At 44.7% G+C, this 52511-nt stretch overlaps 6 pseudogenes; all 6 read left to right on the top strand.

Annotated features, from left to right (window-relative positions):
* The first annotated feature begins 7647 nt into the window (after positions 1–7647).
* LOC142679086 (5S ribosomal RNA) lies at positions 7648–7766 on the top strand (annotated as a pseudogene).
* Positions 7767–19437: 11671 nt separating this feature from the next.
* On the top strand, positions 19438–19556 carry LOC142674509 (5S ribosomal RNA; annotated as a pseudogene).
* Positions 19557–30876: 11320 nt separating this feature from the next.
* LOC142707846 (5S ribosomal RNA) lies at positions 30877–30995 on the top strand (annotated as a pseudogene).
* Positions 30996–31435: 440 nt separating this feature from the next.
* On the top strand, positions 31436–31554 carry LOC142712138 (5S ribosomal RNA; annotated as a pseudogene).
* Positions 31555–38062: 6508 nt separating this feature from the next.
* On the top strand, positions 38063–38181 carry LOC142694174 (5S ribosomal RNA; annotated as a pseudogene).
* Positions 38182–43747: 5566 nt separating this feature from the next.
* Positions 43748–43866, top strand: LOC142737522 (5S ribosomal RNA; annotated as a pseudogene).
* The last annotated feature ends 8645 nt before the right edge of the window (positions 43867–52511 follow it).

The following is a 52511-nucleotide window of genomic DNA, read 5'->3' as shown; positions in this document are numbered from 1 at the left end:
GGAAACAGTCTGGGAATCCGTGGTGCGGTTGACTTTTTATTATGTCGTTTAGATTTTGTTTTACAATCGATTAAAAAGTACTATGTATTAAAGCATTTACTGTCAATGGCCATTCTAAGCTGAATGTGCCTGTTCTCAGCAGATAGCAGGAGTTACACGGCTTAAGGCCTCACAAGTACCAGTGTGGGAGACTGGCTGGGAATCCGTGGGTGTTGTTGACCTATTGTTATGATGTTTAAATTTTGTTTCACATTCGATTAAAAATAAAAATAGACTAAAGCTTTAAATGTTAATGGCCATTCTAAGCTGAAATGTGCCTTTTCTCGTCAAATCGCAGAAGAATAACACTTTAAGACATCGCTAGTACCAGCAGGGCCGGCCTTAGGGTAGATGGCGCCCCGTGCAAAATTATTTTTCGGCGCCCCACGCCATTATAAAAAATGCCCCATAAAAAAGCATAATTCCTCCCCACAGTATAATGCCCTATATAGTGCCCCCACACAGTGTAATGCCCCTTTAGTGCCCCACACACAGTATAATAATAATATTTAATAATGTAATATATTAGAACGCCTTCAAGGACACAGTATTTTGTCCTCTAATTGTGCCCACACAGTGTTATGCCCCCTAAGTGCCACACACATTATATTGCCCCCTGTAGTGCCCCTACACAGTATGATGTCCTCCACAGAGTATAATGCACCCACAGCCCCCCTAGTAGAAAGTGCCCCCTGTAGATTGTGCTGTACAGCTTCCCTGTAGACAGTGCCATAATCCCCCACCTCCTCCTTGTAGACAGTGCCATACAGCCCCCATCTGCCCCTTGTAGTGTCATGCAGCCCCCATCTGCCCCTTGTAGGGTCATACAGCCCCCATCTGCCCCTTGTAGTGCCATACAGCCCCCCCATCTGCCCCTTGTAGTGCCATACAGCCCCCCATCTGCCCCTTGTAGTGTCATACAGCCCCACCTCCCTCTTGTACACAGTGCCCCCCACCGCCCCCTTGTAAACAGTGTCATACAGCACCCACCTCCCCATTGTAGAAAGTGACATACAGCCCCCACCTCCCCCTTGTAGACAGTGCCATACTGCCCCCCACCTCCACCTGACAGGATCCTTGCGTAGGCCGGCTTGATCCAGAGATGTCATCACGCCGACTGCGCAGGTATCCTGTCCCTGCGCCTCATAGGCTGCAGGCGCCGCTGTAGCCTGCTACAGAGTTTCCCAACCTTTTCGGACTTGAGCCACCCCTGGAAAAAAAAAATTCCTCAGGGCCCCCCTACCAAAAATTGTTTAGAGAAAGACAGAAAATAGATAAAAATAAGCACTACATTCTTAGGGTATGTTCACACAGCGTTTTTTGTAAGGCAGAAAAAATCTGCTTTTGAATTGACAGCGTTATTTGATGGGTTTTTTTTAGCGTTTTTTTTTTTAAGCCGTTGAAGCGAATGCAAAAGACGCAGCAAAAAAAGCTCCAAACGAGCGCCACAGCTATTTTCTTCCTGCTATTAATTTCAATTGGAGGTCAGAAGTGGAAACCACCTGTGGGGGACTCACAGTAAAATGACCATCAGCCCCTCCACCCACAGTAAGGCTGGGTTCACACACACTATTTACGGACGTAATTACGTCCGAAAATGCGGCTCAAAAGCGTTGGCAAACATCTGCCCATTCATTTGAATGGGTCTTACGATATTCTGTGCCGACGGTCATTTTTTTATGCGCCGCTGTCAAAAGATGGCGCGTAAAAGAGACGCCCGCGTCAAAGAAAAGCCTGTCACTAGTTGAGACGTAATTGGAGACGTTTTCCCTTGACTCCATGGAAAAACAGCTCCAATTACATCCGTAATGGACGCAGCGAAAAGCGCCTGCACATGCCATTACGTCTGAAATTCCGGAGCCGTTTTCTCCTGAAAACAGCTCCGTAATTTCAGCCGTAACAGACGCTGCCGTGTGAACATACCCTAAAATGACCATAAGCCCGTCCACTCACAGTAAAACGACCATTAGTCCCCCACTCACAGTAAAATGACCATCAGCCCCCTACTCACAGTAAAACTACCATCAGCCCCCCACTCACAGTAAAACTACCATCAGCCCCCACTCACAGTAAAATGACCATCAGCCTGCCACTCACAGATGCCCCCTGTAGATAGTACCACACAGCCCATTGTAGGTAGTGCCACACAGCCCATTGTAGGTAGTGCCACACAGCCCCCTTGTAGGTCGTGCCACACAGCCCCCTTGTAGGTCGTGCCACACAGCCCCCTTGTAGGTCGTGCCACACAGCCCCCTTGCTGCACAGCCCCCTGTAAGTAGTGCCACACAGCCCCCTTGTAGTTCGTGCCACACAGCCCCCTTGTAGTTCGTGCCACACAGCCCCCTGTAGGTCGTGCAACACAGCCTCTTTGTAGGTAGTAGGGATGTCACGATACCTGAATTTGGACTTCGATACCGATACTTTGTGTAGTATTGCAATTTCGATACCAAAACGATACTTTGCCAACAGTAATAAAAAAAAGTTCTTCCATTTTCAGATGTGAGGCACGTGGTGTGATGATGAATTTAACCTCCACGTGCCTCAAATTAATAGTAATTAACCAAATCATGTTTCTCAGTCATAATGGGTTAATGTGTGAGGTACATGATGGGGTTAATTACTATTAATTTGAGGCACATGGAGGTTAAATTCATCATCACACCTCGTGCCTCACATTAATAAGTGAAAGAAGCTTTTTTTTATTGTTTTTTTACAGAGTACACATCATAAATGACGCAAAAAAATTGTTGTGCAGGTTATTACGGCCGCGCCAATACTGAATGTGTATGTTTTATGTGTTGAGACTTATTTTAATGCTTATTGTAAAAAAGGCGTATGTGTATTTTTTTAAATTTAACATTACTTTATGTTTTTACTTTATTTTTAAACTTTAATATACTGGCATATATCAGCTATATGCCAGTATATTAGCCTGTGTTTGTATAGCACACAGGCAGTTGTTAGGACATACCTAAGTATGCCCTAACAACAGGAAATATGGTAAGACGGCCCTGGGGTCCTTCAATGGACCCTGGGCTGTCTGCCCATATATGGTATGACACTCAATCGCGTCACAGGAATTCCCTGTGACGCGATCCAAGGGTAATCCCCCCTCCTCACTTTCCCCTGAATGCTGCAGTCAGCTTTGATCGCAGCATTCAGGAGAATAGCGGCGGAGATGAGCGGTTTCTCTGATCTCCGCCGTTATAGAGCGGGGCTGCGGCTGTGTAATACAATCATTGCCCCGCTCCTGACAGAAGTGCGTGCGCGGTCAGCATGAGGTAATGCGGCTGGCGCTGCACTAATGAACGGCGGCGCAGACACCGAAGACAGAACATGGGGGTGTTTTGCAGTGCAGCCGCCATGTTCTGTCTTCAGTGCCGCCGCTCATTAGTGCATCGCATCATCCTCGCAGCGCGCTCTTGTCAGGACTCAGGAGCGGGGCAATGGCTGTATTACACAGCCACAGCCCCGCTCTCATTCATCATGTATTACTATACTTAGCTGTGTGGCTCGAACCATTTGGGGATGCACAGTATCGAAGTTTCGATGCATTGTGCATCCCTAGTAAGTAGTGCCACAAATCCCCCCCTTGCCGCACAGCCCCCTTGTAGGTAGTGCCACACAGATCCCTTGTAGTGCCACACACACCCTTGTAGGTAGTGCCACACAGCCCCCATGTAGGTAGCACTCCCTTCCTGTAGATAGCGCCACTGTAGCTCCCTGTGGCTGGGGATTCCGCTCCTTGACGGAGTGCTTGATGTCTCTGTCCATATGTGAACAGTGACATCGGGCAACTAACTCCTGAAGCGGAATCCCTGTCCTCAGCGTTGCCGACGCTGTGACCGGGGATTCCACTCCAGGAGAAGCCCCTGACGTCTCTGTCCATTTAGTCGGGGGTGCCATCTACAGGAGTTCTGCAAAAAAATCTCCTCCTCCTCCTCACATCCACTTCGCGCTATGAGGAGGAGAGAAAGCACATCCGTGGCAGTTGTCCAGAGGAGTGTCGCGGCACCCCTGGAGGGTTCTCATGGGAACCTCATGTTGGGAACCACCAGCCTAGTAGATCGCAGAGCAGGGAGATACCTCCCTGCTCTGCTATAGTGTTGAATAGTATCTGCGTCTTTAGCAGAGCCATATTTACAACTCACGCTGCCCTAGGCACTAAGCCTGAATATACCCCATTACAGGCCTATTTAGTTTAGCCAATTATCATCATGATTCGCCAGTTTCTGACCAATTATAATGATATTTGGTCAGTGTTAACAAAGGGGTAGATCAATGATAAAAACTTTGCTTATCGTTAATCTCTAATGAGAAAAAAAAAGGGTAATACACCCGGCCGTAGTCATAGCGATGCGTATTCTGTTCTGAGCGTAGCCCAGCCTCCAGGGATGACGATGCATCCCATGTGACAGCTGCAGCCAATCAAAGGCTGCAGCGGCCACATGGACTACAGCGTCATCGCAGGAGGCGGGGCTACGCTCAGAGAGAGAGAGGGACTACGGCCGGGAGTATTAGCTTTTTCTTAAATTTATTTCTGCAGTCTTTCCGCCCAAAAAACGACACCAAAATTTGGTGCTGTTATTCAGGTGAAATTCCCTGCGGTTCTCAGGATGTATACACTGTGTGGTTTTACGTATCCGCCCTGTGTGTTCCTACCCTTATAATCAAGTTGCTCTCCCCCACAAATATTATCTCTAAGGGCTTATTCAGACGAACGGGAATTACGTCCGTGCAACGCGCGTGATTTTCATGTGCGTTGCACGGACCTATATTAGTCTATAGGGCCGTGCAGACATGTGTGTGATTTTTACGCTGCGTGAGTCCGCTGCGTAAATGTCACGACATGTCCGTTCTTTGAGGGTTTTTTGCGCATCACGCACCCATTGAAGTCAATGGGTGCGTGAAAACCACGCATGCCACACGGAAGCACCTCCATGCGAACAGCGTGATTCGCGCAACAGCTGTGAAAAGGATGAATGAAAACAGAAAAGCACCACGTGCTTTTCTGTTTACAAACATCCAAATGGAGTGTCATAATGATGGCGGCTGCGCAAAAAGCACACAGCCGCGCATCATACGGGGCTGACACACGCAGCTGTCAAATGCATTTTGCGCAGGCAAAATGCCACGTTTTTTGCGTGCGCAAAAGGCACACGCTCGTGTGAATCCAGCCTAAGGGTAAGGCCACACAGAGTGGCCCTGACACGGTCGCAACGCAGCTAACAACCACGCCGGCACCATGTTCAGTGCGGCTGTCAAACAGCCTGTTAGTGGCCGCACGTATTCCGGTTACATGCTCATGCGCACTGCCGCTCCATTCATTCTCTATGGGAGCGCCGGAGATAGCCGAGTGCAGTGTTCTGCTTTTTCCGGCGCTCCCATAGAGAATGAATAGGGGGTAAGTTGTTGTAATTTGCAAAATCGTGCGGCCATAAAGGGTATGTTAATTCATGGCCGCACGATTTGCAGATAAAGGGACGGTTTACCCGCGTTAACGTGCGGCCATGAATTAATACACCCTTTATGGACGCACGATTTTGCAAATTACAACAACTTACCTCCTATTCATTCTCTATGGGAGCGCCGGAAAAAGCTGAACACTGCACTCGGCTATCTCCGGCGCTCCCATAGAGAATGAATGGAGTGGCAGTGCGCGTGTGAATGTAACTGGAATACCCCTTAACGAGGTATTGGACAGCCGCTCCTACATAGTGCCAGAGCGGTTGTTGGCTACGTTGCGACAGTGTGAGGGCCGCTCCGTGTGGCCGTACCCTAAAGAATCCTTTCTCCCCATACATAACGCTAAGTTCCCCTCCCCCATGATTCATAATAAGCTCCTACACCACTAAATAAACTATACAGAAGTCCCCCTCCCCACAAAATACATTTATAAAGAATCCCCCCACACTCCTATAGCATTTAGGGCAATGTCCCCTCACCCTCAAAATCGATCTGTAAAAAATACACACTCAAATCACCTATAACCTAGTCTCCCCTCCCCCACAAAATCGATCTTTACAAAAAAAACATCCTGTTACACATCACATAAAGCCCCCTCTCTCACACAGCACATAAATAGACATAGATAAAGCTAAAGCTGCTGCACTTACCTGACTCTGGAGCTCCGTGGAGGAGTCTTCACTGGGGCAGCAGCACAGCAAGAAGGAGCTGCGTGAGGTGCTGAGTGTGTGTGAAACTGCAGTACAGGCTGTGCCGATTGGTGGAGCAGACAGAAGCACCTGCTGCTGCTCCTCCAATCAGCGCTCACTTCACGCAGCAGTGCAGAGGGAGGAACATTTCTCCTCTCTTCTGCTCATACCCACTGGCGCCCCCCTTACAGCATGGTGGCCGGCGCCCTGTGCGACCGCACGTGTCGCACATAGCTAAGGCCGGCCATGAGTACCAGTGTGGGAGACTGTCTGGGAATCCGTGGTTCGGTTGACTTTTTATTAAGTCGTTTCGATTTTGTTTCACAATAGATTAAAAAGGACTATGGATTAAATCATTTAATTTCAATGGCCATTAAAAGCTGAATGTGCCTGCTCTCATCAGATTGCTGAAGTTACACAGTTTAAGACCTCGCTAGTACCAGTGTGGGAGACTGTCTGGGAATCCATGGTGCTGTTGTTTAGATTTTATTTCACAATCGAGTAAAAAGATATATAGATTAAAGCATTTAATGTCAATGGCCATTCTAAGCATAATGTGCCTGCTCTCGTCAGATCGCAGTACTTACACAGCTTAAGGCCTCGCTAGTACCAGTTTGGGAGACTGTTTGGGAATCCGTGGTGCGGTTGAACTATTGTTATGCTGTTTAGATTTTGTTTCACAATAGATTAAAAAGGACTATGGATTAAAGCATTTAATGTCAATGGCCATTTTAAGCTGAATGTCCCTGCTCTGGTCAGATTGCCATAGTTACATGGTTTAAGGCGTCGCTAGTACCAGTGTGGGAGACTGTCTCGGAATCCGTGGTGCTGTTGACCTATTGTTATGCTGTTTAGATTTTGTTACACAATCGATTAAAAATAAAAATAGACTAAAGCATTGCCCATTCTAAGCTGAATTGTGCCTTTCTCGTCAAATCGCAGAAGAATAACACTTTAAGGCCTCGCTAGTACCAGTGTGGGAGACTGTCTGGGAATCTGTGGCTCGGTTGACTTTTTATTATGTCGTTTAGATTTTGTTTCACAATCGATTAAAAAGGACTATGGATTAAAGCTTTTAATGTGAATGGCCATTCTAAGCTGAATGTGCATGCGCTCGTCAGATCGCAGAAGTTACTCCGCTTACGGTCTTGCTAGTACCATTGTGGGAGACTGTCTGTGAATCTGTGGTGCTGTTGACCTAACACTTTGTTGTTTAGATTTTGTTTCACAATTGATTAAAAATAAAAATAGACTAAATCTTTAAAAGGTAATGGCCATTCTAAGATTAAATGTGTCTTTTCTCGTCAAATCGCAGAAGAATAACACTTTAAGACCTCTCTAGTACCAGTGTGGTAGACTGTCTGGGAATCCGTGGTGCGGTTGACTTTTTATTATGTCGTTTAGATTTTGTTTCACAATCGATTAAAAAGGACTATGGATTAAAGCATTTAACGTCAATGGCCATTCTAAGCTGAATGTGCCTGCTTTCGTCAGATCGCAGTAGTTACACGGCTTAAGACCTCGCTAGTACCAGTGTGGGAGACTGTCTGGAAATCCGTGGTGCCATTGACCTATTGTTATGCTGTGAAGATTTTGTTTCACAATCGATTAAAAATAAAAATAGACTGGGGGGCGTGGCCTGGACATGGAAGGAGTCGCATAACTGCCGAGTTCCTGAGGTGAAAGCCTAAACCAGCTCAAATAGGCCTGTTACTGGCTCCCTACCTGCTCCCTACCTGCTCCCTATCCGGTGGAGTGGACTGCTGCACGGTTCGGGGACCAGTCCAGTGCATCAGGGAACGGCTCCAGCGCTGGTGAACTGCTCGGCCCTTACATCTTACATGTCGAGGCCGGAGGTGGCCATCTTCTTCTTCTCCTCCTCCTGATGGTGCGGAAGCTCAGGGACGGCTGTTGCTGCAGTGAGCGGCAATTTGACTGGGTGAGTGAGGAGTGATCCGGGTGCATCTTGGGGTGCTGGCCATGAGGAGAGGATATAGATCTAGGTCTCCTGAGGATATAACGACACTCCCTCCCCCAGCGGCCATCTTAAATCAGGTCTCCATGTGCAAAGAAGTGCAGGGCTTGGAACAGCAGCAATAGAGAAACACAGTACAGCAACGATAGTGAGGCACAGCTCAGCAGTTTCCCTGTCACTGATTAACCCTGTTGGAGAAATTAAAAGCGATAAAGAGCATATCTGACGAAATACTTGTAATACACTGGTGGAGGACATTTCATTAACGTTGCAGCTTAGAATCAAACAGCGATTTTCCCCTTGTCACAATGGGGGGCACATCTAAAAGTAATACTAAAGCAAAGCCGGCTAAGCTCACAGAGTTTTTCCCCTCTTCCTCATCTCAACAAGTGGTGGTGAACCGCCGAATATCCCTCCCTCCCTCCTCCATCTTCTAGGGATGCATCTGTAGAACGTGACATGCAGGAGGACATGGAATCTCAGCCTGTTTCTGAGCATATGATAAAACGTCTTTTAAACTCATTGAGAGACTCAATTCAATCAGATTTACGGCAAGTTATTGGAGACTTAAGAGTAGATATACAGGCTATTGACTTGCGGACCGATCATGTGGAGCATAAGTTGGAAGAATTTGTGAAATCTCATAACTCGCTCATTGATGCGAACTCCACACTGGAGGAAGAAGTTATGCGTCTGCCTACCAAGGTTTTAGATCTAGAGGACAGATCCAGAACAAATAATGTCCGCATTAGAGGTTTACCTGAATCGGTTACACCAGATCTATTAGCGAAATACCTTACAGACCTCATGGGCATCGTTTTACTGCAAAAATCGGCTCTGGATCTCACCATAGATAGGATTCACAGAATCCCTAAACCTAAACACATTGCCGCTCACCTACCAAGAGATACAATTGCTCAAATCCACTTCTTTCATATAAAGGATGAATTTCTTAGAGGAATGAAGACCTCTCCTGACCTAACTGACCTTAAGGACATTACTTTATTCCCGGATTTGTCAGCGGCGACCATGCTACGTCGAAAGGAGTTTGCAGTGATGACAAAACTTCTGAGAGATAACGGCATATTGTACAAGTGGGGATTCCCAGTAAAATTAATAGTCACCAAGAATGGCACTCAACATGTCTGTCTCTTACCGACCTCGGCGAAATAACTTTTGCTCTCTTGGGGTCTCCTGTCGTCCCAGTCTTCAAATCCTCGTCTCAGGAATCCTTCTAAGCCAGAGATGATATCGCCGTTGTGGTCAGATTCGAGGAGTAGGCCGGAACGGAGACCTCCTGACTGAAAGCTGGGGCTTCCAGGGTACGAACGGTACATCAAGGCTTTCGGAGTTCTCAGGTGGACGGTTCTTTTCCTGTCTACATTTCTTAGGCTGAACTTTTGCCTTCATTTTTCTTTTCCCAGCAAGAGGAAATCTCCTGGTTGAAGTGAATGTGCTATATAGCATACTCATATTGGATGTTTTTTCCAGTTTCTTTTTTTGTGATGTTCTATGTTGGTTCTCTATTGCTATGCCATAACCCTAATTACTTTTCTCATATGTCTTAATGGGTCTTACAATACTTTCTGTTAATGCTCATGGCTTGAACTCTCCCTTCAAGAGATCTTCACTTTGGAAAAAAGCGTTCAATTCCAATGGAGATGTATTATGTGTGCAAGAGTCACATTTGTCCTCCAAAGACTGCCACCTATTTAAACATAAAAAGTTTCCCCATGTATACTATGCCTCTAACAGTGGAAAGAAGGCAGGGGTAATTATTGCTGTGAAAGAGTCGCTTTCTTTCAAATGCATATCTGTTGTTTCTGATCCACAGGGTAGATTTATTATTTTAGTATGTGAAATTGATAACCTCCCATACACGTTGGTATCTGTATATGCCCCTAATGTAAGACAACTTCCCTTCCTTAAAAAGGTACTGTCAAAGGCTAAGTCTGTGCAGAAAGGGGGATTAATATTATGCAGCGATTTTAATATAGTGGTAAACAAAGATATAGACCAATCTGGGGGAAGTAATAGATTGTCTCATGACTTGAGTTCCTGGGTGTTGGAGGAAGACTTGCATGACGTTTGGCGATACCAACATGCTTCTGAAAGGGATTATACGTTCTTTTCTTTCCCACATAAGGTGTACACTAGGATTGACTATTTTCTGGTGGATAGAGAAGTTTTAACAAATTCGGTGACCTCTTCCCTTGGCCTGATTACTTGGTCAGATCATGCGCCAATTACTCTTCAACTTTCAGACCAATATATCGCACCCCGGAACACTTCTTGGAGGTTAAACACATTCTTATTAAATTCCCCGGAGCTCCAAGCCACCATAGACTCAGCTTTGAAATAATTTTTTGAGCTTAAAGGCATGGTGTTGCCCGAAAAACATGTTTTTTTTTTAAAATTTAAACATTTAGTGTGTGGGTGATTAAACATTGTTCAAATTTTTTTTATTTTTTTCGCGAGTCAGGAAATATTATAAATTTTTTCTAATTTATAATACTACCCATTTTTGGTCACTAGATGGAGCTAGTTCCCAAAATTGCAGCATTGCAACATTGGGTTAAAAGCTCTCGCTCTAGTGAGCTCTCAGCATCCCCCCCTCCTTTATCCTGGCTAGTGCCGGGATAAACGAGGGGTTTGAAAGGTTTAAACTCCTACACTGTGTGTCGCCATTTTTTGAGGTAACCCACAGTGTAGTAGGTTTACATACAGTAGTAAACACACACAAACACTAACATACATTGAAATCTCTTACCTGCTCCTGCCGCCGCGGCTCCCTCCGGCCCGTCCGCTCCCTTTGCTGCCGCTGTTCCATGTGCACAAGTCCGGAAGCCGCGACCGGAAGTAGTAATATTACTGTCCGGCCGCGACTTCCGGTCCACAGGAAAATGGCGCCGGACGGCGCCAATTTCGAATAGGACTGTGTGGGAGCGGCGCATGCGCAGTTCCCACACAGACGCCGTACACGGACGTGAATGGGACGGGAGCCGTTCACAGTCCCTATGGGACTGTGGCTGCCGTACTCCATGTCTGTGTGTGTCGTTAATCGACACACACAGAAATGGAACAAAAAATGGCAGCCCCCATAGGGAAGAAAAAGTGTAAAAATAAGAAACAGTAAAACACAAACACACAAATGAATATAAACGTTTTTATTAAAGCACTAACATCTTTAACATATAAAAAAATTATTTGTGATGACTATCAGCCTCATCACCTGAACTCCTCTGGTGTACACATAAGGCTTTTGTACGAGGTTTGTTTATTCAGGCTGCTGCTAGAGCAAAGAGGGCGAGAAATAAAGAATTTGAATTTCTTATTGATAACATACGGAAATTGGAGTCAAAACTTAAAGTTTCTCCTTCTCCTACCATACGAGAAGATTTAAGACATGTTAGGGACAAACTGCGTACTCACCAACTTTTCCTATATGAGAAAACTTTAAAAAAAACTCAAATGGAACTTTTATGTCCAAGGTGATAGACCCAGTAAAATTCTGGCAAAAAGAGTAAAACAATACGTTGCTAAATCCAAAATTCCATGGTTGAACACAACAGAAGGGACAAAAGTATATGATCCTCAAGAAATTACCGATACATTTGCGTCTTATTATAGTACTGTAATGCTGGGGGTAGGGAAACGGACAAGTGAGCCCTAATCTACCCGCCACTCTGTCCCTGCCTACTTGCAACGACCCGCCCTAGGCGACGGGGTACAACTGGGCGGCGGTCCCTACGCTCAGTAAGTGTACGAGACAAACAGACAAGGGTACACAAACCTAAGGGAAATGGGGCAGTTGCCCACGGCAACACCGTGAGCAACAAGAGTGGTGAACGAGCCGAGTCAAACCAGGAGTGTACGAGGTACCAAACGCAGAGCAGGAGAGTAGTCAGTAAGCCAGGGTCAATATGGAGCAGCATCGAATAGTCAGAAGCTGTAGCTGGGCCAGGAAACCACACGAGAAGAATCACAAGCAAAGGAGGAACAGGAAAGGCAGGTATAAATAGACAGAGGGCGGGAGCTAGCTCCGTCTGGCCAGGCTGCGATAGGCTCTCCCACTCCTAAGCCTGCCATCCTGAGTGGTGGAAGATGGAGTCAGTCTCAGAGACATAGACTCAGGTGCAGACTGATTACCAATGGGCGTATACACCGAAGTTGTGCCGGGCAGATCCTTTACAGTACCCGCCCTTTTATGAGGGGCCACCGGACCCTTTATAAGTGGACCTGGTTTATTGGGGAAACGAATGTGGAACTTCCTGACCAATACCCCAGCGTGAACATCCCGGGCGGGTACCCAAGTCCTCTCCTCAGGCCCATAACCTCTCCAATGGACCAGGTACTGGAGGGAGCCTTGGACCATCTTGCTGTCCACAATCTTGGCCACCTCGAATTCCACCCCCTCAGGGGTGAGAACGGGAACAGGAGGTTTCCTCGAGGGAGCCAAGGACGGGGAGCAGCGTTTAAGGAGGGAGGCATGAAACACGTCGTGTATTCGAAAAGATGGGGGCAACTCCAGTCGGAAGGAGACAGGATTGAGGATTTCAATGACCTTATACGGCCCAATAAACCGGGGAGAAAACTTCTTGGACGGGACCTTAAGGCGCAAGTTCCTAGACGATAACCACACCAGATCCCCGACCATAAACAAGGGGTTAGCAGAACGTCTTCTATCAGCCTGAGTTTTTTGTACGCTCTGGGACGCCTCTAGGTTCTTCTGAACCTGGGCCCAGACTGTGCACAGTTCCAGATGAACGACATCTACGTCGGGATTGTTGGAACTACCAGGTGAAATGGAGGAGAACCGTGGATTAAACCCAAAATTACAGAAAAAGGGGGAGACCCCTGACGAGTTACTGACCCGGTTATTAAGGGAAAATTCGGCGAGGGGAATGAATGAGACCCAATCATATTGACAGTCAGAGATAAAACACCTTAAATATTGTTCTAGAGATTGATTAGTCCTCTCAGTTTGGCCATTAGTTTCAGGATCCAGTAAAAAGGAAAAAAGGTCGGAGAAATCCAAGGGCGCAGCCGTATAAGGATGAGATACTTTAATTGTACATGAAACAACAACAAAATACTGTGTTTCGAAGCCGTACCGGCCTCTTCGTCAGGTACTCGGACCTGACGAAGAGGCCGGTACGGCTTCGAAACACAGTATTTTGTTGTTGTTTCATGTACAATTAAAGTATCTCATCCTTATACGGCTGCGCCCTTGGATTTCTCCGACCTTTTTTCCTTTTTACTGGATTCGTTCAGCGGATTTTGTGTACTCCAAATCTCCGGATCGGGAACTGTGGCTGCAACCGGCTCTGATAAGGACACCTTTGAATACACCTTTTGGGATGTTGTGCTCCTAGCATAACATCACCAGGTCAGTATATTTGACCCCTTTTCTTTTTCCTCCACACCTATACAGATTCAGGCACGATGTGCGCTTTGTTTTTACTTTTATCTCCATAGCGTGATTAGTTTCAGGATGGAAGGCAGAGGAGAAGGACAGATCAATCTCCAACTTTTTACAGAAGGCTCCCCAAAACAATGAAACAAATTGTACCCCTCTGTCAGAAACAATATTGACAGGGACCCCATGGAGACGCAGGATGTGTTTGACAAACAAGGTAGCTAACGTCTTGGCATTGGGTAGTTTCTTGAGGGGCACAAAGTGGCACATCTTACTGAAGCGGTCTACTACAACCCACACCACCGACTTGCCTTGAGATGGAGGCAAATCGGTGATAAAATCCATGGAGATATGGGTCCAAGGTCTCTGGGGAATGGGCAAAGAACGTAGTAAGCCCACTGGTCGGGACCTGGGAGTCTTGGACCTAGCACAAACCTCACAAGCGGCGACGTAGGCCTTAACGTCTTTAGGCAACCCAGGCCACCAATAGTTTCTGGCAATGAGGTGTTTGGTACCCAGGACGCCTGGATGACCAGATAGTGTGGAGTCATGATTTTCCCTAAGTACCCTTAGCCGGAATTGCAGGGGAACAAACAGCTTGTTCTCAGGAAGGTTCCCGGGAGCTGAACCTTGATCAGCCGCAATTTCAGAGACTAAATCAGAATCAATAGAAGAAATGATTATACCAGGAGGCAAAATACAAGCAGGATCTTCCTCCAAAGGAGGGCTAGCCATGAAGATACGCGACAGTGCATCGGCCTTAATATTTTTAGACCCAGCCCTATAGGTAACCAAAAAGTTTAATCTGGTAAAAAATAGCGCCCATCGAGCTTGTCTCGGATTAAGCCTCCGGGCAGATTCTAGGAAAACCAGATTCTTGTGGTCGGTAAGGACCGTTACCTGGTGCCTTGCCCCCTCCAGGAAGTGGCACCACTCTTCAAATGCCCATTTAATGGCTAAGAGTTCGCGGTTGCCAATATCATAGTTACTCTCAGTGGGCGAAAACTTCCTGGAGAAGTAGGCACAGGGACGGAGATGGGTGAGGGACCTGGTACCCTGGGACAAGACAGCCCCCACTCCCACCTCGGATGCGTCAACTTCCACGATAAATGGCTCCATTTGGTTGGGCTGAACCAGCACCGGGGCCGAGATAAAGCACTTCTTAAGGACCTCAAAAGCCTGGACAGCCTCAGGAGGCCAGTGGAGGAGATCAGCACCTTTGCGAGTGAGGTCCGTAAGAGGCTTAACGATGACCGAGAAGTTAGCAATAAATCTCCTGTAATAATTAGCGAACCCCAAGAAACATTGTAACGCCTTCAGGGAGGCAGGTTGGACCCATTCCGCCACAGCCTGGACCTTGGCGGGGTCCATGCGGAATTCATGAGGAGTGAGGATCTGACCCAAAAATGGTATCTCCTGTACCCCAAACACACATTTTTCGGTTTTCGCAAACAGTTTGTTTTCCCGAAGGACCTGGAGCACCTTCCTGACATGCTCAATGTGGGAGGACAAGTCCTTGGAAAACACCAGTATGTCATCAAGGTACACTACAAGAAATACCCCCAGGTAATCTCTTAAAATCTCATTTATGAAATTCTGGAAGACCGCAGGAGCATTACACAACCCAAAGGGCATGACGAGGTATTCGAAATGATGTTCGGGCGTGTTAAACGCAGTCTTCCACTCATCCCCCTCTTTGATGCGGATAAGGTTATACGCCCCCCGTAGATCAAACTTAGAGAACCATTGGGCCCCCTGTACCTGATTAAAGAGATCAGGAATCAAAGGAAGGGGATACTGGTTCCTTACAGTGACCTTATTCAAGTTACGGTAGTCAATGCATGGCCTAAGACCACCATCCTTCTTCCCTACGAAGAAGAAGCCAGCACCTACCGGAGAAGTAGATGGGCGAATGTAACCCTTGGAAAAGGCATTCCTGGATATACTCTCTCATGGCTTCACATTCGGGACAAGAAAAATTAAATATCCTACCCTCAGGGAGCTTAGCTCCTGGTACCAATTCGATTGCGCAATCGTATTCTCTATGAGGAGGTAATGAGGAGCCAAGGAGAAGGCCCACTCTTGGGGCCCTTCCTGGAGCCGGGACATAATTATACCCACCTGCTGGCTCTCAGAACCTGAGGAGTGAGGCTTTAAGCAAAAGTAGAGCCTGCAACTCTCCCGAAAGGAGAGAAAAGTCCTCCGGTCCCCTGAGAACCGGTCAGGCAGCTTGAGGTGGGGTTCAAGAGGTGAGGTGAGGGGCACTACCATGGTAGCATCAGGCTGGTTGACCCTCACAGGTCTCAAGGGGGTCCATAGTAGTGTCAGGGACCAGGGTAGACTAGGTATATGGGCTTGTGATTATATAATGCTGGGGGTAGGGAAACGGACAAGTGAGCCCTAATCTACCTGCCACTCTGTCCCTGCCTACTTGCAACGACCCACCCTAGGCGACGGGGTGCAACTGGTCGGCGGTCCCTACGCTCAGTAAGTGCACGAGACAAACAGACAAGGGTACACAAAGCTAAGGGAAATGGGGCAGTTGCCCATGGCAACACCGTGAGCAACAAGAGTGGTGAACGAGCCGAGTCAAACCAGGAGTGTACGAGGTACCAAACGCAGAGCAGGAGAGTAGTCAGTAAGCCAGGGTCAGTATGGAGCAGGATCGAATAGTCAGAAGCTGTAGCTGGGCCAGGAAACCACACGAGAAGAATCACAAGCAAAGGAGGAACAGGAAAGGCAGGTATAAATAGACAGAGGGCGGGAGCTAGCTCCATCTGGCCAGGCTGCGATAGGCTCTCCCACACCTAAGCCTGCCATCCTGAGTGGTGGAAGATGGAGTCAGTCTCAGAGACATAGACTCAGGTGCAGACTGATTACCAATGGGCGTATACACAGAAGTTGTGCCTGGCAGATCCTTTACAAGTACCCTATACAATCTCAAACAGAATAAATACCTTCCTGAAGTGTCTGAATCTGTGGTGAATGATTTTTTAGAACAAATATAACTGCCAGCATTATCGGAGGCCCAAATTAGGCAATTAAATACCCCTTTCACGGTTGAGGAAATTAAATTAGCCATTCTTCGCTCCAAACATAATAAATCCCCGGGGCCAGATGGGCTGCCAAATGAGTATTACCGAACTTTCTCAGACTCGCTGATTCCATATATGCAAGCTACTTTCATGGATATTGCGAATAAGCAGGCCCCTCCCCCTGAAATGTTACAGGCCACTATAGTTACACCTCCTAAGCCGGGAAAATTCCCTGATTCCCCTGCCAATTTTCACCCAATATCGCTATTAAACTGCGATATAAAATTATATGCCAAACTATTGGCGAATAGATTGAATGAGTGCTTACCATCCCTAATAGCGCTAGACCAAGTAGGGTTTGTCAAAGGCCGTCAAGCCTGAGACGGTACGCGCAGGATGTTAGATCTTATACAGATAGCCGGAGAGTCTAAGAGTGCCTCCCTCTTTATTTCCCTAGATGCCGAAAAGGCATTTGACAGAGTTAACTGGCAATACCTGGAAGGTACTTTGGACAAATTTGGTTTTCATTCCTTTATAAAATCAGCCATACTTTCTCTATATTCCTCGCCATCGGCTAAGGTTCTGTCTTCCTGTATTCTTTCTAGATCTTTTAACATCACTAATGGGACTAGGCAGGGGTGTCCTCTATCCCCATTCATTTTTACCCTATGTATGGAACCATTTGCGGAAATGTTTCGAAATTCTGAAAATATCTCGGGTATACGGGTGGGTGGAAAAGAACACAAAATAGGATTATATGCGGAGGATGTTATTGTGACTTGCACCTCTCCCCTCTTATCTTTGACAGAACTACTCTGCATCATCTCTAAGTTTTCAGAAATATCATATTATAAGTTAAATGTCTCTAAGTCCATGATGTTACCAATACATATAGAGCCTCAATTGAAACATACTTTGTCCAACTTTGATATGGCATGGGCAGACTCAGGGTTGGTATACTTGGATAAAACTTTACTCTTCGCTGTCTCTTGTTCTGCAAGAAAATTACTCATGGCAGATTTGAGATTGGAGTGTGAAAGACTGAATAAGTTCCAGTTATTGCTTCCCAAATACTTATATTTTTGCAGGACTATTCCACTGTTGATACCTACTAGTATCTCCTCTCAGATTCAGAACCTGTTTCTCCAGTTCATTTGGAATAATAAACGAGCGAGGGTAGCCAGAACTTTATTGTATCAGAAGGTTAAGGAAGGGGGTTTGGGAGTCCCAGATGTAACGGCATATAATGTAGCTGCCACCATGGATCAGTTAGGTTCGTTATGGAGCTCCACAGCTCCGTCACTTTGGGCCCAGTTGGAAAATGAGATGTTTCCCCGCTCTTCCATACGCAATCTGATGGCCGCGACATATGTGGGGACAGATAGGTCTAGAATGTTTTTGGTAACCACATCTGATGCACTGAAATGCTGGAAATTAAAGGTATGCGCAAATCATTGGGTGTACCTATCTCATGAACATATACCGTTGCAAGCATTTCAACCTTTAGTCCCACATGTTTTTTTGCAGACATGGGAATTGTTAGGTGTAACAGCCCTTTCAGATTTATATGAGGGAAAACACTTGAAATCATTTGAGCAGTTGGTAAAGGAATATGGCGTAACTAAATCCATGTTTTACCAGTATCTCCAGATACGGCATATGATACAAACCATTGCTATCCCGGCTCAACCCACAAATCTTTCCTCATATCACAAATTCCTGTTTAAATGGCATGGACACAGTAAGGGCTTAGCTTTTAGCTATGATCTCCTTTTGATAAAACAGTCCTCGGGGAAGACAGAGCATATACTACGATGGGAACGGGAGATGGGTTCTACGTTTTCTAAGGCACAATGGTTGAAGGCCTCTAGTTGGATTACTCGTCATTCCAAATGTGTTAACCATATTGAACTCACCTGTAAAATTCACCTGAGATGGTACCTAACACCATCCAGATGTGCACATATATTTCAAAGCAGTTCCAATGGCTGCTGGAGGGGGTGTGGCTCCTTGGGATCCACCTTGCATATGTGGTGGACCTGTCCTACGGTGGGAGAGATGTGGAAGGAGGTCTTTCGCCTATTACTAGAAATCACAGGAAGATCTATTCCTTTCTGGACGGAATTGGCTATCCTAGACATTGGTTTAGAAGACATAATGGCAAAGCATCAGGTACTAGTGCACCATGTCTTCATTGCTGCTAGAACGGCAATTGCCAAGTCCTGGAAGTCTCCTATTTCCCCTTCCCTGTCGGAAGTGATAGGCAGGGTAAATGTAGCATGTCACCATGAATCCATGCTATTACAATCTCCCTCTGGTTATACCAAGAATGCAAGTTATTGGGAGCTTTGGGTAAAATCGAAATATTATACCTAAATGAAGAGATTTATCTGGTACCATGACATAATTTGTATTAACATTTGATTGAATATGGCATGGCAAAGTTGTCTGTTGTTTCTTGTTTATGTATATCCTTTCACTGACATATCACATGTATGTATTAATTCTATGCAGGTCCATGTTCTAGGACCAAGGATGGCTTATACTGTTGGAAAAAAATTGTAAAAATTGTAAATAAAAAATTTATTGATTTAAAAAAAAAAAAAAAATAGGCTAAAGCTTTAAAAGTAGATGGCCATTCTAAGCTGAAATGTGCCTTTTCTCGTCAAATCGCAGAAGAATAACACTTTAAGACTTTGCTAGTAACAGTGTGGGAGACTGTCTGGGAATCCGTGGTGCGGTTGACTTTTTATTATGTCGTTTAGATTTTGTTTCACAATCGATTAAAAATGACTATGGATTAAAGCACTTAAAGTCAATGGCTGTTCTAAGCTGAATGTGCCTGCTCTCGTCAGAACGCAAAAGTTACACAGCTTAAGGCCTCGCTAGTACCAGTGTGGGAGACTGTCTGGGAATCCGTGGTGCAGTTGACTTTTTATTATGTCGTTTAGATTTTGTTTCACTATCGATTAAAAAGTACTATGGATTAAAACATTTAATGTCAATGGCCATTCTAAGCTGAATGTGCCTGCTCTCATCAGATCACAGTAGTTACATGGCTTAAGGCCTTGCTAGTACCAGTGTGGGAGACAGTCTGGGAATCAGTGGTACTGTTGACATAATGCTTTGTTGTTTACATTTTGTTTCACAATCGATTAAAAATAAAAATAGACTAAAGCTTTAAAAGTTAATGGCCATTCTAAGCTGAAATGTGCCTTTTCTCGTCAAATCGCAGAAGAATAACACTTTAAGACCTCTCTAGTACCAGTGTGGGAGACTGTCTGGGAATCCGTGCTGCTGTTGACCTATTGTTATGCTGTTTAGATTTTGTTTCACAATCGATTAACTCCTTAACGCCGAAGGACGGATATATCCGTCCTCAGCAGCTGCTAGTTCGCGCAGGAGGACGGATATATCCGTCCTGTGATGGCGCGGGTACTGAGACTGTACCCACGCGATCAGCGGCAGGAGCACGGCTGTTATACACAGCCTGGCTCCTGCTGCAACTGCCGGAATCGAAGTGCGCGCCGATTCCGGCAGTTTAACCCATTAAATGCCGCTGTCAATAGTGACAGCGGCATTTAATGTGTTTGACAGAGGGGGGAGCTCCCTCTGTCACCCGATCGGCGCCCCCGCAAACAAATCGCGGGTCGCCGTCGGGTTTCCATGACAGCCGGGGGTCTAACAAAGACCCCCAGGTCTGCCTTCAGCATCTGCCTGTTAGGCGATGTCGGAGGCATGACCTAACAGGTTGCCTGTCAGATTTACACTGACAGGCAATAATGCTTTGGTATACTAAGTATACCAAAGCATTATATATGCGATCGGCACATCGCATAGTGAAGTGTCCTGATGGGACTTAAAAAAAAAATGTAAAACAGTTAAATAAAGTTTGTGAAAAAAAAATAAAAATAATTACAGTCAAAGTCAAATAAAACTACTTTTTTGGCCCAAAAAGTGGTTTTATTTAGTAAAACGGTCAAAACAAATCACACATACACATATATGGTATCCCCGCGTTCGTAACAACTTGACCAATAAAATGAACATATTAATTAAACCGCCGGATGAACGGCGTCCAAAGAAAACGCAAAAAACAACGTCAAAATTCTCTCTTTTCTCCCATTCCCCCCATAAAAAATAAAATAAAAGTTAATCTATAAGTCCTATGTACCCCAAAATAGTACTAATGAAAACTACACATTGGCCCGCAAAAATCAAGCCCACATACGGCCACATCGACGGAAAAATAAAAACGTTACGGCTCTTGGAATGCGGCGATGCAAAAACAAGTAATTTTTTTCTAAAAGGGTTTTTATTGTGCAAACGTAGAAAAAACATATAAAACCTATACATATTTGGTATCCCTGTAATCGTGCCGACCCACAGAATAAAGTTAAGATGTTATTTACACTGCATAGTAAACGGCGTAAACTTATAACGTGAAAATCAATGCTGGAATAGCTGCTTATTTTCAATTCTCTCCAAAAATAAAGTTAATAAAAGTTAATCAATATGTTATAAGCATCTAAAAATGGTACAATTACAAAATACAACTCGTCCCGCAAAAGACAAGCCCTTATACGGCTATGTCGACGGAATAAAAAAAGAGTTACGACTCTTGGAATGCGACCGTGAAAAAACAAAAAATAATCCTTGGTCATTAACGTGCAAAATGGCCCGGTCATTAAGGGGTTAAAAAGGACTATGGATTAAAGCACTTAAAGTCAAAGGCTGTTCTAAGCTGAATGTGCCTGCCCTTGTCAGAACGCAAAAGTTACACAGCTTAAGGCCTCGCTAGTACCAGTGTGGGAGACTGTCTGGGAATCCATGGTGCAGTTGACTTTTTATTATGTCGTTTAGATTTTGTTTCACTATCTATTAAAAAGGACTATGGATTAAAGCATTTAATGTCAATGGCCATTCTAAGCTTAATGTGCCTGCTTCTGTCAGATCGCAGTAGTTACACGGCTTAAGACCTTGCTAGTACCAGTGTGGGAGACTGTCTGGAAATCTGTGGTGCCATTGACCTATTGTTATGCTGTGAAGATTTTGTTTCACAATCGATTAAAAATAAAAATAGACTGGGGGGCGTGGCCTGGACATGGAAGGAGTCGCATAACTGCCGAGCTCCTGAGGTGAAAGCCTAAACCAGCTCAAATAGGCCTGTTACTGGCTCCCTACCTGCTCCCTACCTGCTCCCTACCTGCTCCCTACCTGCTCCCTATCCGGTGGAGTGGACTGCTGCACGGTTCGGGGACCAGTCCAGTGCATCAGGGAACGGCTCCAGCGCTGGTGAACTGCTCGGCCCTTACATCTTACATCTTACATCTTGGAGGTCGAGGCCGGAGGTGGCCATCTTCTTCTTCTCCTCCTCCTGATGGTGCGGAAGCTCAGGGACGGCTGTTGCTGCATTGAGCGGCAATTTGACGGGGTGAGTGAGGAGTGATCCGGGTGCATCTTGGGGTGCTGGCCATGAGGAGAAGATATAGATCTAGGTCTCCTGAGGATATAACGACACTCCCTCCCCCAGCGGCCATCTTAAATCAGGTCTCCATGTGCAAAGAAGTGCAGGGCTTGGAACAGCAGCAATAGAGAAACACAGTACAGCAACGATAGTGAGGCACAGCTCAGCAGTTTCCCTGTCACTGATTAACCCTGTTGGAGAAATTAAAAGCGATAAAGAGCATATCTGAGGAAATACTTGTAATACACTGGTCTTTTGTGGAGGACATTTCATTAACGTTGCAGCTTAGAATCAAAGAGCGATTTTCCCCTTGTCACAATGGGGGGCACATCTAAAAGAAATACTAAAGCAAAGCCGGCTAAGCTCACAGAGTTTTTCCCCTCTTCCTCATCTCAACAAGTGGTGGTGAACCGCCGAATATCCCTCCCTCCTTCCTCCCCTGCTCCATCTTCTAGGGATGCATCTGTAGAACGTGACATGCAGGAGGACATGGAATCTCAGCCTGTTTCTGAGCATATGATAAAACGTCTTTTAAACTCATTGAGAGACTCAATTCAATCAGATTTACGGCAAGTTATTGGAGACTTAAGAGTAGATATACAGGCTATTGACTTGCGGACCGATCATGTGGAGCATAAGTTGGAAGAATTTGTGAAATCTCATAACTCGCTCATTGATGCGAACTCCACACTAGAGGAAGAAGTTATGCGTCTGCCTACCAAGGTTTTAGATCTATAGGACAGATCCAGAAGAAATAATGTCCGCATTAGAGGTTTACCTGAATCGGTTACACCAGATCTATTAGCGAAATACCTTACAGACCTCATGGGCATCGTTTTACTGCAAAAATCGGCTCTGGATCTCACCATAGATAGGATTCACAGAATCCCTAAACCTAAACACATTGCCGCTCACCTACCAAGAGATACAATTGCTCAAATCCACTTCTTTCATATAAAGGATGAATTTCTTAGAGGAATGAAGACCTCTCCTGACCTAACTGACCGCTTTAAGGACATTACTTTATTCCCGGATTTGTCAGCGGCGACCATGCTACGTCGAAAGAGTTTGCAGTGATGACAAAACTTCTGAGAGATAACGGCATATTGTACAAGTGGGGATTCCCAGTAAAATTAATAGTCACCAAGAATGGCACTCAACATGTCTGTCTCTTACCGACCTCGGCGAAATAACTTTTGCTCTCTTGGGGTCTCCTGTCGTCCCAGTCTTCAAATCCTCGTCTCAGGAATCCTTCTAAGCCGGAGATGATATCGCCGTTGTGGTCGGATTCGAGGAGTAGGCCGGAACGGAGACCTCCTGACTGAAAGCTGGGGCTTCCAGGGTACGAACGGAACATCAAGGCTTTCGGAGTTCTCAGGTGGACGGTTCTTTTCCTATCTACATTTCTTAGGCTGAACTTTTGCCTTCATTTTTCTTTTCCCAGCAAGAGGAAATCTCCTGGTTGAAGTAAATGTGCTATATAGCATACTCATATTGGATGTTTTTTCCAGTTTCTTTTTTTGTGATGTTCTATGTTGGTTCTCCATTGCTATGCCATAACCCTAATTACTTTTCTCATATGTCTTAATGGGTCTTACAATACTTTCTGTTAATGCTCATGGCTTGAACTCTCCCTTCAAGAGATCTTCACTTTGGAAAAAAGCGTTCAATTCCAATGGAGATGTATTATGTGTGCAAGAGTCACATTTGTCCTCCAAAGACTGCCACCTATTTAAACATAAAAAGTTTCCCCATGTATACTATGCCTCTAACAGTGGAAAGAAGGCAGGGGTAATTATTGCTGTGAAAGAGTCGCTTTCTTTCAAATGCATATCTGTTGTTTCTGATCCACAGGGTAGATTTATTATTTTAGTATGTGAAATTGATAACCTCTCATACACGTTGGTATCTGTATATGCCCCTAATGTAAGACAACTTCCCTTCCTTAAAAAGGTACTGTCAAAGGCTAAGTCTGTGCAGAAAGGGGGATTAATATTATGCAGCGATTTTAATATAGTGGTAAACAAAGATATAGACCAATCTGGGGGAAGTAATAGATTGTCTCATGACTTGAGTTCCTGGGTGTTGGAGGAAGACTTGCATGACGTTTGGCGATACCAACATGCTTCTGAAAGGGATTATACGTTCTTTTATTTCCCACATAAGGTGTACACTAGGATTGACTATTTTCTGGTGGATAGAGAAGTTTTAACAAATTCGGTGACCTCTTCCCTTGGCCTGATTACTTGGTCAGATCATGCGCCAATTACTCTTCAACTTTCAGACCAATATATCGCACCCCGGAACACTTCCCAAGAAGGTTAAACACATTCTTATTAAATTCCCCGGAGCTCCAAGCCACCATAGACTCAGCTTTGAAATAATTTTTTGAGCTTAATGGCCCATCAGCCTCATCACCTGAACTCCTCTGGTGTACACATAAGGCTTTTGTATGAGGTTTGTTTATTCAGGCTGCTGCTAGAGCAAAGAGGGCGAGAAATAAAGAATTTGAATTTCTTATTGATAACATACGGAAATTGGAGTCAAAACTAAAAGTTTCTCCTTCTCCTACCATACGAGAAGATTTAAGACATGTTAGGGACAAACTGCGTACTCACCAACTTTTCCTATATGAGAAAACTTTAAAAAAAACTCAAATGGAACTTATATGTCCAAGGTGATAGACCCAGTAAAATTCTGGCAAAAAGAGTAAAACAATACGTTGCTAAATCCAAAATTCCATGGTTGAACACAACAGAAGGGACAAAAGTATATGATCCTCAAGAGATTACCGATACATTTGCGTCTTATTATAGTACTGTAATGCTGGGGGTAGGAAAACGGACAAGTGAGCCCTAATCTACACGCCACTCTGTCCCTGCCTACTTGCAACGACCCGCCCTAGGCGACGGGGTACAACTGGGCGGCGGTCCCTACGTTCAGTAAGTGCACGAGACAAACAGACAAGGGTACACAAACCTAAGGGAAATGGGGCAGTTGCCCACGGCAACACCGTGAGCAACAAGAGTGGTGAACGAGCCGAGTCAAACCAGGAGTGTACGAGGTACCAAACGCAGAGCAGGAGAGTAGTCAGTAAGCCAGGGTCAGTATGGAGCAGCATCGAATAGTCAGAAGCTGTAGCTGGGCCAGGAAACCACACGAGAAGAATCACAAGCAAAGGAGGAACAGGAAAGGCAGATATAAATAGACAGAGGGCGGGAGCTAGCTCCGTCTGGCCAGGCTGCGATAGGCTCTCCCACTCCTAAGCCTGCCATCCTGAGTGGTGGAAGATGGAGTCAGTCTCAGAGACATAGACTCAGGTGCAGACTGATTACCAATGGGCGTATACACCGAAGTTGTGCCTGGCAGATCCTTTATAGTACCCCCCCTTTTATGAGGGGCCACCGGACCCTTTATAAGTGGACCTGGTTTATTGGGGAAACTAATGTGGAACTTCCTGACCAATACCCCAGCGTGAACATCCCGGGCGGGTACCCAAGTCCTCTCCTCAGGCCCGTAACCTCTCCAATGGACCAGGTACTGGAGGGAGCCTTGGACCATCTTGCTGTCCACAATCTTGGCCACCTCGAATTCCACCCCCTCAGGGGTGAGAACGGGAACAGGAGGTTTCCTCGAGGGAGCCAAGGACGGGGAGCAGCGTTTAAGGAGGGAGGCATGAAACACGTCGTGTATTCGAAAAGATGGGGCAACTCCAGTCGGAAGGAGACAGGATTGAGGATTTCAATGACCTTATACGGCCCAATAAACCGGGGAGCAAACTTCTTGGACGGGACCTTAAGGCGCAAGTTCCTAGACGATAACCACACCAGATCCCCGACCATAAACAAGGGGTTAGCAGAACGTCTTCTATCAGCCTGAGTTTTTTGTACGCTCTGGGACGCCTCTAGGTTCTTCTGAACCTGGGCCCAGACTGTGCACAGTTCCCGATGAACGACATCTACCTCGGGATTGTTGGAACTACCAGGTGAAATGGAGGAGAACCGTGGATTAAACCCAAAATTACAGAAAAAGGGGGAGACCCCTGACGAGTTACTGACCCGGTTATTAAGTGAAAATTCGGCGAGGGGAATGAATGAGACCCAATCATATTGACAGTCAGAGATAAAACACCTTAAATATTGTTCTAGAGATTGATTAGTCCTCTCAGTTTGGCCATTAGTTTCAGGATCCAGTAAAAAGGAAAAAAGGTCGGAGAAATCCAAGGGCGCAGCCGTATAAGGATGAGATACTTTAATTGTACATGAAACAACAACAAAATACTGTGTTTCGAACCCGTACCGGCCTCTTCGTCAGGTACTCGAACCTGGAGCACCTTCCTGGAGCACCTTCCTGACATGCTCAATGTGGGAGGACAAGTCCTTGGAAAACACCAGTATGTCATCAAGGTACACTACAAGAAATACCCCCAGGTAATCTCTTAAAATCTCATTTATGAAATTCTGGAAGACCGCAGGAGCATTACACAACCCAAAGGGCATGACGAGGTATTCGAGATGACCTTCGGGCGTGTTAAACGCAGTCTTCCACTCATCCCCCTCTTTGATGCGGATAAGGTTATATGCCCCCCGTAGATCAAACTTAGAGAACCATTGGGCCCCCTGAACCTGATTAAAGAGATCAGGAATCAAAGGAAGGGGATACTGGTTCCTTACAGTGACCTTATTCAAGTTACGGTAGTCAATGCATGGCCTAAGACCACCATCCTTCTTCCCTACGAAGAAGAAGCCAGCACCTACCGGAGAAGTAGATGGGCGAATGTAACCCTTGGCCAGGATTCCTGATTATACTCTCTCATGGCTTCACATTCGGGACAAGAAAAATTAAATATCCTACTGTAAAGGATCTGCCAGGCACAGCTTCGGGGTTAACTCCCTTAATTAATCAGTCAGCACCTGAATCTACATCCCTGAGACTGACTCCAGCTTCCACCACTCAGGCTGGCAGGCTTAGGAGTGGGAGAGCCTATCGCAGCCTGGCCAGACTCAGCTAGCTCCCGCCCTCTGTCTATTTATACCTGCATTTCCTGTTCCTCCTTGCTTGTTATTCTTTTCGTGTGGTTTCCTGGCCCAGCTACAGCTCCTTCTATTTTGTTCCTGCTCCATACAGACCCTGGCTTACTGACTACTCTTCTGCTCTTCGTTTGGTACCTCGCACACTCCTGGCTTGACTCGGCTCGTTCACCACTCTGGTTGTTCACGGTGTTGCCGTGGGCAACTGCCCCTTTCCCTTGCTTGTATTCCCTTGTATGTTTGTCGTGTTTGTCGTGCACTTACTGAGTGCAGGGACCGCCGCCCAGTTGTACCCCGTCGCCTAGGGCGGGTCGTTGCAAGTAGGCAGGGACAGAGTGGCGGGTAGATTAGGGCTCACTTGTCCGTTTCCCTACCCCCCGGTCACTACACCTACCCTCAGGGAGCTTAGCTCCTGGTACCAATTCGATTGCGCAATCGTATTCTCTATGAGGAGGTAATGAGGAGCCAAGGAGAAGGCCCACTCTTGGGGCCCTTCCTGGAGCCGGGACATAATTATACCCACCCGCTGGCTCTCAGAACCTGAGGAGTGAGGCTTTAAGCAAAAGTAGAGCCTGCAACTCTCCCGAAAGGAGAGAAAAGTCCTCCGGTCCCCTGAGAACCGGTCAGGCAGCTTGAGGTGGGGTTCAAGAGGTGAGGTGAGGGGCACTACCATGGTAGCGTCAGGCTGGTTGACCCTCTGAGCCAGGGCCTTTACCTGTAGGGAGAGACCCTGCATTTGCTGGGCCAGGGTCTCAAGGGGGTCCATAGTAGTGTCAGGGACCAGGGTAGACTAGGTATATGGGCTTGTGATTATGTAATGCTGGGGGTAGGGAAATGGACAAGTGAGCCCTAATCTACCTGCCACTCTGTCCCTGCCTACTTGCAACGACCCGCCCTAGGCGACGGGGTACAACTGGGCGGCGGTCCCTACGCTCAGTAAGTGCCAAATTAGGCAATAAATACCCCTTTTACGTTTGAGGAAATTAAATTAGCCATTCTTCGCTCCAAACATAATAAATCCCCGGGGCCAGATGGGCTGCCAAATGAGTATTACCGAACTTTCTCAGACTCGCTGATTCCATATATGCAAGCTACTTTCATGGATATTGCGAATAAGCAGGCCCCTCCCCCTGAAATGTTACAGGCCACTATAGTTACACCTCCTAAGCCGGGCAAATCCCCTAATTCCCCTGCCAATTTTCACCCAATATCGCTATTAAACTGCGATATAAAATTATATGCCAAACTATTGGCGAATAGATTGAATGAGTGCTTACCATCCCTAATAGCGCTAGAACAAGTAGGGTTTGTCAAGGGCCGTCAAGCCTGAGACGGTACGCGCAGGATGTTAGATCTTATACAGATAGCCGGAGAGTCTAAGAGTGCCTCCCTCTTTATTTCCCTAGATGCCGAAAAGGCATTTGACAGAGTTAACTGGCAATACCTGGAAGGTACTTTGGACAAATTTGGTTTTCATTCCTTTATAAAATCAGCCATACTTTCTCTATATTCCTCGCCATCGGCTAAGGTTCTGTCTTCCTGTATTCTTTCTAGATCTTTTAACATCACTAATGGGACTAGGCAGGGGTGTCCTCTATCCCCATTCATTTTTACCCTATGTATGGAACCATTTGCGGAAATGTTTCGAAATTCTGAAAATATCTCGGGTATACGGGTGGGTGGAAAAGAACACAAAATAGGATTATATGCGGAGGATGTTATTGTGACTTGCACCTCTCCCCTATTATCTTTGACAGAACTACTCTGCATCATCTCTAAGTTTTCAGAAATATCATATTATAAGTTAAATGTCTCTAAGTCCATGATGTTACCAATACATATAGAGCCTCAATTGAAACATACTTTGTCCAACTTTGATATGGCATGGGCAGACTCAGGGTTGGTATACTTGGATAAAACTTTACTCTTCGCTGTCTCTTGTTCTGCAAGAAAATTACTCATGGCAGATTTGAGATTGGAGTGTGAAAGACTGAATAAGTTCCAGTTATTGCTTCCCAAATACTTATATTTTTGCAGGACTATTCCACTGTTGATACCTACTAGTATCTCCTCTCAGATTCAGAACCTGTTTCTCCAGTTCATTTGGAATAATAAACGAGCGAGGGTAGCCAGAACTTTATTGTATCAGAAGGTTAAGGAAGGGGGTTTGGGAGTCCCAGATGTAACGGCATATAATGTAGCTGCCACCATGGATCAGTTAGGTTCGTTATGGAGCTCCACAGCTCCGTCACTTTGGGCCCAGTTGGAAAATTAGATGTTTCCCCGCTCTTCCATACGCAATCTGATGGCCGCGACATATGTGGGGACAGATAGGTCTAGAATGTTTTTGGTAACCACATCTGATGCACTGAAATGCTGGAAATTAAAGGTATGCGCAAATCATTGGGTGTACCTATCTCATGAACATATACCGTTGCAAGCATTTCAACCTTTAGTCCCACATGTTTTTTTGCAGACATGGGAATTGTTAGGTGTAACAGCCCTTTCAGATTTATATGAGGGAAAACACTTGAAATCATTTGAGCAGTTGGTAAAGGAATATGGCGTAACTAAATCCATGTTTTACCAGTATCTCCAGATACGGCATATGATACAAACAATTGCTATCCCGGCTCAACCTACAAATCTTTCCTCATATAACAAATTCCTGTTTAAATGGCATGGACACAGTAAGGGCTTAGCTTTTAGCTATGATCTCCTTTTGATAAAACAGTCCTCGGGGAAGACAGAGCATATACTACGATGGGAACGGGAGATGGGTTCTACGTTTTCTATGGCACAATGGTTGAAGGCCTCTAGTTGGATTACTCGTCATTCCAATGTGTTAACCATATTGAACTCAACTGTAAAATTCACCTGAGATGGTACCTAACACCATCCAGATGTGCACATATATTTCAAAGCAGTTCCAATGGCTGCTGGAGGGGGTGTGGCTCCTTGGGATCCACCTTGCATATGTGGTGGACCTGTCCTACGGTGGGAGAGATGTGGAAGGAGGTCTTTCGCCTATTACTAGAAATCACAGGAAGATCTATTCCTTTCTGGACGGAATTGGCTATCCTAGACATTGGTTTAGAAGACATAATGGCAAAGCATCAGGTACTAGTGCACCATGTCTTCATTGCTGCTAGAACGGCAATTGCCAAGTCCTGGAAGTCTCCTATTTCCCCTTCCCTGTCGGAAGTGATAGGCAGGGTAAATGTAGCATGTCACCATGAATCCATGCTATTACAATCTCCCTCTGGTTATACCAAGAATGCAAGTTATTGGGAGCTTTGGGTAAAATCGAAATATTATACCTAAATGAAGAGATTTTTCTGGTACATAATTTGTATTAACATTTGATTGAATATGGCATAGCAAAGTTGTCTGTTGTTTCTTGTTTATGTATATCCTTTCACTGACATATCACATGTATGTATTAATTCTATGCAGGTCCATGTTCTAGGACCAAGGATGGTTTATACTGTTGGAAAAAAAATTTAAAAATTGTAAATAAAAAATGTATTGATTTAAAAAAAAAAAAAAAATAGACTAAAGCTTTAAAAGTAAATGGCCATTCTAAGCTGAAATGTGCCTTTTCTCGTCAAATCGCAGAAGAATAACACTTTAAGACCTTGCTAGTAACAGTGTGGGAGACTGTCTGGGAATCCGTGGTGCGGTTGACTTTTTATTATGTCGTTTAGATTTTGTTTCACAATCGATTAAAAAGGACTATGGATTAAAGCACTTAAAGTCAATGGCTGTTCTAAGCTGAATGTGCCTGCTCTCGTCAGAACGCAAAAGTTACACAGCTTAAGGCCTTGCTAGTACCAGTGTGGGAGACTGTCTGGGAATCCGTGGTGCAGTTGTCTTTTTATTATGTCGTTTAGATTTTGTTTCACTACCGATTAAAAAGTACTATGGATTAAAACATTTAATGTCAATGGCCATTCTAAGCTGAATGTGCCTGCTCTCGTCAGATCACAGTAGTTACATGGCTTAAGGCCTTGCTAGTACCAGTGTGGGAGACAGTCTGGGAATCAGTGGTACTGTTGACCTAATTCTTTGTTGTTTACATTTTGTTTCACAATCGATTAAAAATAAAAATAGACTAAAGCTTTAAAAGTTAATGGCCATTCTAAGCTGAAATGTGCCTTTTCTCGTCAAATCGCAGAAGAATAACACTTTAAGACCTCTCTAGTACCAGTGTGGGAGACTGTCTGGGAATCCGTGCTGCTGTTGACCTATTGTTATGCTGTTTAGATTTTGTTTCACAATCGATTAAAAAGGACTATGGATTAACACATTTAATGTCAATGGCCATTCTAAGCTGAATGTGCCTGCTTTTGTCAAATTGTAGTAGTTACACAGCTTAAGGCCTCGCTAGTACCAGTGTGGGAGACTGTCTGGGAATCCGTGGTGCTGTTGACCTATTGTTATGCTCTTTAGATTTTGTTTCACAATCGATTAAAAATAAAAATAGACTAAATCTTTAAAAGTTAATGGCCATTCTAAGCTGAAATGTGCCTTTTCTCGTCAAATCGCAGAAGAATAACACTTTAAGACCTCGCTAGTACCAGTGTGGGAGACTGTCTGGGAATCCGTGGTGCGGTTGACTTTTTATGTTTAGCTTTTGTTTCACAATCGATTAAAAAGGACTATGGATTAAAGCATTTGATGTCAATGGCAGTTCTGAACTGAATGTGCCTGCCCACGTCAGATTGTAGTAGTTACACAGCTTAAGGCCTCGCTAGTACCAGTGTGGGAGACTGTCAGGGAATCCGTGCTGCTGTTGACCTATTGTTATACTGTTTAGATTTTGTTTCACAATCGATTAAAAATAAAAATAGACTAAAGCTTTAAAAGTTAATGGCCATTCTAAGCTGAAATGTGCCTTTTCTCGTCAAATCGCAGAAGAATAAAACTTTAAGACCTCGCTAGTACCAGTGTGGGAGACTGTCTGGGAATCCATGGTGCTGTTGACCTATTGTTATGCGGTTTAGATTTTGTTTCACAATCGATTAAAAAGGACTATGGATTAAAGCATTTAATGTCAATGGCCATTCTAAGCTGAATGTGCCTGCTCTCGTCAGATCTGCATCTAGGAAGAAGGAAGCGTCTCCCGCGCAATACCAGATGGTCTCTGTCTATGCAGATCTTTCAGCGGCCACGTTGCAACTACGGAGGCAATTTGCGCCAATCATTCTCTACAGATGGGGATTTCCTGTGCGCCTGCTCGTCCACATGAACGACTCCTTACACATCATCAGATCCGTACAAGATGGCATCTCTCTCCTTCTCCTGTGGAATATTCGGGTCACACTAATGGAGAATACGCCAAAAGCTGCTCCCCCTCCTGTTGCTGAGGAATGGCACACGGTCCGGTCACGCAATCGTCCACGGCGTTGAGGTGGTTCGCTTACTAGGATGCAGTGCCGTCCACTGTACTGGTTTTCAAGATGACTGTTTTCCCCCATTATTGTCCTGAACACAGCCGGTGTTCAGACACATTTCCTTTAATGTACATTTTTCTTATGTTTTGGTTCGTCCTGTTTTGCCACATACATCTGCAGACCTGCCGAGGTAGCTATATGTCTCTCCATAATGCCTTTTCCTTGATTACATCTGTAATGCATTGGTATGTTCTCCTGTTCACCCAACTCGATACACGGTTATTTTCATGTGTCCGCAAGCAACAACACACCTTACATAGTCATGGCGCTTAAATTTGCTTCCATTAACGTTAATGGCTTGAACAACCCATATAAACGCTCTACTATGTGGAAAGAAGCCCTTAAAATTTCCTGTGACGTCCTCTACGTGCAAGAGACGCATTTATTAGAAAAGGATGCCGTTCGTCTGAAACATCCTGCATTCCCCCACGTCTTTCAATCTCATCACTCAACCAAAACTAGGGGTGTGTTGTTGGCTGTGAAAAATACGGTCGCTTTCCAAACGTCTGATCTACTAACCGATCCCAATGGGAGATATATTATCCTACGGTTTTCTATTAATAATGTCCAATATACCATAGTTACAATATACGCCCCTAACCGTCACCAATTGAAGTTCTTACACAAGATGACACGCCTAATTTCTAAACACAAACAGGGTAGACTGATCTTGTGTGGAGACTTTAATTCCGTGATGGATGCGGAGCTGGACTCCACCTCGCAATCCCGCCATTCTCATGCCGTCATAGGTGATTTGTTCTGGAAGGAAGAAATACACGACATTTGGCGCATGCAACACAGCTAGGAGAGGGACTTCACGCACCATTCTCAGGTACACAATAGTTATGCCAGACTAGACATGTTTCTAGTAGACAAAGAGACTATTTTCCTAACTGAGTCCACGACTATTGGTGACGTCTGCTGGTCAGATCACGCTCCTCTCACCCTGACCCTCAAGGAAGCACACAATGCCCCGCCTACATACCTGTGGAGGGCTAGCCCCTTTCTCCTCTCCCTTCCCACACATAGCAAAACCGTGGGGACTGACCTGGCGGAGTATTTTGCAATTAATGACACAACAGATATTGGAATTGCAGCCCTATGGAACGCACATAAGGCCTACATTAGAGGCACCTTTATCAGACTGGGCCATATGGTTAAAAAACAAAAGGCAGAGGAAGTCTTGGGCCTGACTGAGGAAATCCGGTGCTTAGACGCAAAAAACAAAGTTGCTCCCACAGACGCCCAAGCGTCTCAGCTCCTACTTCTAAGACAACGCCTCAGATTGTGTCTGCTGTCAGAGTATGAAAAATCCCTTAGAAAAACTAAAGCGAAATACTATTCCCAAAATAATAAGGCAGGGAAATTATTAGCAGAGCGCCTCAAACTCCAGCACCAGAAATCCAGAATTCCGTTCCTCCGGAATCCACAGTCTCAAGCCAAAATTGTAGATCCTAGGGACATAGCTGAACAGTTCCGCAAATACTACTCCTCCTTGTATAATATTAGAGAGGATCCTTTTGTCGAGCGGCCAATCCCCTCTGATATACAAGACTTCCTCCAATCTGCCTCTCTACCTAGCCTCACCCCAGCGCAACTTCAGATACTAAACGCCCCTATCACCGAATCGGAAATTGTAAAAATCATACAATCCCTTCCACAAGGGAAAGCCCCTGGTCCTGACGGACTCACTACCTTATATTATAAAAACTTTGCTACCCAACTGGTACCATATTTGAGAAGATTTTTCCAACAAGCCATGACCTGCGGTTCATTCCCTAGGGAAAACCAAGCGGCACTAATTGTCACACTACCCAAACCAGGTAAAGCTACTGACGCACCTCAAAACTTCCGGCCTATCTCGTTGCTAAATGCCAATCTTAAACTTTACGCAAAGTTGATAGTCAATAGACTCACCCCTATGTTAGCCACCCTGATAAGCAGTGACCAAGTCGGTTTCATCAAAGGCAGACAAGCATCCGATAACACCCGTCGGGTCTTGAATCTACTACACCATCTGGAATCAACTAAAGAGCGGGCGACACTCCTAGCACTAGATGCAGAAAAGGCGTTTGACCGTATTAATTGGACATATGCCTTTTCGACCCTACAAACGATGGGGTTGGATGGTGACATCCTGACTGCTATTCAGGCTCTGTATTCTGCTCCATCGGCCAGAGTGTACACCAATGGTGTCCTTTCTCGGGTTTTTGATATCTCTAATGGTACCCGTCAGGGCTGTCCCCTGTCCCCAATAATATTCATTCTCTCTATGGAACCCCTGGCCCAACACATCAAAAAACATAGCTTAATTCATGGTATAAAAATTGGTAACAGAGTGCATACCATCTCATTGTATGCGGATGATATCATTTTGTCCCTTTCCCAACCTGTTAGCTCACTTGAAGCGGTTATGGATGTTATTAAATCCTTTGGCAAACTCTCCTATTATAAGCTAAACACCCAGAAATCCCAGATGCTTCCCATACACTTAGATTCCGACACATTGTATTTTCTGAAATCGAAATACTCATTTGACTGGAGAATAGATGGCATTCAATACTTAGGAATTACCATCTCTCCCTCCTTCCGTGACCTATACAAAGTCAACTACGAACCCCTACTTCAATCCATACATGCAGAATCTGAGAGACTTCTCCAACACGACACGTCATGGATAGGACGCATAGCAGCGTACAAAATGCTCCTTTTACCCAGACTATTATACCTCTTTCGCACCCTTCCAATCAGCTTGCCCTCCAAGTTCTTTGTGACGGCACAAAAAACACTATCCCGCTTTGTGTGGTCTGGATGTAAACCCAGAACCTCCCGACATATCTTGTCCCGTGACAAAAAGTTGGGTGGACTGAGTGTCCCAAACATACATAGCTACTACACTGCCACCCTAGTGGCACAGACTGTGGATTGGTGGCAGGATAATCAAGATATCCATTGGCTTCAAATTGAATCATCATACATATCTCCGATAAGCTTAAAAACCGCCTTGTTTTTGACCTTCTGGGATATTTCGTTGATGCGTTCAATATCTCCACTAACTCAGGCGACCCTACAGTGTTGGTCCTACTTACACCGCACATCTACTGAACAAATCCCACTATTAAAGTCGTACATTCCCATTGATATCTTTTCACTGATTGTTCCCAACTTACCACTGTCTTCATGGTCCCTGAAGGGCATTACCAATGTATCTCACTTGTTTAAAGATAATTGCTTGGTGAGCTTTGAACATCTCGTGGCTCAATATTCTATTCCTGCCTCAGATTTCTTTAAATATCTCCAGATTAGAGATTGTGCTATGACGTATAATAATTTTGATGCTGTATGTCTTTTTAAAATGTTTGGGTATCTTTCTAAACATGGCAAGGGCCTGAGATTTGTGTATAAACTACTACCGTGTTTCCCCGAAAGTAAGACAGTGTCTTACTTTCTTTTTATCCCCAAAAGCCCCACTATGTCTTACTTTCGGGGTATGTCTTATATTGGAAAAAAATTGTCGAATTATTATTATTTTTTTTTTCACAAACTTTATTTAACTGTTTTACATTTTTTTTTTTAGTCCCACCAGGGGACTTCACTATGCGATGTGCCGATCGCATATATAATGCTTTGGTATACTTAGTATACCGAAGCATTATTGCCTGTCAGTGTAAAACTGACAGGCAACCTATTAGGTCATGCCTCCGGCATCGCCTAACAGGCAGATGCTGAAGGCAGACCTGGGGGTCTTTGTTAGACCCCCGGCTGTCATGGAAACCCGACGGCGACCCGCGATTTGTTTGCGGGGGCGCCGATCGGGTGACAGAGGGAGCTCCCCCCTCTGTCAAACACATTAAATGCCGCTGTCACTATTGACAGCGGCATTTAATGGGTTAAACTGCCGGAATCGGCGCGCGCTTCGATTCCGGCAGTTGCAGCAGGAGCCAGGCTGTGTATAACAGCCGTGCTCCTGCCGCTGATCGCGTGGGTACAGTCTCAGTACCCGCGCCATCACAGGACGGCGCGGTGACGTATGGAGAGGGGGGCGGCGCGGAATTGGGCAGGAGGCGGCAATACCCCCGTGTTTCCCCGAAAGTAAGACATATGTCTTACTTTCGGGGTACGGCTTATATTAGCCGACCCCCCTGAAACCCCCGATACGTCTTACAATCGGTGGTGTCTTACTATCGGGGAAACACGGTACATTAACACTCACTCTTCTCCAAAACGTATCCCATGCGGCTCTGGGAAGGAGAATTGAACTGCTCTTTTTCAGAAGAAGCCTGGGTGGCTGCATTTAAATTAATTTACAAAGCATTACCCTGTATCCAACACGTAGAAGCTGCTATAAAGACCTCACTACGGTGGTACTACACCCCTGATAGACTACACAAAATGTTCCCTGAGTCATCACCATTATGCTGGAGAAGCTGTGGCCACACTGGCACTCTTTATCATACGTTGTGGGCATGCCCTATACTCATTCCGTACTGGTCTCAGGTTTTTGACCTTGTGTCCATAGTCTCCAAATGTAATATTGCACAATCTCCCCAGATGGCCCTGTTGTTTATAGAAATGGAGTCAATACCTGTAGCGCTTAGATGCTTGATTTGTAAAATCCTAGTCATGGCCAAATTGGTGGTGACTCGCCATTGGAAGGAAATTGCTGCCCCGCTAATAGGAGAACTGATTATACTTATCAATACGACATATGCATATGAAAAAATCATCTCATTGGGTAACTCCTCGTTCCACAAATTCTCAGCAATATGGAATCCATGGTCAACGAGTGTATACTACAATGCATAACATGAAGGTGCACTTGGCCTCGAAGTCATTGTCTTTCCCCAATATGGGGTATCAAGATTTGCCAAGATGATATATGTGGCTTACATGTTCTTCGTTGCATGTTTATTCTTTTTCTGTTCTTTTTTTAATGTTATGACACAATGACATCTCTCCAACCACGACTGCTTTAATTTTTGCTTTCTATGAAGAGATGATTGATTGTACCAATGATATCGCAAAGTTTAAATGCGAAAATGTTGTTCTGTTTTCATGCAAAAACTAATAAAAAACTATTGAAACGAAAAAGAAAAATAGACTAAAGCTTTAAAAGTTAATCGCCATTCTAAGCTGAAATGTGCCTTTTCTCATCAAATCGCAGAAGAATAACACTTTAAGACCTCGCTAGTACCAGTGTGGGAGACTGTCTGGGAATCCGTGGTGCTGTTGACCTAACGCTTTGTTGTTTAGATTTTCTTTCACAATCGATTAAAAAGAAAAATAGACTAAAGCTTTAAAAGTTAATGGCCATTCTAAGCTAAAATTAGCTTTTTCTCGTCAAATCGCAGATGAATAACACTTCAAGACCTCGCTAGTACCAGTGTGGGAGACTGTCTGGGAATCCATGGTGCGGTTGACTTTTTATGTCGTTTAGATTTTGTTTCACAATAGGTTAAAAAGGACTATGGATTAAGGCATTTAATGTCAATGGCCATTCTAAGCTGAATGTGCCTGCTCTCGTCGGATCGCAGAAGTTACACGGCTTAAGGCCTCGCTAGAACCAGTGTGGGAGACTGTCTGGGAATTTGAGGTGTTGTTGACCTAACGCTTTATTGTTTTGATTTTGTTTCACAATCGATTAAAAATTGACTAAAGCTTTAATTGTTAACGGCTATTCTAAGCTAAAATGTGCCTTTTCTCATCAAATCGCAGAAATAAAACACTTTAAAGGGGTTTTCCGGAAGTAAAAAATTACTTTTAATTAAACTAAACAATAAAAAACATTTAACTTTGTAATGTACTTACGTTTGATTTGCTGGATGTATCGTCGTATCCCCTCTTCGGTCACGTGACCGCTTGTCCATGTAAAATTTGCACTTCCTGTGCATACCCGTCGATTCGCGCCTAACTTCCGGTTTGCGGTTTCCGGTTTTCACATTGTACGGTTACGTCATAAATGACATAACTGTACCACGTGTTTTCCCCATCTGCTTAGAGCATGCGTGGTTGACACTACCACGCATGCTCTGTTAAATGATATGGCTGCGTCTTCAGCAGCAGTGTTTCATTGCGCATGCACAAGTTTTAATATGTGGTGTCGGTGTGCACTGTGACGGCCGTGTCTGCCGTAGCTCGCTCTCTCCTTCTCCTCCTCACAGTCCGAAGCGCATGTGAGGAGGAGGAGGAGGGTGTTTATTTGCTCACTGTAGGAGCGGAATCCCCAAGCCCGGGATTGGGGATTCCGCTCCAGGAGAAGTCACAGACTTCACTGTGTCCATATATGGACACAGTGACTTTTGAAGCGGAATCACCTTCGAATTGGCCGGGGATTCCGCTCCAAGAGAATTCACAGACTTCACTGTGTCCATATATGGACAGTGACGTCAGGGACTAATGAAGCGGAATCCCCGCCGATGTGGCCGGGGATTCCGCTCCAAGAGAAGTCACAGACTTCACTGTGTCCATATATGGACAGTGACGTCAGGGACTAATGAAGCGGAATCCCCGCCTATGTGGCCGGGGATTCCGCTCCAAGAGAAGTCACAGACTTCACTGTGTCCATATATGGACACAGTGACTTCTGAAGCGGAATCACCGGCGAATTGGCCGGGGATTCCGCTCCAGGGAAAGTCACTGACTTCAATGTGTCCATATATGGACAGTGACGTGAGGGACTTCTGAAGCGGAATCCCCGCCGATGTGGCCGGGGATTCCGCTCCAGGAGAAGTCACTGACTTCACTGTGTCCATATATGGACAGTGACGTCAGGGACTTCTGAAGCGGAATCCCCACCTATGTGGCCGGAGATTCCGTTCCAGGAGAAGTACCTCACTTCACTGTTCATATATGGACAGTGAAGTGAGGGATTTCTCCAGAGCCGTCCCCTACAGGAAAGTAGGGGGGGGTGGCATTGCCTACAGGGGGGCTATGTGACATTACCTACAGGGGGGGCTATGTGGCATTACCTACAGGGGGGGCTATGTGGCATTACCTACAGGGGGGGGGCTATGTGGCATTACCTACAGGGGGGCTATGTGGCATTACCTACAGGGGGGACTATGTGGCATTACCTACAGGGGGGGCTATGTGGCATTACCTACAGGGGGGGCTATGTGGCATTACCTACAGGGGGGGCTATGTGGCATTACCTACAGGGGGGGCTATGTGGCATTACCTACAGGGGGGGCTATGTGGCATTACCTACAGAGGGGGCTATGTGGCATCACCTACAGGGGGGGCTATGTGGCATTACCTACAGGGGGGGCTATGTGGCATTACCTACAGGGGGGCTATGTGGCATTACCTACAGGGGAGGCTATGTGGCATTACCTACAGGGGGCTGTGTGGCATTACCTACAAGGGGGCTGTGTGGCATTACCTACAAGGGGGCTGTGTGGCATTACCTACAGAGGGGCTGTGTGGCATTACCTACAGGGGGGCTGTGTGGCATTACCTACACGGGGGCTGTGTGGCATTACCTACAGGGGGGCTATGTGGCATTACCTACAGGGGGGGCTATGTGGCATTACCTACAGGGGGGGGGGCTATGTGGCATTACCTACAGGGGGGGGCTATGTGGCATTACCTACAGGGGGGGCTATGTGGCATTACCTACAGGGGGGCTATGTGGCATTACCTACAGGGGGGCTATGTGGCATTACCTACAGGGGGGGCTATGTGGCATTACCTACAGGGGGGGCTGTGTGGCATTACCTACAAGGGGGCTGTGTGGCATTACATACAGGGGGGCTGTGTGGCATTACCTACAGGGGGGCTGTGTGGCATTACCTACAGGGGGGCTGTGTGGCATTACCTACAGGGGGGCTGTGTGGCATTACCTACAGGGGGCTGTGTGGCATTACTTACAGGGGGCTGTGTAGCATTACTTACAGGGGGCTGTGTGGCACTGCCTACAAGGGGGATGTGTGGCATTGCCTACAGGGGGGCTGTGTGGCATTACCTACAGGGGGGCTGTGTGGCATTACATACAGGGGGGCTGTGTGGCATTACCTACAGGGGGCTGTGTGGCATTACCTACAGGGGGGGCTGTGGCAGTATCTATAGAAGGTAGTGTGTGGCATTATCTACAGAGGGCAGTGTGTGGCAGAAAATTGACAAATTAAATTAATCCGTTTTTAAAACGGACAAGGAAAAAAACGGGTGCAAAACGGGTTAAAAACGGAAGCATGGTCCGGAATGGAACAGATGCAAAACGGCCGAGAAAATGGACCAAAACCGCCGTTTTTTATAGGCCGACACTCAGACCCTCTCGTGTGAATAGAGCCTAAAGGTAGTTGATGACGCGCCGTGTCTTTACACAGTCGAAAGTGCTGTCTTAACAAAGACACGGAGCGTCATCAATCACAGAACACGCCCCCTCCTCTGACAATCTCTTCGTCCACACCTTCTCATCCTTCTTCACACTTGTAGTTCCCGCACTGTGTGTGTATATATGTGTATATATACATATATCTATAATTTTGTGTGTGTGTATGTATATGCGTGTATGTATATATATATATATATATAATTTGTATGTGTTCATATATATGTATGTGTGTATATATATATATATACATATATATATATATACACACACACACATTTTATATATATATATATATATATATATATATATATATACACACACATACACAAAATTTTAGATATAAAAATATATATAAATAGTGAGACACACTAAGGCCTCATGCACACGACCGTAGCCATGTGCACGGCCGTGATCTTCGCGTCGGCCTGCCCCGGAGTGTCACCCGCGAGCCACCCACAAATCGCGGGCTGTGCACATGGCCACGTCCATTATTTTCTATGAGCCTGGATCGCAGAACACGGCCGTACTAAGAAATGTCCGTTCTTTACCGCGGTCCAGGGTTCTGGGCCATACACGGACCTTGGAAACCACGGTCTTTTGCATGGGCCCATAGAAGTGAATGGAGCCGCAATTCTCTCGTGGATTTTCGGGGGAATTACGCCCACAAAAGCACGTTAGTGTGTATGGGGCCTTACATGCATTTATAGTAAATTATGTAAAAAAAAGAAACGTTTTACCATTGTTTGGAGTAGTGTTTGGTGTTTGCTTCACTGTAAGGCCATGTTCACACAGTTATTTGCAGGCAGAAAATTCTGCCTCAAAATTTCGCTTGAATTTTCAGGCAGATTTTGATCTGCCTACACGCCATTTGCCACGATTTTTGACTGCGGGCATTGAGCGCAACTTGCAAAAACGCTGCGAAAAACGCTTTCTCTGCCTCCCATAGATGTCAGAGGAGTAAACGCCCGAAGATAGGGCACGTCGGTTCTTTTTCCCTCAATGGCCGTGGGCAAAAAACGTGGCAAACGACGTGCAGGCAGGTCAAAATCTGCCTCCAAATTCAAGACAGAATCTTGATGCAGAATTTTCTGCCAGCAAAAAAACTCAGTGTGAACAGGGCCTAATACAGGATCTATTGGAACAGATCCAGCAGCAGGTGAGGTAAATGTGCTGACTGGATTGTGTGTACCAAGATGTCTGACTTAGGTGGAGTGGGCAGACTTAGGGCATGTTCACACGGCCTATTTTCGTCCGTTTTTCGGGCCGTAAACTCCCGAAAAACGACCGAAAAATCCGAAGGAGCGTTTTTTGATGTGTTTTTTTACGCATAAAAAAACCACCGCGAAAAAAAGTGCAGGAAACCTCTTGAGACTTTTTGGAGCCATTTTCCATAGACTGTAGTGAAAAAAGCTCCAAAAACGGGCGTAAAAAACGCAGCGAAAATCACGATTTGAACAAAAAACTTCTGAAAATCAGGAGCTGTTTTCTCTTTTAGGCTATGTTCACACGGGGTATTTTGCCGAGTTTTTTGACGCGGAAACCGCGTCGCAAAACTCGTCAGAAACGGCCCGAGAACGCCTCCCATTGATTTCAATGGGAGGCGTCGGCGTCTTTTTCCCGCGAGCAGTAAAACTGCCTCGCGGGAAAAAGAAGCGACATGCCCTATCTTCGGGCGCTTCCGCCTCGGACCTCCCATTGACTTCAATGGGAGGCAGGAGAAAGCGTATATCTCGCTGTTTTATGCCCGCGGCGCTCAATGGCCGCGGGCGAAAAAAGGCGCGATAATTGCCGCGAAAATCGGCGTGCAGGGAGAGGAATATCTGCCTCAAAGTTCCAAACGGAATTTTGAGGCAGATATTCCTCCCCCAAAATACTCCGTGTGAACATAGCCTAAAACGGCTCCGTATTTTGAGACGTCTTTGCCTGTGAACATAACCTGACATTTATCAGGCTGTGGAAGGGGCGGGGGAGGGAGACGGGTGCCTGTACTTAGATCAGGGATAGATGGGGGCACAAAGGATAATGATGATTATTACTGTGTAAGGGCTTATTTAGACGAGCGTGTAATACGTCCGTGCAACGCGCGTGATTTTCACACGCCTCGCACAGACCTATATTAGTCTATGGGGCCGTGCAGATTGTCTGTGAGTTTCACGCAGCGTGTGTCCGCTGCGTAAAAGTCACGACATGTCCGATATTTGTGTGTTGTTCGCGCATCACGCACCCATTGAAGTCAATGGGTGCGTGAAAATTACGCGCAGCACACGGAAGCACTTCCGTGGTACGCGCGTGATTCGCGCAACAGCAGTAAAAAGTATGAATGAAAACAGAAAAGCACCACGTGTAATCCAGCCTCAGACAGTGTGCAGGGGGGGAGCCGTCTGCCTGTTATTTGTAATTAGAGCAGGGAAGGACCATGTGACCATAGAGGGGCGTGGCAGTATGCAAGTAGCTGAGGTGCTTTGGAGGAAGAGGGAGGATGCAACTGTCTCCTCAGATGCAGCCGGGGATCATGGGTATAGTGGGTTACAAGACAGGAAACAGCCAGTAAGGCATGTAACCAAACAGCAAGGGATGTAAACAAACAGAAAAAGCAGCAGTGATGATGGAAATCAAACAGAAACTGGTTAGAAGTTTAATAGGGGGTATTAGGGAAGGCAAATCAAGGCTGGGGGACATTTTTTAGAAACATTTTTTTTCCTGGACAACCCCTTTAAGACCTCGCTAGTACCAGTGTGGGAGACTGTCTGGGAATCCGTGGTGTTGTTGACTTATTATTACTTTGTTTAGCTTTTGTTTCACAATCGATTAAAAAGGACTATGGATTAAAGCATTTAATGTCAATGGCCATTCTAAGCTGAATGTGCCTGCTCTCGTCAGATCGCAGTAGTTACACGGCTTAAGGCCTTGCTAGTACTAGTGTGGGAGACTGTCTGGGAATCCGTGGTGCTGATGACCTATTGTTATGCTGTTTAGATTTTGTTTCACAATCAATTAAAAATAAAAATAGACTAAAGCTTTAAAAGTTAATGGCCATTCTAAGCTGAAATGTGCCTTTTCTCGTCAAATCGCAGAAGATTAACACTTTAAGACCTCGCTAGTACCAGTGTGGGAGACTGTCTGGCAATCCGTGGTGCTGTTGACCTAACGCTTTGTTGTTTAGATTTTGTTTCACAACGGATTAAAAATAAAAATAGACTAAAGCTTTAAACGTTAACGTCTATTCTAAGCTAAAATGTGCCTTTTCTCGTCAAATCGCAGAAGAATAACACTTTAAGACCTCGCTAGTACCAGTGTGGGAGACTGTCTGGGAATCCGTGTTGCTGTTGACTTATTATAATGTTGTTTAGCTTTTGTTTCACAATCAATTAAAAAAGGACTATGGACTAAAGCTTAAGATGTCAATGGCCATTCTAAGTTGAATGTGCCTGCTCTCATCAGATTGCAGTACTCACGTGGCTTTGGGGCTCGCTAGTACCAGTGTGGGATTCTGTGGTGCTGTTGACCTATTGTTATGCTGTTTAGATTTTGTTTCACAATATATTAAAAATAAAAATAGACTAAAGCTTTAAAAGTTAATGACCATTCTAAGCTGAAATGTGCCTTTTATCGTCAAATCGCAGAAGAATAACACTTTAAGACCTCGCTAGTACCAGTGTGAGAGACTGTCTGGGAATCCGTGGTGTGGTTTACTTATTACTATGTCGTTTAGATTATGTTTCATAATCGATTAAAAAAAGGACTATGGACTAAAGCTTAAAGGGAATGTGTTGCCAGAAAAACATGTTTTTTTAAAAAAAATTAAACATTTAGTGTGTGGGTGATTAAACATTGTTCAAATTTTTTTTATTTTTTTCACAAGTCAGGAAATATTATAAATTAATTCTAATTTATAATACTACCCATTTTTGGTCACTAGATGGAGCTATTCCCGAAATTGCAGCTTTGCAAAATTGGGTAAAAAGCCCTCGCTCTAGTGAGCTCTCAGCATCCCCCCCTCCTTTATCCTGGCTAGTGCCGGGATAAATGAGGGGTTTGAACGGTGTAACCTCCTACACTGTGTGTCGCCATTTTTTGAGCTAACACACAGTGTAGTAGGTTTACATACAGTAGTAAACACACACAAACACGAACATACATTGAAATCTCTTACCTGCTCCTGCCGCCGCGGCTCCCTCCGGCCCGTCCGCTCCGTTTGCTGCCGCTGGTCCAAGTGCACAAATCCGGAAGCCGCGACCGGAAGTAGTAATATTACTGTCCGGCCGCGACTTCCGGTCCACAGGAAAATGGCGCCGGACGGCGCCAATTTCGAATTGGACTGTGTGGGAGCGGCGCATGCGCAGTTCCCACACAGACGCCGTACACTGAAGTCAATGGGACGGGAGCCGTTCGCAGTCCCTATGGGACTGTGGCTGCCGTATTCCATGTCTGTATGTGTCGTTAATCGACACACACAGAAATGGAACAAAAAATGGCAGCCCCCATAGGGAAGAAAAAGTGTAAAAATAAGAAAAAGTAAAACACAAACACACAAATGAATATAAACGTTTTTAATAAAGCACTAACATCTTTAACATATAAAAAAATAATTTGTGATGACACTGTTCCTTTAAGGTGTCAGTAGACATTCTAAGCTGAATGTGCCTTCTCTCATCAGATTGCAGAAATTACACAGCTTAACACCTTGCCAGTACCAGTGTGGGAGACTGTCTGTTGTGCTGTTGACCTATTGTTATGCAGTTTAGATTTTGTTTCACAATCGACTTAAAAGGACTATAGACAAAAGTTTCAAAAGTTTCAAAAGCGAATGGCCATTCTAAGCTGAATTTGCCTGCTGTTGTCAGAACGCAGTAGTTACAGTGTGGGAGTCTGTCTGGGAATCCTTGGTGCTGTTGACCTATTGTTATGTCTGTTTAGATTTTGTTTCACAATCGATAAAAAAGGACTATGGACTAAAGTCTTAAAAGTCAATGGCCATTCTAAGCTGTATGTGCCTGCTCTCGTCAGATCGCAGTAGTTACACGTCTTTAGGCCTCTTTAGTACCAGCGTGGGAATCCGTTGACCTATTGTTATGCAATTTAGATTTTGTTTTACAATCGATTAAAAAAGGAATATGGAGTAACACTTTTAATGTCAATGGCCATTCTAAGCTGAAAGTGCCTGCTCTCGTCACATCGCAGAAGTTACATGGCTTAAGACCTTGCTAGTACCAGTGTGGGAGGCTGTCTGCTAATCCGTGGTGCTGTTGACCTATAGTTATGCTGTTTAGATTTTGTTTCACAATCGATTAAAGAAGGACTATGGACTAAAGCTTTAAAAGGTAACAGCCATTCTAAGCTGAACGTGCTTGCTCTTGTCATGTCTCAAAAGCCACATGTTTTAAAGCATCGCAATTTCGAGTGTGGGAGCCTGTCTGGGATTACGTGGCGCTGTTGACCTATTTTTATACTGTTTAGCATTTGTTTCACAATCGATTAAAATAGGACTATGGACTAAATCTTTAAAAGTCAATGGCCTTTCTAAGCTGAATGTGCTTGCTCTTGTCAGAGCACAGTAGTTACACAGCTTAAGGACTTGCTAGTACCAGTGTGGGAGACGGTCTGGGAATCCGTGGTGCGGTTGACCTTTAGTTATGCAGTTTAGATTTTTTTTCACAATCGATTGAAAAGGAATATGAACTAAAGTTTTAAACGTTAATGGCCATTCTAAGCTGAATGTGCCTGTGTTCGTTAGATCACAGTAGTTCCTTGGCTTAATACCTTGCTAGTACTAGTGTGGGAGATAGTGTGCGGATCCATGGTGCTGTTGACCTCCAACTATGTTGTTCAGATTTTGTTTCACAATCGATTAAAAAAAAACTATGGACTAAAGCTTTAAATGTCAATGGCCATTCTAAGCTAAATGTGCCTTCTCTCGTCAGATCGCAGAAGTTACATATATTAAGACCACGCTAGTACCAGTGTGGGAGACTGTCTGGGAATCCGTGGTGCGGTTGACTTTTTATTATGTTTAGATTTTGTTCCACAATCGATTAAAAAGGACTATGGATTAAAGCATTTTATGTCAATGGCCATTCTAAAATTAATGTTCCTGCTCTCGTCAGATTGCAGAAGTTGCACAGCTTAAGGCCTCGCTAGTACCCGTGTGGGAGACTGTCTGGGAATCCGTGGTGCGGTTGACTTTTCATTATGTCGTTTAGATTTTGTTTCACAATCGATTAAAAAGGACTATGGATTAAAGCATTTAATGTCAATGGCAATGCTATGCTGAATGTGCCTGCTCTCGTCAGGTCGCAGAAGTTACACAGCTTAAGGCCTTGCTAGTACCAGTGTCTGGGAATCTGTGGTGTGGTTGACTTTTTATTATATTGTTTAGAATTTGTTTCACAATCGATTAAAAAGGACTATGGATTAAAGCATTTAATGGCAATGGCCATTCTATGCTGTATGTGTCTGCTCTCTTCAGATCTCCAGAAGTTACACAGCTTAAGGCCTCGCTAGTACCAGTGTGGGAAGCTATCTGTGAATCCGTGGTGGGGTTGCCTTTTTATTATGTAGTTTAGATTTTGTTTCACAATCGATTAAAAAGGACTATGAGATAAAGCATTTAATGTCAATGGCCATTCTAAGCTGAATGTGCCTGCTCTTGTCTCATTGCAGAAGTTACACAGCTTAAGGCCTCGCTGGTACCAGTGTGGGAGACTGTCTGGGAATCCGTGGTGTGGTTGACCTTTTGTTATGCAGTTTAGAGTTTGTTTCACAATCGATTGAAAAGGACTATGAACTAAAGTTTTAAAAGTTAATGGCCATTCTAAGCTGAATGTGCCTGTGTTCGTTAGATCACAGTAGTTACCTGGCTTAATACATTGCTAGTACTAGTGTGGGAGATAGTGTGTGGATCCATGGTGCTGTTGACCTCCAACTTTATTCTTCAGATTTTGTTTCACAATCGATTAAAAAAGGACTATGGACTAAAGCTTTAAATGTCAATGGCCATTCTAAGCTAAATGTGCATTCTCTCGTCAGATCGCAGAAGTTACACATATTAAGACCTCGCTAGTACCAGTGTGGGAGGCTGTCTGGGAATCTGTTTTGCTGTAGACCTAGTGTTTGACGTTTAGATTTTGTTTCACAATCGATTAAAAAAGGACTATGGATAAAAGGTTTTGAAGTCAATGGCCATTCTAAGCTGAATGTGCCTGCTCTTGTCAGATCACAGTAGTTTAATGGCTTAAGGCCTCTCTAGTATCAGTGTGGGAGACTGTCTGGGAATCCGTGGTACTGTTGACCTATTGTTATGCAGTTTAGATTTTGTTTCACAATCGATTAAAAAGGACTATGGACTTAAGTTTTAAAAGTCAATGTCCATTCTAAGCTGAATGTGCATGCTTGCATTAGATCACAGTAGTTACCTGGCTTAAGTCCTCACTTGTACCAGTGTGGGAGACTGTCTAGGAATCTGTGGTACTGTTGACCTAAAGCTATGTTGTTTAGATTTTGTTTCACAATCGATTAAAAAAGGACTATGGAATAAAGCTTTAAGGCTGGATTCATACGACCATGTTATGTCCGTAATGGACGGAATGTATTTAGTCCGGAAGTCCCGGACCGAACACAGTGCAGGGAGCCGGGCTCCTAGCATCATAGTTATATACGATGCTAGGAGTCCCTGCCTCGCTGCAGGACAACTGTCCCGTACTGTAATCATGTTTTCAGTACGGGACAGTAGTTCCACGGAGAACCAATTGTAGACCAATTGTTTGCCGTTTAGATTTTTTTTCACAATCGATTTAAAAAGGACTATGGATTAAAGCTTTAAATGTCAATGGCCATTCTAAGCTGTAAGTGCCTGCTCTCGTCAGTTTGCAGAAGTTATATAGCTTAAGCCCTTGCTAGTACCAGTGTGGGAGACTGGGAATCCGTGGTGCGGTTGACATATTATTGTGTTGTTTAGATTTTGTTTCACGATTTTTTAAAAAAGGAATATGGGCTAAAGTTTTCTGTCTATGGCTATTCTAAGCTGAATGTGCCTGCTCTCATCACATCGCAGAAGTTACACGGCTTAAGACCTTACTATTACCAGCGTGGGAGACTGTCTGGTTATCCATGGTGCTGTTGAACTAATGTTATGCAGTTTAGATTTTATTTCACAATCGACCAAAAAGGACTAAAGTTTTAAAAGACAAAGGTCATTCTATGCTGAATGTACCTTCTCTCCCTGCTCTTGTCTGATCATAGAAGTTACCTGGCTTAAGACCCTGCTAGTAGTCGTGTGGGAGACCGTCTAGGAATCCGTGGTGCTGTTGACCTATTGTTATGCTGTTTAGCTTTTGTTTCACAATCGATTAAAAAAGGATTATGGACTAACGCTAAAGATGTCAATGGCCATTCTAAGCTGAGAGTGCCTGCTCTCGTCTGATTATAGTAGTTACATGGCTTAAGCCCTCGCTAGTGCTAGTGTGGGAGACTGTCTTGGAATCCGTGGTGCTGTAGACTTGTTGTTTGCCGTTTAGGTTTTGTTTCACCATCGATTAAAAAAGTACTAAGAATAAAAAATTTAAAAGTCTATGGTCATTCCAATCTGAATGTGCCTGCTCTTGACAGATAGCAGAAGATACACAGCTTAAGACCTTCCTAGTACCAGTGTGGGAGACTGTCTTGGAATCCGTGGTGCAGTTAACCTATTGTCATGCAGTTTAAATTTTGTTTCACAATCGATTCGAAAAGGACTATGGACTAAAGCATCAAATGTCAAGGGCCATTCTAAGCTGAACATGCCTGCTCTCGTCAGATTGCATAAATTGCACAGCTTAAGGCTTTGCTAGTACCAGTCCAGGAATCCGTGGCGCTGTTCACATATTGTTATGCCGTTTAGATTTTGTTTCAGAATCGATTAAAAAGGACTATAGACTAAAGACTAAAGCTTTAAAAGTCAAAGGCCGTTCTAAGCTGAATGTGCCTTCTGTCGTCAAACCGCAGAAGAATAACGCCTTAAGATCTCGCTAGTACCAGTGTGGGAGGCCTATTGTTTGCTGTTTAAATTTTGTTTCACAATCGATTAAAAAAGGACTATGGACTAACTCTTTAAAAGTCAATGTCCATTCTAAGCTGAATATACCTGCTCTCATCAGTTCATAAAAGTTATATGCCTTAAGACCCTGCTTGTACCAGTGTGGGAGTCTGTCTTAGAATCCATAGTACTGTTGACCTATAGTTATGCCATTTAAATTTTGTTTCACAATCTATTAAAGAAGGACTATGGACTAAAGCATTAAAAGGTAATGGCCATTCTAAGCTGAATGTACCTGCTCTTGTTACTTCATAGAAGTTACATGGCTTAAGACTTTGCTAGTACTAGTGTGGGAAACTGTCTTGGAATCCGTGGTGCTGTTGAACTATTGTTATGCCGTCTAGATCTTGTTTCACAATCTATTAAAAAGGACTATAGACTAAAGCTTTACTAGTCAATGACCATTCTAAGCTGAATGTGCCTTCTCTCATCATATTGCAGAAGTAATGCTCCTTAAGGCCTCTCTAGTACCTATGTGGGAGACTGTCTGGGAATCCACGGTGCTGTAGACCTATTGTTTGCCGTTTAGATTTTGTTTCACAATCGATTTAAAATTTTAGTCCATAGTCCTTTTTTTGGCTAATCTAAGCTGAATGTACCTGCTCTCGTCAGATCGCAGTAGTTACATGGCTTAAGGCCTTGCTAGTACTAGTGTGGGAGACTGTCTGGGTATCTATGGTGCTGTTGACCTCCAGCTATGTTGTTTAGATTTTGTTTCACAATCGATTAAAAAAGGACTATGGACTAAAGCTTTAAATGTCAATGGCCATTCTAAGCTGAATGTGCCTGCCCTCGTCAGATTGCAGAAGTTACACATATTAAGACCTCGCTAGTACTAGTGTGGGAGGCTGTCTGGGAATCTGTTTTGTTGTAGACCTATTGTTTGGCGTTTAGATTTTGTTTTCACAATCTATTAAAAAAGGACTATGGATAAAATCTTTTAAAGTCAATGGCCATTCTAAGCTGAATATTCCTGCTCTTGTCAGATCACAGAAGTTACACAGCTTTAGGCCTCGTTAGTACCAGTGTGGGAGACTGTCTGGGAATCCGTAGTGCGGTTGATATATTATGTCTTTTAGATTTTGTTTCACAATCGATTAAAAAAGGACTAAGGATTAAAGGAACAGTGTCATCACAAATAAATTTTTTATATGTTAAAGATGTTAGTGCTTTAATAAAAACGTTTATATTCATTTGTGTGTTTGTGTTTTACTGTTTCTTATTTTTACACTTTTTCTTCCCTATGGGGGCTGCCATTTTTTGTTCCATTTCTGTGTGTGTCGATTAACGACACACACAGACATGGAATACGGCAGCCACAGTCCCATAGGGACTGCGAACGGCTCCCGTCCCATTGACTGCCGTGTACGGCGTCTGTGTGGGAACTGCGCATGCGCCGCTCCCACACAGTCCTATTCGAAATCCGGCGCCATTTTCCTGTGGACCGGAAGTCGCGGCCGGACAGTAATATTACTACTTCCGGTCGCGGCTTCCGGACTTGTGCACATGGAACAGCGGCAGCAAAGGGAGCGGACGGGCCGGAGGGAGCCGCGGCGGCAGGAGCAGGTAAGAGATTTCAATGTATGTTAGTGTTTGTGTGTGTTTACTACTGTATGTAAACCTACTACACTGTGGGTTACCTCAAAAAATGGCGACACACAGTGTAGGAGGTTAAACCTTTCAAACCCCTCGTTTATCCCGGCACTAGCCAGGATAAAGGAGGGGGGGATGCTGAGAGCTCACTAGAGCGAGGGCTTTTAACCCAATGTTGCAATGCTGCAATTTTGGGAACTAGCTCCATCTAGTGACCAAAAATGGGTAGTATTATAAATTAGAAAAAATTTATAATATTTCCTGACTCGCGAAAAAAAAAAAAAAAATTTGAACAATGTTTAATCACCCACACACTAAATGTTTAATTTTTAAAAAAAAAACATGTTTTTCTGGCAACACATTCCCTTTAAAGCAGTAGATGTCAATGCCCATTCTAAGCCAAATGTGCATGCTCATCACATCGCTGAAGTTACACAGCTTAAGATCTTGCTAGTACCAGTGTGGTAGGCTGGCTGGGAAACCGTGGTAATGTAGACCTGTTTGCTGTTTAGATTTTATTTCACAATCTACTAAAAAGGACTATGCACTAAAGTTTTAAAAGTCAATGGCCATTCTAAGCTAAACGTACCTGCTTTCCTTAGATCACAGAAGTTACCCGGCTTAAGGCCTTGCTAGTACCAGTGTGGAAGACTGGGAATCTGTGGTGCTGTTGAACTATAGCCATGTTTAGAGTTTGTTTCACACTCTATTAATTAAGGACTATGGACTAAAGCTATAAATGTCAATGGCCATTCTAAGCTGAATGTGCTTTCTCTCATCAGATCGCAGAAATTACACAGATTAAGACCTTGCTAGTACCAGTGTGGGAGGCTGTCTGAAAATCCATATTGCTGTAGACCTGTTTGCCGTTTAGATTTTGTTTCACAATCGATAAACTGACTTTGGACTAAAACATTAAAAGTTAATGGCCATACTATGC

The sequence above is a fragment of the Rhinoderma darwinii genome, chromosome 1 (genome assembly GCF_050947455.1).
Source record: "Rhinoderma darwinii isolate aRhiDar2 chromosome 1, aRhiDar2.hap1, whole genome shotgun sequence".
Classification (NCBI taxonomy): domain Eukaryota; kingdom Metazoa; phylum Chordata; class Amphibia; order Anura; family Rhinodermatidae; genus Rhinoderma; species Rhinoderma darwinii.
This window is presented reverse-complemented; position numbering and strand designations above follow the sequence as displayed.